General features: G+C 50.9%; 1 long non-coding RNA gene across 3 annotated transcripts; it reads right to left on the minus strand.

Annotated features, from left to right (window-relative positions):
* Positions 1–883: 883 nt before the first annotated feature.
* On the minus strand, positions 884–39,625 carry LOC120967995 (uncharacterized). 3 transcript variants are annotated; one of them, XR_012181389.1, is made up of 6 exons: positions 38,672–39,625; positions 37,792–37,882; positions 2,325–2,391; positions 2,167–2,244; positions 1,838–1,954; positions 884–1,751 (listed from the first exon to the last, which is right to left on the minus strand). It is a non-coding gene; the product is annotated as an uncharacterized lncRNA (long non-coding RNA). The 3 variants fall into 3 exon arrangements; XR_012181384.1 differs by having other exon boundaries at positions 2,132–2,244; XR_012181385.1 differs by having other exon boundaries at positions 2,077–2,244.
* Between the last annotated feature and the right edge of the window lie 32,464 nt (positions 39,626–72,089).

Raw genomic sequence — 72,089 nt, forward strand, 5'->3', positions numbered from 1 at the left:
CAATGCATAATGGCTGAGTGCGCTAGCTTGCCGTGGAAAACTAGAGAAACTGAAATATGACTGTGCCGTCCCGTCCCGTCTGGGTCGCACGCCGGCATGGGTGTCAAACGAGTGCACTCGAATCATCTCCCTCCTTGTCAATAATGATTCCACGGATTTAAAGCGTATCTTTTTTCGCATCAGTTAGCTGCCTTAATTATGGTCGGCTGCATGCAGGCACTCAGAATCGCTCGCAGGCAGTATGCGAAGCAGCATGCAACGAGTCGCAGCCGAGGGCACGCATGCAGCCACTTAAATCGTTGGAATTAATTAGGCTTAAACTTCTGCATGCCGTTAATTATTGCCATGCCTTGGTCTTGCTGCTTTGCTCACGGGACTAATAAACCCGGACGGAGGGAGTACCTTGGTTGGTGAGAGGTTCGAATTAAGCCCTGCAAACTGAAAAGGAGGTACTAGTACGTGCATGATCCGCTATTTATTCGTGTAGGATCGAGTAGGATCGAGTAGGTCGTTTCTTGAATTGAGCCCTGCAAACTGGAAAGGAGGCAGTACGTGCGTGATCCGCTATTTATCCGTGTAGGATCGATAGTGTAGCTTGTCAGTTTCTTCAGAGGTAGGCATTTTTATCCGTGTAGGATTGATAGTGTAGCTTGTCAGTTTCTTCAGAGGTAGGCATTTTTATTCAAAAAACTGCCACTTCGCATCTTGCGTCGCAAATAAAGCTGCCAGGAGCGCGTAGGCTAGCTAGTGATCGATCAGTAACTTGTAAACACTGAGCGAACAGAAATAAGTAACTGTTAATGCATCTCAATGATTCACAGATCATATACAAATATGTAGCTCCAAAAGCAAAGATCAGCCACTTCGGATCTTGCGTCGCAACTAAAACTAACTAGTACGATTCCCATACATAAGATCAACATGTTAATGCATCTCAATGATTCACAGATCATATACAAATATGTAGCTCCAAAAGCAGAGATCTAGAAAAAACATCTGTTCTTCCTACTAACATGGATGCTTCTCTTGGCCAACATTCAGTACAGACTGAAAGACAAATTTGTTTGTGAAGTCTACAATTCCTCTTGCAAACGTAAGTGGTTTCACCAACAGCTAGAACCATGAGAATGAACCACACATGATGGAGGAACATCCACTGCAATATGATTTGGTCTTCTCTCGATCACACCGCGAGACTATTTTTGGAATACAAACTTTAACTTAGGCAAAATGATGCCCATTGTATAATCAGACCAAAGCAATGAAGCACCTAGTGTTGGCCAATAAATAGTACAGTACTACTTTTCTGCAGTCCATGAAGTGGCTATCCAATCTTTCTGTGTCTATTTTCAAATGGCACTGCATGCAGTGACTATACTATTCTCTTGTGTAGTTCAACCAAAATTGCGGGCACTTTGTTTGTTTGCCAAATAGCAACGGACAGACATCTCTGTCTGCACAAATATCAAGCAGCTAGTAAACATGTACCACACCTTGTATTTTCGGTTTAAACATGTCTCTTCCGCTTAGCATCTGTCATGTTCTGCACTGGACAATCTGATACAGTTATGTTTTGCCCTGGACAATTTCATACTGAATTGATTTGCTGGTTCAGAGCAGAAATATAGCACCTATTCTTCATCAGACCAAGGATATCCATGTTCGCAGTGATGGAAGATGTGAAATCGATACAACCGAAATTGAGCATCCAATCATTGAATCCTGTCCTGCACCTCCAATGTAGGTCCACCCTGCCAATAAAGTCACATGCAAACCACTAGTATTACTATCTAATGACAGTACAAAAAGAGTAGCAAGATAGTAGCAAACCATGTACCTTCATAATGAACAGCTCATAGTGCCACCAATTGGATATAAAGGTTTGGAAAAAAAACATGCTCCTAATGTTGAACCAGTTGGACTTTTTGTGCAGTTCGACTAAAATCGAGCATCCCTGTTTGCATAGATATTGAAAGTGTGATTACTCTAAAAGTGGCACTAGTTGAAGCATAGACTCACAAATATAAGCATTCCAATTTCTTAATGGGAAAAGGTAGCAAGACTATTTCTAACCACCTGTTTGAAGGAATAAATAAAGCAACAGCGGCTGATGTCAGGAAGGCATACATACAGTAGTTTTTTCTGAATAACTGAGCCATTCCTGACCTTTCCTCTTCTTTTAAGAAAATTTTGTGCAGTTCTACTAAAATAAAATGCCATCACCGCCTTGACAATTCAGTGACACTGTACAAAAGGAAATGACTTAACATTACATCATGATGTCAGGTATGTAGTCGACAGGCATTAGAGACAAACATACAGACCTCCTCAAGAGAACAGCCGGAGGAGTAGGTGCCCACTCTTGACCTTTCCTCTTGTCTTCATAATTGTCTGTGCAGTTTAACCAAAATAAAATGACATCAGCGCCTTGGCATTTTGGTGACACTGTAGAAAAAAATTAACTTATCTCATGAAAGTGAGGTATGTAATCTATAAGCATTAACAGTGCAAAAATCTGAAGGTAGTAACAAGTTTCATCGTTGGTATACCGGCTGTGCAACAGCATTAGAATGCCTTAGCTGAAAAATCTTTAATACATCCACAATCAACAGCTAACCCTAAAATAATCCAGTGACATTAAATGGCATTGCTTAAATTTATGGGTGGCATTAGACTGAGAGCGGCATTAGTTAAATGTGGCATCACTTTAGCAGTAGCATTGCTTGACTTGACTGCTGGCGTTATACTAACAGCAAAAAAGTGGCAATAAGAGCATGGGAGGCCCATTCGGACAATGGGCGCACCAGTACGATGTACCTCCACGAACGCAGAGTGGTGAGGGAGGTATGGTTGCCCAGAGCAACAAATATCCAGGCAGCATATGTGGATTACGTCCCATTTTTGTTCTCTTTAGCCACCTTTTTCCTATGCGAGGACAACAAACCGATCGACCTGGTCATTCTCTATTGCGTTGTCATGCCTTTCTACCATTCTTCAACCAAGAGACACGACACTCGTTCCTTAGCTACTGATTTTCCCCTTTTCAACCTAGATGCGGGTTCGATGCCTACTCTCTTGGACAGTACAGTCTCCCTTCCTTTCCTTATTCAACCCAGACATGGATTAGTCTGCATGAAGTAGGGTTTCCTTTAATAGTGCAAATTATGGTTTTTGTCTGCGTGGCCAGCAGAGTAGAGGATAGCAAATTGGGAAGATGGTGGAGTGGAAAAAGATCCACATGCAACGACGTAGCAGATGGGGCAATAGAACAAGGTTATGGCTCGAAAAGAGGTAGCATACCTGAGGGTCGGCGGGAAGTGGCTTCACTCGTGGTCGTCGTCCTCCGCACACACTATGGCAGCGAGCTTGGGGACGGAGGCCATCCTGCGCGGGCGCGAGGTCTGAGAGGATGGCCTTGTCGTCAGTGCGTGACCTCGCTCGCCGACGACGAGTGCGTCAATGCTGCACGTCCATTTCTTCCCCGGCGGATCTGTGACCACCGGTGAGGAGGGAGAGAGGGGCCGTCTTTTTTAGATCTGGAGAGAGGGTGGTAGTGTCAGAAGCAAGTGGGCAGCCCTTAGCAAGAAAGCGCTGAAGCTCCAGCCTATATATCTTTTTTATACTACTAGTACTGGAGGTGGGGTAGTGGTAGAGTAGTTTATATTTTCTCTGCGTACAGTACCAGTTAGTCGTGCTTCAAAACTGATCGGCACGCCATTAAAAAAATAAAGGTCGATAACTAATGCGGCACCTCGGGCCAACGCGGCTAGATCGCATTTCGCACGAGAAATTACACACCATGTTTCGTTGACATGTGGTCCCGTTCCAACATATCAGTGAGACGACGGCGAGTAGTAGGAGTATTTCCGAACAGATGTGTAGGCCGGGGCGCCTCTTCGTGAACCGTGGCAAACTCGCAACCGTCCACCGACTCTTCGCATTTCCCTCTCGATTTGGAATTGCTGTCGCACGCTCTTCCTCTCCCTCCTCCATTTTCCTTCAGCCCTTCACCCTTTCTTCTGCCATTGTTCGATCGTCTTCTCCATGGAGGGAACAGGCCGGAAACGACCCCGTTATTCTTGCCCCGATCTGAAAGATGACGTGGTGGAGGAACTCATTGATCGGTGCGACGTCATCACCTCGGCTAGCATGGCAGGTTCGTTCAAGCCCATTCTCGACTCAACTAATAACATCATTGCAAGGAAACCAAGGGTCCAGGAGCGGTTTGATCTCCCCTATCTTCTTCGCCATGAGCCTGCTCGCTGGCGAGCGGACGACGGAGACCTCGCCTTGTGCAAGTTGATGCCGCTTGATAATGATACGTGTGATGTCAAGATGCCATCGCTTAAGGGTAAGTCCTGGGCTGGTGCAAATGGAGATTGGGTTGTTTATATTGGGTATAATTGCGAGTGGGAACTTGTGAATGTGTACACTCGTCAGCGGATTCCACTTCCAAAAATCTCCGAGTGCCCTGAGGTTGAGCACACAGATGATCTACGTACGTTCAAATACGATGATGGTGACTGTCGTTGACTGAAGATAGCAATTTGTCGAGTTCCCAACCGCTCTTGGAATTACAAGAACTATCAAGTTGTTGCTATCTTCGACTAGCTAGTTGCTGTCCTTCGTGGTTCGACTGGATGGATATTACTCAAAAATCAGTTTCTATACACGGATGTGTACTGTGATGCAATTGAATACGAGGATCTTGTGTTTGCTGCCACCTCTCGTGGCACCGTTTTTGCATGGGATCCTCGTTTTTTCGGTACGTTTGTCTTCCACCATAATTATAATTGTTTCATCCACATTCATGCGGGTTAGCAAGTTTCCCTTTACTAATTAACCTTCTTCTTGTGTTTCCAAGGTCCTGTGAACATCCCACCACCTATACTTGAAGATTTTTATAACCAAGGGGGAGATGACGATGGTGATGATCACGAGCATGAGGACGAGCAGCACTGATATACTCTGTGGAGCCTGGCAACTAATTCCGATGGATCACCTCTTCTTGTGTGTATACAGCCCATTGATGATGTTACTGCTAAGGAAGCAGGTGTAGTCTCCCATGGTCGCACTCTCCGGACCTATTCCAACACCCGTTGCATGGTATTCGGGATGGATACTAGTGTGCTAGCGCCAACTCCTTCTCCCTGGCACAGAATTGATAGTCTTGGAGAAAACTCGCTCTTCCTTGGACGAAACTATTCGATGATGGTGAAAGGCGATCCAACCGCTGTTGACACATTTATGAGAAGCAACTGTGTCTATACCTCGGACATTTGGGTGGTTCCCTACCCTGGTACTAATATAGTAGGCCGCTTCAGCTTGGATGATCAGTCTTGCATTGGTCTCCAGATCGACAATGCATGGCCCGTCCCAGAGAATCACTTGTGGTTCAAAGCAAGCGTTTCCAACGCCGAGGAATGGTTGAGTTGAAGTTCATTTCATTGCTTGTTATTTGTTGTGTGGTGAAAACTTTAGTATTTATAATGTATCCTCATTGTCGATGTGGGTTGATGACCTGTTCTATGTAATAAAATGATATGCCTATGATAAACTTACTAAATTTATGAATGGCTTTCGAGTCGCTTCTCTGAGTGAGTGGTGCGACGAGGCAAAAAAATATTTTCCGAATACATAATTGTACGTGCATTGCAACAGGTTATCGGATGAGGCCAATCAACAATAGTAGTACACTATTTGTAAGTCACCTTATGAAAATTAGATTTTCCCAAAATGTTTAGGCACCGTTCATTAACTTTCCATCTCGATGCCCGCCCTGCCTTGTTCGCCAGCGCGCGCTTCTACCTCTGCCTCGTTGTCTCCCGTGGAAACCCCTTTCCTCCCTTTTTTTTTGCTCGGGCAAGGACCAATCCATGCAGCACGTCCATGCGGTTATTAGGCAAGAAATAAAAGCGCTTTGCATGCTATGAATTACGATGGCCTGCATGGGTAGCTAATAAGGCATCCTCTTCACTGTTGTGATTAAATGTTGTGTTTAGAAGAGAGAAATATTATTCTTTTCCACCAATCTGCTTGCACCTAGGTCGTGATGCACCTTCTAATACGACTTATTCACCTAGACGGGGTACTAGCTTCACATGCTTCGCCCATCGGGCGGGTGTTTTTACTGTAGCCATATGTTAATGTGTTCGCTGTACGTAACCAGCACCTCGAATCCTCGGTACTCGTACTACTATATAGTAGGAGTAAGTAGTAGGAGTATTAGGGTGGCATGGGCCAGAACAAGCATTCACGTCCAGGAGTACGGCACACGCCACCACCACGACATCCATCTGACACCATATTATTTCTTGGAGTCCGTGCTAGAGCAATCTCTTCAACCTCGTCGTTTCTCTAACTTCAGCCATCGCGCGGCGGGCGAGGTGGGGGTTTGCCGATAGTCGGTTTCCTTAACTGCGGTCCCACTTGTAAGGCCAACTCCAACGCACGACCCCAAACGCAGCTCCGTTTTGCACGAACTCCAACGATAATTTTGACTAGAAAAGCAAGACCAAAGAAAACAAGAACCACAAGAATACATTTTACTACTCCTGTAAGTTGGATTAGTGCCTTCTCGATGCATTAATTGTTGATCTGCGGAGGCTCGATCTTGCGTGCTTCTTTCTTCTTCGAGTGTAAAGAAGTAGACATTGCTTCCTCGCATCTAGTCTCATGTCTAGCCTCTATTCTATACTAGCTAAAAGTGATAGAACATCTACTAAATTGCGCTCTATCAATATATGGATGTACTCTTCTTCCCAATACAAAAACTTGCATCCATTCTACTCCCTCCGTTGCACAATACATGCCTTCTATTTGTCAAAATATATATGTATCTAGACATGTCTTAGTATATAGGTACATCCATTTTTGGACAAATGGAAGTCAAGTATTTTGGAACGGAGGGAGTACACAATAAATTTTTTAAGTTAGCACAACTAGTTTAATCCGAGATCAGAACCGAAGATTTGGTCGGGTTCTTCCTCCTTTTGAAGACATGTGGGACATCCAGCATCCAGGTCGTGTCATGAAAGAAAATAGAGTGGTAGTTGAAGCCACGAGATGTGCATCTTGGGTTAAACTGTAAATAGAATCTTACTACTCTTGAGTAACTCCAAAAGCGGCCACCGAAGATCTTTATTGGATTTGTTTTTCATCACCAGCACGTCGAGGTGAAAGATGTGCAGGTTCAGTGGGTCCTCTTGCGTTTTCACTGACATGTGGGGCCGCATGTGAGCAAACAGACGATGGGCTCCGCGCGTCCGCTGGCTGGCTGAGAAGAGGGATAGAGGAGGGCTGAGCACGGACTGCAGGAACTTTGTTCTACGTACCTCGATATAGGCTCGATATAGTGGGGTGGTGTGACACCCAAGTTTTTAATTGGATTTTTCAAAGATTTTTATTTGACTTGAGGGAGGTGATTTAAATTTTTCTTCAAAAGAACCCTCCCTTTCAAATTTTTTTATGGCAAAAATTTGATTTGGATTCACCCAAGACCTGTCTTTGGTCTTGGAGGTTCTTGCTGTTCATTTGGACTCAAGACAAAATGCTTTTCACTTGGGAAAATACCTTTTGAAAACCTCTTTGAAATTTGCACCATGGCTTTTGGAATAATCCTTTACCACTTTCAACAATTCTTTCTTGCCATGGCCTTAGTGCAAATCCTCTCTCCTAACCCTTCCCTCATCTTTGGATCATGTTTGGCATCTAATCCAGCAAGTTGAACCCCCCCCCTATGTTTATTTTTCCATTTAAATCTTATTCAAATAAATTTCTGTCTTCTATTCTATCCATTGGAGATTTGCAAAGGAACTCCACTTTCTGTTTTGATTTCTGCCCCCAAACCAACTCTCCTTCCTAATCCTTTGAACCCTCAACCAAGATCCATGAAGATCCACTGGTCTTCAGTTTAAATTTTTCAAACTACACTTGCTGCAAGTTTGGACCAGATTTGTCAAATTTGGTGAAATTCATTCAAAGCTTTCTCCAAAAATTCCAAGTAAAATCAGGCAGCCTCTGGGTGCATTGAGTGGTCACCTCACCAAGTTACAGCCCCAGAAAAAATTTTCTCATAGCCAAATCATTCTGTCGAGCACCTGCAGTGCATGGTCATTGTCAAGTTCAGAAAATTCAGAGAACAGTTCAGTGGCTTACTGTCGTTTTCTTCAGAGATGGTTGTCGATCTCGCCAGTGCCACTGTGTTGCCTTGCTCCTTGTCCCCTCCCCCTTGTTCCTGCACCGCACGAACGCCTGGCACCTTGCGACGTCGGCGATGAGCTGCAGAAGGTGCACCGCCCCGTGACCGACGCCAGTGGCGGCTTTGCGGCCGCCAGCGAGAGGCACGGCGCTGACGGCGCCACCCAGCGCTGCCCAAGCCACCGGAGCTCGCCGCGTGGTCTTCCACTCCCCCGAACACGCTGCCGCTCTCGTCGTGAACCGCAGGGCGAGGAGCGCGCTCTCTGCCGCCGTCGAGCCCGTGCGGCCATCTCACCGTGGACCGACGCCATTACGCCAAGACCAACTCCGTTTAGCTGTGGAATGACACCAGTAACCTCCACTGATGCTGCCTGGCCACTCAAACCTCCTGCCAATCCACTGCATCGCCGTAATCGCTCGCCGGAGATTCTCCGTTCACGGCCACCCCGTCGATCCGCCTATAAATAGAAGCCCCGAGCTTCGACTCGAGCACCCACCATCCCTGCACTCCACCTAGAGCACGCCTAGCCACTGGAAGAGCCCCGAGGAGGTCTCCTTCCTCGACTCCGGCCGCCGCGACCCGCCACGGGATCCAGCTCGATTCGCCCCCATGTGTGCACCTCCGCCTCCCTTCTCTTGCCAGTAGCTTCACTATGCATCCCTCCTTCTGACCCGCGCTTCAATTCGTAGCTTGCAGCCCACCACCGGAGTTCCCCACCATCACCCGAGCCGCCGTCCGCCGAAGATAGTCTCGCCGTCGACGTGGTGCTCCCCGTTGGTCGAGTCCACCACCCACCGACGCGGAAGAACACGCTGAAGCTCTTGGTACCCTCCGATCCTCCTAACTCGCCGTGGTTCGACGCCGGCGTCCACCGCAGTCTTCGGGCGCCGGCGAGCTTTTCAAACCTGACATGTGGACCCCGCATGTCAGCCTCTGTTCTATTCTTTCGCGAACCGTTTTCTGTTGGCGCCTTCGGGAAAATACGTCTTCTCTCTTGAGCTTGCGCATTTCCAATCGAACCGTTTTCTGTTTTCTCAGTTAAAACCCTGGAACTTTTCTGTTTCATTACAGATAAGTCCCTGGACAGAAACCTTTATAACTTTTTAATAAAAAGGGATTTTTGAGTGATTCTTTTTCTGACAACCTTCAAATTTTGTCTAGTTTCTTATGGGATTTATTTGAAAAATATTTGGAAAAGTTTCTGTGCACGCGTTGGTTTTCACGTTAGTACCTGTTTTTCGTGATTGCCGTAGGTTCCGGAAGAGGTGACGGAGCCGTGAACTTCGCCGAGCTAGACTCCGACTTCTCCGAACCAGGCAAGCATGTTTGAACATTTGATATGATAAGTGTTTTGCATGTTTGCTTGAAAGTTTGTGCGAGGCATATGAGTGTCGGTAAATACCTCGTTGCTTGTAAGGCAACTACCCGTATGTTCCAAAGTTGCGATGATCTCTGATGAGAGATGGCCTAATCATGTGGTGACATGAAGGGCAGCAAGGTGGTACTGTTGTAGCATACCAGCCTTGCGTCATCCGACTTTCTCCGACGTTAACGTGGACGGAGTCACGTTATCGTTCTTTTCCCCGCATGTTCCAAAGTTGCGATGATCTCTGATGAGAGATGGCCTAATCATGTGGTGACATGAAGGGTGGCAAGGTGGTACTGTTGTAGCATGCCAGCCTTGCGTCATCCGACTTTCTCCGACGTTAACGTGGACGGAGTCACGTTATCGTTCTTTCCCCCTTCCGTGCTACCACATGTTTCATTTGCCAGGATGCGGTTTAGTAAGTTGGGAACCTCTTTCCGTGTACACACCAAACAGAGAGGCCGGGATGATGGTACCTTGGCCCAGGATTAAAGCCAGTCATCCGGTCAGGGGGCATGGGTGTTTCCGGTTGGGACCGAGAGGGGGGCACCCCCTTAGAGCGCGCGTATAGAAATTTGATCCCATGCTATGCGAGGTTGTAGCCTCCCCGTCTCAAGGTTTTTCTTGAACGTTGCCGAGGGTGATCCCTGGCTTCGGAAGGTTGAATTGGGTGTCTACTGGTTAGACGTGTTTCTTCCAAAACACCGTAGACGGAACTAGTCCCCGTGACTACTGAAATCCGTTAGCTGTGGTTAAGTACAAACTCTGCAGAGTCAATTCCTTCCAAGTCATCGTATCCATGATCAAGTAGTGAAATCAGTATATCCATATCTATCCGCGTGAAAAACTTGCCCCCGGTGAACAAGCTCAAGTGGTAAATCCAGTTAAATTATTATTCCTGTGGATGGACTAACTTTATATTTGTCTCGTACTTGTGATAATTTATGTTCCCGAACTATTGTATTATTGAGCTACAATATAAGCCCTTTATGTGATGTCGCTCAGACGTCCGACTGTGGCATGTTCGTCTTTTATTTTCTGTTATAAGCCCTTTATGTGATGTCGCTCAGACGTCCGACTGTGACATTATTATTATTCTTGCATTTTCCTCTCGAGGAGTCATTCAGACACTCGTTTGGCACCAGTATTGTTACTCTCGCAGTTTCCTCTCGAGGAGTCATTCAGACACTCGTTTGGCACCAGTATTGTTACTCTCGTAGTTTCCTCTCGAGGAGTCATTCAGACACTCGTTTGGCACCAGTATTATTATTCTCGCAGTTTCCCCTCAAGGAGTCATTCAGACCCTCGTTTGGCACCAGTATTACTATTCTGCAGTTTCCGCTCGAGGCGTCATTCAGACCCTCGCTTGGCACCCAGTATTTATTATCTCTATGTCTGAACGCACTGGATAAATTGTTCATATGCTTCATGTCTACATTTGTTATATCTTATGCCCGAACTGTCTTGCGAGTACTTTCATAGTACTCACCTGGCTTGTTGATTTGGCCAGATGTTGACGAAGGCGATCTCTTGGATGAAGAGTTTGATAGCGCGTCCGACGCCTAGAGGAGTCCCAGTCAGTCCTGTGCGATCCCGGATATTGGTCACTTGTATCATATACGCTTCCGCCACCCGCAATAAGTCTCCTCGAGCCTCACTCCGACGCTCGAAGAGCTGTAGTCTTCAGGAGTCATATCACTCGCTTCGCGGTGATATTTCCACCACCGTTTTTATCGTGAGTTAGTAGTAAGCCACCCTATCCGCCGTCTTGTTTTAGCGGCGTGCATGTAATAAATTGTTGGGCATCCTCCGCTCAACCTTGTATTATATTCAGTACTCCTGGAAATTTTCTTCTGTGACCAAGATATTGTCTACCAGTGAGAAGGAATTCTTCCTTACTGGTCCGTAAAAGGGATTGGTCTATCAATAATTATTTTACTGAAAAACCGGTCGTGACAAGCTTGGTACCAGAGCCAGGCTGACTGTAGGAAGCCACTAGGTGCGATCGCTAATCGGTTATTAGCGTTTTTTGTGCTTTTTCAGCTTTTTGCAATTGTAGCTATTTTCTGTTGGTCATCATAAATTTATGACATGACTACTCAGAATTTTTGCCTACTTTTGTAGATGGCTGGCAGCAGCTGTGAGAATCGAGTGTTCACGAACGTGCCCGAGGGGTTTGTCAAGCTCCTCGTCTCCATCACCAAGCTCGCGATCGGGCCAGCAGCTCGCCCGGAGTTCACACTCTACCAGCACAAGCTCAGCGACGACATGTCTATGCACCAAGCTATGGTGCAATTCAAGGGAGGACGTTCTGCTGCTCGCCACTTCCGTTTTGTGGGAAGGGCCATGCCTACGGAGAGGCATGCCATGCAGATGGCTGCCCGTGAGGCGATAGCTCACCTTCGGGACATCCTTCCTACGATGAAGACTCGTCGCTACCGCTACCTCCCATGCCATGTGCCTTACACCAGTCACTATGCATTCACCTGCCATCGCGGAGAGCGAGATGAAGCCATCGAGATGGTTGTGGAGTATCTCAAGGCTCTGGAGGAGTCTTTCGACAACCTCGCAGACGATCTTGTGGCTGCCCACATGGACTTAGTCCTGGGCGGTCCTGCCAGCAGGAAGGAGCTTCTCCACACGGCACCGCCTCTAACATTCGTCTCGTCTTCAGCCTCGTATGCACCGGCCATTTTGGCCACTGCGCGCCGTCTGCCTACCACTGAGGAGTTCGACCGAGTCATCGCTCCTACTCCAATCAGAGCCGCACCGCCTGCCGCACCCGCTCTACCACCAGTCGCCCCCGCACCATCACCGCAGCGCAGCGTCACGCGCCAGGAGCCAGCTAGAGAGGAGGTGGAGGTGGATTCTCCTGGACCGCTGAGTCTTGCCATCGGCAAGGGAAAGGAAATCTTCACCATCTCCGACTGAGAGCGCCGAGTAGCCGCGTGTTATGCCTGCTTGTATGATGTGCTGTTTTATCTGTACGCTAGTTTGTATTGGTGTGTTTGCTGCCTTCCGGAGTAGTTCGCTAGTCTAAATAACATGTCAGGATGTGTACGCGCATCCTGAGTGCTGTATCGTGTGTTTGCTTTTCGCATGTAAGATAGTTGCTAAGCAGTTCTTCTCCATGCAAAATCGCTTATGTTTTCTTGAAAACCTTGAGATCTTTTAAATTTGTTGCCTTTGCAAAGATTTTCCCTGTACCGCACAGTTTTTCTCATGGGTTTTGCAATATAATACCCCAGACTGGAAAAATGTCTCGCCCGTGGACTCGCTCCATGCCCAATCAGCCAGAAGAGGTTTACGGGACACAAACTAGCAACAATTTCACTCAGGGTCAGACCAGTCAACATGACAGCGAAGCAGCCCTGTCTCAAGTATGCCGTCTCTTCGAGCAAAGCCAGCAACAGCACCAAGAGATGATAAATCATGTCATCAATATGGGAAACCACCGTGAGCCCTATCAACAGCATTCCAAGTTATCTGAGTTACAGAAGACTCGCCCCTCAACTTTTGCTCACACCGATAGGCCGCTGGAAGCCGATGATTGGCTTCGTGACATTGAAAGGAAACTGATTATTGCTCAGTGCTCAGAACATGAGAAGGTGCTTTATGCACCACACTACCTTACTGGAGCAGCTGCAGCATGGTGGGAAAATTTCCTACACATGCATCCCTGTGAACACAACATCACCTAGGAAGAATTCAAGGAAGGCTTCCGTGGGGCACACATCCCCAGGAGCATCCTAAAGATCAAGAAGAGAGAGTTCGATGACCTGAAGCAGAGAGGCATGTCAGTAACAGAATACAATGGTCAGTTTACCCAGCTGTCTCGTTATGCCTACGGCGAGCACATGACAGAAAGCAAGAAGATGGAAAAATTCCTGGACGGCCTGGCACCAGCACTAAGATGCCAACTGATTGTGCACACCTTCCCGGATTTTAAGACTCTGGTGGACAAGGCCATTACCTTGGAGAATGAGCGCCGTAGTCTGGAAGATATCCGTAAGCGAAAGAGGGACAAGACAACTCTTGCTCGCCACAACCGAAGCAAGGCTGAGGTTCCACGGACAGACACAAGGAGATCCACGGCCACTGAACCAAGGCCCGTCGGACAGTTCCATGCCAGGGATAAGGAGTACACATACCGTCCAGGGGTCACCTGCTATACTTGTGGTCAAGAAGGGCACTATGCTAAACAGTGCCCAAAGCCAAGGAACTCGGCACCCAAGACAAACAATGGTGGGAACAATCCAGCCCCCAAGCGCAACAATTTCAACCCCAACAACAACCACAGGAAGGGTCACCTGAACCATGTGACCAGGGAAGAGGCGCAGAATGCCCCAGACATCGTGCTCGGTACGTTCCCTGTCAACACAGTACCTGCCACGGTTTTGTTTGATTCTGGAGCTTCCCATTCGTTTGTTTCGAAGAGTTTTGTTTTGCAACATGGTTTTCTGATACTTCACTTGGAAAAATCTATGATCATCAAGTCCCCCGGAAATAAGCAAATCGCTCAGGGTTACTGCCGAGGAGTGGTCATTGAGTTCGAAGGACTACAATTCCACGCGAATCTCATCGTGTTGGAGAGCAAGGGACTGGATGTCATTTTAGGGATGGACTGGTTGACCACCAACAAAGGATTCATCGACTGTTTCAATCGGACAGTGATTCTCACTCACCATCACGGCAAGACAATAAGAGTTTCCGCTCAAGAAAGGCCACGATCACAGCAACCAAAACTGAACAAAATGGACATTGCAGAACTGAGAAAAGTTCCAGTGGTACGCGAGTTTCCTGATGTGTTCCCTGAAGAACTACCAGGCATGCCACCAGACCGAGAGATAGAGTTCAGCATCGAACTAGCACCTGGCACCGCTCCCATCTATAAGAAGCCTTATAGAATGGCACCCTCAGAATTGGTGGAGTTGAAGAAGCAGATAAAGGAATTATTGGACAAAGGATTCATTCGAGCCAGCTCCTCACCATGGGGTCCGCCTGTGTTGTTCGTAAAGAAAAAGGATGGGACACTGAGACTGTGTATAGACTATCGAGCCCTCAATATGGTCACCATCAAAAACAAATATCCGATGCCTCGGATAAATGATTTGTTTGACCAGCTCGCACAAGCCAAAGTATTCTCAAAGATTGATTTGAGATCGGGATATCACCAATTGAAGGTACGGACAGAAGATATCCCCAAGACAGCATTCACTTCCAGATATGGGTTATACGAGTTTACAGTGATGCCTTTTGGACTAACGAACGCCCCCGCATATTTCGTCCACCTCATGAACAAAGTGTTCATGAAATTCATGGACAAATTTGTGGTGGTATTCATCGACGACATTCTGGTTTACTCAAGGACACCAGAAGAGCATGCTGAGCACCTCAGAATTGTTTTGGGAGAATTGAGGAAACATCAGTTGTACGCCAAATTTAGCAAGTGCGAATTTTGGCTAAGACAAGTTGGTTTCTTAGGCCATATATTGAACCAAGAAGGCGTGGCCGTAGACCCAGAAAAGGTCAAAGCCATACTTGACTGGAAGCCACCCGCCAATGTTACTGATGTGCGGAGTTTCCTAGGAATGGCCGGATATTACAGAAGATTTATTGAAGGATTCTCCACTGTGGCAAAACCAATGACACAGTTGCTCAAGAAGGACAAGAAATTTGTATGGACGGAAGCATGCGAGCAGAGCTTCCAAGAACTAAAGAAGAAGCTGACAACCGCACTGGTATTAACTGTGCCAGACATTCACAAAAATTTTGAAGTGTATTGTGACGCATCCCGAAAAGGTCTCGGATGTGTACTAATGCAGGATGGCAAAGTGGTCGCATATGCCTCACGGCAGCTGCGAAAACATGAGGAAAATTACCCAACACATGACTTGGAGCTAGCAGCAGTTATACATGCACTCAAGGAGTGGAGGCACTTTCTGTTGGGGAATCGCTGTGAAATATACACGGACCATAAGAGCCTCAAATACATCTTCACATAGCCAGAGCTAAATTTACGCCAACGACGCTGGTTGGAATTGGTCAAGGACTATGATGTCGGCATGCACTACCATCTAGGGAAAGCAAATGTAGTGGAGATGCCCTTAGTCGAAACCCCAGCCCGGACAATGACGGTCCGCAAAACTTGAGGCCTGAGTTTTAGAAAGAGTTCGCTAGGCTCAACATGATGTTAGTCGCTGAGGGCACCATATCAAATCTGGAGATACAACCCACCTATCGGGTGGTTGGTGCGACATATGCCAAGGGATGGCTTATCATTGTGGGAGCCAATAAAACGTCGCCGGTGCCTGGAAACGGGAGAGGCGAAGACATGCACGCCGGCGAATCTTACCCATGTTCGGGGCTCTCCGAGGAGATAACACCCCTAGTCCTGCTCTGCGGGGTCTCCGCATGATCACTAGATCGATAAAGGGTAGCTACAATCGCTCCTAGAGCTGTTGGGATCAAGGGAGAAGAAGAACAAGGCTAGCTCTTGCTTCTCTCTATCTATGGGGTGTGTGCTATGTGTGGGTGTTAACCTAGAAGCCAACTATGCTCCAAGGCCAATCCAGAAGCGAACCGTTTGCATGGGTGCTCCGGGGGGTTTATATAGGCCTACCCCCCGGGGGTACAATGGTAATCCGACTGGGATCTGGTCCCAGCCGTCAGTGTCTACGCTCGCCGGCTTCTCCGCCGGCTGCTGGGTCCCGCCGGCTGGTGGGTCCCGCCGGCTGCCGGCTACTTGGTCGACAGGCCGGTCCCACCGCCTAGGGTTTTGTCGGCGGCTGCTTACTGTAGCCGCGCCTTTGATGATGAGGGCTTTGTCGAGGTGAGCATGGCTACAGTGGGCCGCCTCGGGGGCTATCACTGTAGCCTCACCTCGTCTTGTCTCCTTAATGGGGCTCCTGCTTCGAGGAAGGGAATAGCCGGCTTCTGGAGGCCGGCTATACTCTTGGCCGACTAGGAAAAGCCGGGCCGCCTTCACGCCTCTCTCTGGCTGAAGGGGCCCGCAGTCCTTGGGCCGTACAGGAGTGGGTCGTGGATGATGTCGAGGCTAGCGTGGCTACAGTGCTGAGCCGCACGGGAGACGTCCCTCCCGTACGGCCTCCTGTAGCCATGCCCGCCTCGGGCTTCGGGGGTCGTGGGCCGCACTGTGGCCATACCCCGTCAGGTCGCCGTTATGTAGGAGCGGTTGTGGTCTTGGCCGGCTTCTAGGAGTCGGCGTCCTTCTTGGCCGGCTTCTTAGAGTCGGCCACCCCCCAGTCTTCCTAGGAAGGAGTCGGTGAGGCTGGGTCGCCTTCCGGGAGTCGGCTTTAGTGGTAGCCGGCCAGGGAAGGCGGCCCAAGTGCTTGGAGTGCTTGAAGGCCCAAAGGCCTGATAAATTTTCTGAAGAGCCAGGGGTAGTCGGCTAGGCTACCCGTGGCCATTTACTCCGACAGTAGTCCCCGAAGCTGATTGGGCTTCGAGGTGGAGTGGGGTTCAAGAAGCTCGATCAGCTTCCTATCGTGACGAGCCAGCAGCTGGGAGCCGGCCTTGGTCAGGCGTGCCGCCTTAGTCGAATTCTTCTGGAGTCGGGGGGCGGGAACCCGCAGGTACGTGCACCGGGCCGCGGGCCGGCCTCGGGCCGTTGGCGTGCCACGTGGCCGGAAAGCCTGCCCGCCCACGCGCGCGACGGGACGTCGCCGCAGGGAGGGGGCCCGCCACGTCCGCGCCCCGGCCCAGGCGCGGATCCTTTGTATCCCGAAACCGCCCGCATGTTCCGTGCGGCAGTTTCGGCTCGCACTTACGCGTAATAAACGCGAGACGTGGGGGGGAGTGGGCGCAGTTAATCCCACGTCTTCCCCCCACGTCCGGCCTCTTCGGCCGCGTGAGGCTATAAGTAGGGGGAGGTGGAGGGCGGCAGGCCCTCGCATGCTCCTCCTACTTCCACCATCTTCTCGCCTTGCTCGTTCTCGCGACAGCGCCTTGCCGCCGCGCTCTTCCTCCGCACGCTCCTCCGCCGCCGTGCTAGCTTCCGCTATGCCTCCCCACGTAGAGCAGCTTGGCGGGGATTGGGATGGCTCCATCGTCCACAACGACCACATCGACTTCCTTCGCGACACCCGGCGTCTGCCCAGCGCGGACAAGGTGGAGGTCCGCCTCGCGCCGGAGAAGGAAGTCAGGCTGGCGCCGCGGGAGGGCGAGCGGGTGGTCTTCCGCTCGCACTTCCTGCGCGGCTTCGGCCTGCCAGTGAGCGCCTTCTTCCGCTCCTGGCTGGAATTCTATCAGCTCCAGCCGCACCACCTCACCCCCAACGCGGTGGTGCTGCTGTCGGCCTTCGTCACCCTGTGCGAGGGCTATCTTGGCGTCCTCCCCACCCTCGAGCTCTGGGGGGAGTTCTTCCAGTCGAAGCTGGGCACGCGCGTGCGGGGCGTGCCGGCTCAGACTGGCGCCTTCATCGCGTCGCGGAGATCAGGCGCCGACAACCCCTTCCCCGTCATCACGCTGATCCAATCGGTGAAGAAGTGGCAGAAGTCATACTTCTACGTGCAGAGCATCGCTCCCCGGGGCGACTACCTCAACCTGCCGGCCTACGTGGCCGGCCCACCGGCGGGCAGGCTGCCCCAGTGGTCCTTTCGGGCCGTGACGCTGTCGCAGGGAGGAAACGCCGCCATCGCCCGCCTGCGGGTGATGGTCCAGTCGGAGGGCCTGACGGGGCCCGACCTCCTGGCCGCGTTCGTCACGCGCCGGGTCCTTCCGCTCTAGAGCCGACCTCATCTGATCTGTCAGATGAGCGGCCAGCTCGATCCGAGCCGGATGTGCACCAAGGAGATGCCGCAGCCCGACGTCGCCGACATGGTGAACTACCTCGCCAACTGCCAACTTTCCGAAGACTGGCAATTCGGCAAGGAGCCATACAGCTGCGCCAATCCTCCGCCTACGGTACGCTCCCCACGTCTCTTTTTCTCTCTCTCTCAGCTTTGTCGCCGAGTTCCTCTGGGCCGACTCTAACTCAGTCGGCTTGCTCTTTTGACAGAGTCCTCTGCTTCGGCCGGCCGGCGGGACAGACGTGGAGCGCCGCTTCGTCCCCGACCGGACCGAACACGACCAGGAGGACCCCGACCTGGGGGCGGTCCATATGGAGGATGCCGCCGAGCCGGCCGACGGCCAAGCCGGCGGTGAAGCAGGCGGCTCCGGGTTCACCGCTACCTTCGACGACTGGCCGGACGAGGACGAAGCCGAAGCCGTCCCGCGCCGCCAGCCGGCATCCGGACGCGGCGCGGGCTCCTCCGGCGCGCAGCCTGCTCGGGGTAGAGGCCAGAAACGTCACGCCACCCAGGGCATGTTCGGTAGCCGGACGAAGAAGCCCAGGGGTGGGGCGGCGGCCACCAGGCGGGAAGAGGCGGCCGCGAAGGCGGCTCGCTTCCGCAAAGTGGTGAAGCAGCCGCAGACTGTGTTGGTGTAAGTCCTCTCTTTCTATGTACTGTCCTTCTTTCTTTCCTTTGGTGGTTCTTGAATCTTCGTCTTCTATTCCAATGGTCAGAGCTCCGTTGTCACTTGAGCGGGCGGCTGCCGGCTCCGTCGTCGAGTCGCCAGGGGGCTCCGGGAGCACCACCCGCCGCGTGGATCCCCGCGCCGCCCTCCTGGAGGCGACGGAAAGGAACGCGTGGGAGGCGCGGGAGGAGCAGGAAGCGCGGGAGGCGGAGGCACGGAGGGCAGCCCCCGCCCAGGCAGCTCGGGAGGAGGAGGCGGCGAAGGCGCCCGCCGAGGCCGCAGCCAAGGCCCAGGCATAGGCCGAGGCCGAAGCGGCGGCAGGGGAGGCTTTGATGGTCACCCCCCTGCGCACCATGGCGCCCGGGGACGTGGATCCCTCGCCAGGGGGAGCCGGCGGTTCCCAGTCGGGGCTGGGAGGAAGCGGCGACGACGTCGTCATCTTGGGGGAGGCGCCGGGGCCGACTCCTCCGACTAAGGCGACCCAAGGCCGCCAGCCTGAGCCTGCGCCCGCACAGTCGGCGGAGGGCGAGCCGGCCGCGGGGGCTGAGGTGGCGGTCCGGGTTCCGCCAAGCCGGCGTGCAGGGAAGGCCGCGTCTGAACCGCAGAAGGCTGCGTCGGAGCCACAGCCGGCCGTGGGCTCCAGCTCGTCGACCCGAGACGCGGAGGCGGCCAGCGCTACCACGGGGTGCACGCCGGGCGGAGGGTCAGCCGTGGTGAACGTCGCTGCAAAGCCAAGCCGCGGCGCTGAGGTAGTTCACCGACGAATTCCTCGCCACGCGGGCAGCCATCCGGGTTAGTATTCTCATCTTGTTCTTTCTTGAACTTGAATTCTCTCGTGGGGGCGCGTCAGCGCACCCACTGGGTGTAGTCCCCGAGTTCCGAGTCGGCTGCTGAGCAGGCGGCTTGGAACTTCTTGGAGATTTTGTTTTTGCTGCTTTTGTTCTCACGTCGGTCTTCTGTCCGTGTTGCAGGACTACCACAACCTCCGAGCGGCCGCCTTCAACTCCCAGGCTCGGGAGTTGACTCAGAAGACCGCCGATCTCACTGAAAGCCGAGGTATGTGACTTGATCTTTATCTCATGTGGGGGCGCGTCAGCGCACCCACTGGGTGTAGTCCCCGAGATTCGGGCCGACTGCTGAGCAGTCGGCTCGGATCTTCCTTGATGATTTCTCATTGTTCTTCTTCTTCTTCTATCTCTGCAGCGGCCAACGCCAGTCTGAGGGCACAGCTGGGGGAGTCCCAGACTGCTCTTCGCGCCAAGGACGCGGAGCTCGCCGCCTTGGTGCAGGAGCGCGACCGCCTGGTCAAGAAGCTGGCCGACCAGGAGGAAGGCCACCAGGCGGCGCTGAAGGCTGCGCAGGATCGTGAAGCCGCCCTCCAGGCCGAGTTCGAGACGGAGGCGGCCGGCTGGGCAGAGGCCAGGCAGACTCTGGTCTCCGGCTATGGCCAGATTGAGGACCTGGTTGATGGTAAGTCGTCTACCCCTTCGTCCTTTCTTGCCATCTGCCATTTGACTTGTTTTTCTGATTTTGGTGTTTTTCTTTCCTTTTCTTCTTCGCGCAGAGTACTTCCCCGGCTATTCCACTGCCGCCAACCAGGCCATCGAAGCCCGTCGCCAGGCGAAGAGGCAAGCCGGCTTCGAGATCTCGCCAACCGCTGGCCGCTCGCTGGAGGAACAGCTTCTGGCGATCCAGGCTCGCATCCAGCCGGCTCACAGGCTACTCCGCCGGCTTCAGCGCGCGGGATCGCAGGTCTTGGCCGCCCTCTGGCCCGGCCAAGTGGTCCCTCGCACCCCTAGTCGGACCGCCGACTGGCTGGAGGTGGCAGTCGGCCGCTTCGAGGCTTGGAAGGCGTCAGTGGCTCGCTCCGGCGCCAGGCGGGCGCTGGAGTTCGTCAAGGCCTGGTATCCCGGCCTGAACCTGGACCAGCTGGCGACCTGGCGGCAGCAAGCCGACATGGAGCTGGAGCCGGCGCGGCCGGCCATCATTCGGCGGGCTTAAGCGATCGCCGATTACACCGACACCAACGTCTTCGCCCCCGAGGTGGACGACAATGGAGTCGCCCAGCCAGAAGATTGGTTCGGGCTGGACCCGGCGCACGGCAAGGACTCGGCGGAGGAGATCGACTCCAGCGACGAGGGCGAGGAGGAGGAGGAGGAGGATGAAGACGCCGAGCCGGCTGGTGGAGAAGCCGGCCAGCCTGACCGCGCCTCCAGCACTACGTTGCGTGCGAGTGCGTCTCCTGCCGCGGGAGGTGGTCAAGCCGAGACCAGCTAGGCGGCCACTCCTTCAGCCGGCGATCTGCCTTCACCGACCAACTCGGCCTCCAACTCGCGCCTTAGTCTTCTTTCTTTTGTTTTCCTGTCTTGTTACTTTTGAACAATGTTTGGTTAAGTCTGCACAATTCCACCCACTGGGTGTATTCAAACTTAAGTCTGTTGCCGGCCTGTGGGCGGCTTTATGTATATAAGTTATGCAATCGGTCTTTCCTTGTACTTTCGCTTTTTTGTCCTTCTGCTTTTTTCCTTTGCCGCCCTCCCTTGGTTGCCGCCTCCCTAGTCAAACAGTTGCTCTGCAATCTGTAGCCGGGGAGTGCCTGGCCGATTGGGGAGGGGGAAGTACTTTTAGCTCTGCCGGACTTAAGCTAAGTTTTTTAGGAAGCCGGCCAGCCGGCTGCTGTGACAGCCGGCAGGCATATATGGAGGCCGTCTTTTTGCCATACAGGTTAGTTGTTCCTTAGCCGTTTTTCGTGTGGGCATCCTTTCTGTCTTCTCTCTTGCTAGACGGGCAGTCAGTTCTTTGAGTTGCGACTTTCAACAAGAGAGGACTTGGGAGCCGGCGCACTACTTTGCTGACTTCGGGAAGAACTTAGAATATAGCTCAAGGCGGCCAGTCCCCGGGCCGACTAGTCGAACCCGGTGCCGGAAAAGAATTCAAAATGTAATAATACATTCATGGATATGACGCTCGTCGTTCATAGATAAATAATAGGCAGTCCCCGAGTACTGTTCGGGGGGCCTGTTGGTTTGTAACTTAATACAAAAAGGGGTAGCGTGATACATACTGCTTTTTCAGCTGTAAAATCGTCTTAGGAGGTTTGCGTTCCATGGTCGCTCCGACTCCTTGCCGGAGTCGTCTCTCTTGCGTGCTCTTGGCTTTTGCGCGTCGATCAAGTAGTAGGAGTCGTTGCCGAGTGCCTTGCTGACGACGAAGGGGCCTTCCCAAGGGGCCGAGAGCTTGTGCTGGCCGGCTGTTCGCAAGATCAGCCGGAGCACAAGGTCGCCCTCTTGGAAGGATCTTGGCTTGACCTTGCGGTTGTAGTAGCGGCGCAGGCCTTGCTGGTAGATGGCGGACCGGCTGAGGGCTAACAGCCGGCTTTCTTCCAGTAGGTCGACGCCGTCTTCTCTTGCTTCTTTGGCTTCCTCCTCTGTGTACATGGTGATCCGAGGCGAGTCGAACTCGATGTTTGTTGGGATGACAGCCTCGGCACCGTACACAAGGAAGAATGGAGTGAAGCCGGTTGACTTGTTGGGTGTAGTGCGCAGACTCCAGAGGACAGCCGGCAGCTCTTCGAGCCAGCAGCCGGCCGACCGCTCCAGTGGTACAACCAGTCGGGGCTTGATGCCGGAGAGGATAAGTCCATTTGCTCGTTCGACCTGGCCGTTTGACTGCGGGTGGGCAACGGACGCTAAGTCCAGTCGGATGCCCTGTGTCGCGCAGAAACGTGCCAGTGCGCCTTTGGCGAAGTTCGTGCCGTTGTCGGTGATGATGCTGTGCAACACGCCGTACCGAGTAGTCATGTCGGTGATGAATGTCACGGCAGTTGGCCCGTTCAGCTTCTTAATTGGCTTGGCTTCAATCCACTTTGTGAACTTGTCCACAGCAACGAGTAGATGTGTCAAGCCACCGCGGGCTGTCTTGAAAGGGCCCACCATGTCCAGTCCCCAGACGGCAAAAGGCCAGGTGAGGGGAATGGTCTTGAGGGCAGAAGCCGGCAGGTGTTGTTTGGAACTGAAGACTTGACATCCTCTGCAGCTCTTGACTATTTCTTTAGCATCTTCCAAGGCAGTCGGCCAGAAGAACCCATGGCGGAAAGCCTTGGCCACGAGGGATCTTGAGGCGGCGTGATGGCCGCATTCGCCTTGGTGGATGTCTTTGAGGATTGCCACTCCTTTTTCTGGCTCGACGCAACGCTGGAAGACTCCAGTGACGCTGCGCTTCACAAGCTCCCTGTTGATTATTGTGTATGCTGTGGCTCGTCGTTGCACTAGTCTTGCTGCGATCTCATCAGCCGGCAGCTCTCTGCTGACTAGGAACTTGAGGATGGGCTGGGCCCATGAGGGAGCTGTGACTTCTTCTGCTGTTAATGTGGCCACCATGACTCGGGTGGGTGGGTTGGGTGTTGTATTGGAGTCGACCACCACTTCTTGTGTCGTTGCAGTCCCCGGGCCGACTGCTGCAGTCCCCGGGCCGGGTTCTAAAGTCCCTAGGCCGGGTGCGACTACGTCAGTCCCCGGGGCAGTCGTCGAAGTCCCCGTGCCGCCTGCGGGATTTCTTGAGCCCGGATCCGGCTGTTTCTGGCGCAGGCGGTACGAAGATGGAATCCGACTCTGGAGACGGCTTGATGGACGGCTTGAGGAGGCGCTGGAGGGAGACGCCAGTCGGTATGGCTTGTCGGGTGGAGCCGATCCGTGCTAGGGCATCTGCTTGGTCATTGTCGGCCCTTGGCACGTGAAGGAACTCGCACCCTTCGAAGTATCTGCTCATCTGCTGGACGAGGAAACGGTAGCTTGCCATGTTTGCGTCCCTGGCGTCCCAGTCGCCAGATGATTGCTGGACCACCAAGTCTGAGTCGCCGTAGCACAGGATCCGGCGTAGGCCGAGTTCTTTGGCTAGTCGGAGCCCATGTACGAGCGCCTCGTACTCGGCCACGTTGTTGGAGGCGGCGAAGTGGATCTGCAGCGTGTACTTGAGCTTGTCGCCTTTGGGAGAGGTGAGGACGATGCCGGCTCCCAAGCCGGTGCGCATCTTGGACCCGTCAAAGTGCATCCGCCAATGGGTGGAGTCGGGAGCCGGCGGTAAGTACTGGGTCTCGGCCCAGTCGACGAGGAAGTCGGCCAATGCTTGCGACTTGATGGCGGTGCGGGGTTGATAGAAAATCGTGTAGGGCACCAAGGCAATGGCCCATTTGGCCACCCGGCCGGACGCATCCCAGCTGCCTATGATCTCGGCAAGCGGGGCAGTGCACACGACCGTGATGGGGTGCTCTTGGAAGTAGGGCTTCAATTTCTTGGCAGCGAAGTACACCCCATAGCACATCTTCTGGTAGTGCGGGTAGTTTTGCTTTGAGCTGGACAGTACTTCGCTGAGATAGTAGACCGGCCTCTGGACTGGCTGGGCTCGGCCTTCCTTCGGGCGCTGGACCACAACAACAGTGCTGACGACTCGGCTTGTCGCGGCGATGTAGAGGAGCATGGGCTCCTTCTCAGTCGGCGCAGCCAGGATAGGCGGAGTGGTCAACATTTTCTTCAACTCATGGAAGGCTTGGTCGGCTTGATCATTCCACTCAAAGTGAGCAGACTTCTTCATGAGTCGGTACAGGGGGAGGGCCTTCTCTCCTAGTCGGCTGATAAAACGGTTCAGGGAGGCTAAGAAGCCAGTGAACTTCTGCACATCTCGCAGCTTGGTGGGAATCTCCATCCTCTCGATGGCTTTGATCTTGATAGGGTTGCACTCAATGCCGCATTCGGAGACCAGGAAGCCTAGCAGCTGGCCGGCTGGCACTCCGAACACGCACTTCTCGGGGTTGAGCTTGATCTGGAATCGGCGCAAGTTGGCAAATGTTTCCTTCAGGTCTTCCAGCAAGGTACCGCGCTTCTCTGTCTTCACCACAAGTCGTCTACGTAGACGTGGGCATTTCTGCCGAGTTGTTTCAAGAGAGATTTCTGCATGCAACGCTGAAAAGTGGCACCGGCGTTTCTCAAGCCGAATGTCATTGTCAGGTAGCAGAAAGCTCCAAAGGGTGTGATGAAGGCAGTCTTCAGGCGGTCAGCCGGGTCCAACTTGATCTGATGATACCCTGAGTATGCATCCAAAAAACATAACAGCTCGCATCCGGCTGTGGAGTCTATCACTTGGTCAATCTGTGGCAAAGCAAACGGATCCTTTGGGCAGGCCTTGTTCAAACTTGTGTAGTCTATACACATGCGCCACTTGTTATTCTTCTTTAAAACCAGAACTGGATTGGCAAGCCATTCTGGAAAGAACACTTCCATGATGAAGCCGGCTGCAAGGAGCCGGGCTATCTCTTCTCTCACGATTCTTCGCTTCTCTTCTGATAGTCGGCGAAGGGGTTGCTTGACCGGCTTCGCATCAGCTCGGACATGTAATTTGTGCTCGGCGAAATCCTTCGGGACACCCGGCATGTCCTTTGGGGACCATGCAAAGATGTCTCGATTCTCACGGAGGAAGTCGGCGAGCTCGCCTTCCTATTTGCTGTCCAAGTTCGCCCCAATCACGGCGAACCTCTCCGGGTGCTCCGGGTCTAGAGGTATCTTCTTCGTCTCTTTGGCAGGCTGGAAGGAGCCCTGCGCATCACAGTCCTTGGGGTTGGGGGACAAGGCCGGCTGCTTGCCGGCCATGGCCACAACCCGTTCCAACATCTTCTTCTCTTCTGTCACCACGAGGGACTCGGCCAGCCGGCTGCTGGCCATGCACACTCGATGGACTTCTTGTAGTCGCCGGCTACCGTGATGATCCCCTTCGAGCTCGGCATCTTCATCTTCAGGTAGGCATAGTGGGGCACAGCCATGAACTTGGCCAATGCTGGTCGGCCAAGTAGCGCATGATAGGGGCTCTCCAAATCCACCACCTCGAACCATATTGCTTCCCGGCGAAAGTGATCTTTGTCTCCGAAGAGAACATCCATTTTGATCTTGCCGATTGGAGAGCAAGATAGGCCGGGTACGATACCATGGAAGACGGTGCGGCTCGGCATGAGCTGCTTTGCTTTGATGTTCAGCTTGTCCATGGTATCGCGGTACAGTATGTTGATACTGCTTCCGCCGTCTATCAGGACGCGGGAAAATCTGGCAGCTCGCCTCTCCATCGCAAGGGTGATGTCCAAGAGCATAGCATAGGAGCCAGGCGAAGGCATCACCTCTGGGTGGTCGGCCTGGCTCCAGCTGATGGGCTTTTCCGACCAGTGCATGAACTCGGCGGTGCTAGAGGCGACTGCGTTACTTCTTGGTGCTGCCGGCGTCGGCTGCGCTTGTCGTCGACTTGACTTGTGAAGACGACGTATGCATCGTGCGCTTCTGGGAACTCGTCTTGGATGGCGCCGACTGCCGGCCGGGCCGCCGGCTGCTGGGGAGCTGGAGGCGGCGGGCCAGGAGGCGGAGGCGGCACCATCCCTTCGCCCTTGGTGATGCGGGTGAGCCAGTGGCATTTCCGTGTCGTATGGTTGGACGGCTTCGCGCCGCTGTGGAACTTGCAGGGAGCATCGAGTGCTTGTTCGTAAGAGAAGGACGGCTACCAAGGCGGCCGGCCACCCTTCTTCTTGGGAGTGGGCCACTCTTCGGGCTGCTCGTCTTCAATGGTGGCCACCTGTCGACTGGAGGAAGTCGGCATGGGGCCCTTGCGCTTGTGGTCGTTCTGGTAGGGGCGCCGGTTAGGGTCGCCAGCCGGCATCTTGGGAGCCAGAGCAACTACTTTCCCCGAGGCGTCCACTCGGAGCTCGGTCTTCATGGAGGAGTCGGCTGTGGCATACTTGTCGGCGGTGATCAGCAACTCATCGAGGGTAGCCGGCTCGTCGCAGAGGAGTCGGTGCTTGAGGAGGGTGCCCTCTCGGCACCCGGCGGTGAAATACTCGATGGCCTAGACCTCGTGCACTCCTTCGCAGGAGTTGCGGAGCTCGGCCCATCGCGTGAGGTAGTCGCGGGTCGACTCGTTGTGCCCTTGGACGCAGAGGGAGAGCTGGCGAAGCTTGGGAGGCCGCTTGTAGGTGCTCGTGAAGTTGCAGACGAAAACTTCGGTGAAGTCCAGCCAGCTGTTGATGCTGTAGGGCTTGAGGCTGTTGAGCCACGTGCGCGTCGTGCCTTGCAGCATCAAGGGGACGTACTTCACGGCGACGCGCCGATTGCCGTTGGCGATGCTGACGGCTGTGGAGTAGTCGATGAGCCAATCTTCCGGCTACACTGAGCCGTTGTACTTGGGTGTGTCTCTGGGGAGCGAGAACCCCTTGGGGAAGGGTTCGTCGCGGATGCGGGGGCCAAAGCATGGCGGGCCGACATCGTCTTCTTCTTCTAACGCCAAGGATCGAGCGAGGCGGTCGATCCTGTGGCGGGCGTCGTTTTCGCCGACTCCTTCTCGGCGGCCGAGTCGGTCGCCAAGAGTCGGATGGGTGATAGGCGGTGGAGTGAGGCGTCTTTCTCTTTGAGGCGGGGGAGGAGGCAGGTTTCCCTGGTGCTCTACAGCTCGAGGGCGGCCATCCGCGTCGCGCTCGATGGTAATGCGAGTCCGGCTGCGGCTGGCAGCCGGCTCCTTGTCTTTCTTCTGGCGCGCACCGCTCGCAGTCGGCGAGCGGGACGTCGCAGCGTGCTCCCGGCGCGGGGGATGGCTATCAGCTCCGGTGCCGGCTTCGTGCCGTTCTGCAGCCGCGTCGATCAGCTGCTGGATCCGTCTTGTCATGTAGGGGAGCTCATCGGCTCCCAGCCCATTGAGCTCCTCTGCAGCCGCCTGAGCGGCTCGCAGATTCTCGAGCGGGGTGGCGTAGACGGGGCGATCTGCGCCCAGCATGCTGGCAACGGCTGCGCCGCGCTTCTGGACGAAGCCGGCTCGGCTCGGGCCGCTAGGCGGCGGCGTCCCGAAGGCGGCACGGTCGACTTCGCGCTGGTGGGCCTCGGTGAGGCGTCTCATCGAGGCTATCTTCTTGCCCTCCGTGATGAGGGCAAGGCGGCGTGCCTCCAGGGCCTCGGCGTCGGCGTCGGCCGGGATGGGGGCGGAGAGGTCGTGCATCGCCGCTTGCTGAGCGTCGCGGGCATTCTCGCCCGAGTTGGAGACGTGGCTGATGACCAACACTTCAGTGACAGCGCTGCTGCCGCTGTCCGCTCGAGGGAGGGGGTCGTCGAAGACCACCACGTCGGAGGGGTAGGCGTCGAGCGACGCGGTGTCGGAGTCGATGAGCATCGGGTCGGTGGAGCCGACCGACTCCATGTCCGCAGCGGGCTCGCTGGAGACGTGAAGTTGGTCGAGGAGGCTGACGAGGCGGCTCTCGGGGTAGTCGGTGCCTGCGTCGGACGCAGGCTCGTCGGAGATGCGAGTCTCGCCAAGCAGATCGGCGAGACGGCTCGCTGCGCAGGCGTCGTCGACGCCTTGCAGCGCGTCGGGGCAAACGCCATTGGGCGCAGCAGGCTGGCTGCGCTCGCGGGGAAGGAAGAGGGTTCCCGTCCAGAACAGGTCTCCGGACGATGGTGTACCTGGCCCCACGGTGGGCGCCAAATGTCGGGTGGTTGGTGCGACATATGCCAAGGGATGGCTTATCATTGTGGGAGCCAATAAAACGTCGCCGGTGCCTGGAAACGGGATGAGGCGAAGACATGCACGCCGGCGAATCTTACCCAGGTTCGGGGCTCTCCGAGGAGATAACACCCCTAGTCCTGCTCTGCGGGGTCTCCGCATGATCACTAGATCGATAAAGGGTAGCTACAATCGCTCCTAGAGCTGTTGGGATCAAGGGAGAAGAAGAACAAGGCTAGCTCTTGCTTCTCTCTATCTATGGGGTGTGTGCTATGTGTGGGTGTTAACCTAGAAGCCAACTATGCTCCAAGGCCAATCCAGAAGCGAACCCTTTGCATGGGTGCTCCGGGGGGTTTATATAGGCCTACCCCCTGGGGGTACAATGGTAATCTGACTGGGATCTGGTCCCAGCCGTCAGTGTCTACGCTCGCCGGCTTCTCCGCCGGCTGCTGGGTCCCACCGGCTGGTGGGTCCCGCCGGCTGCCGGCTACTTGGTCGATAGGCCGGTCCCACCGCCTAGGGTTTTGTCGGCGGCTGCTTACTGTAGCCGCGCCTCTGATGATGAGGGCTTTGTCGAGGTGAGCATGGCTACAGTGGGCCGCCTCGGGGGCTATCACTGTAGCCTCACCTCGTCTTGTCTCCTTAATGGGGCTCCTGCTTCGAGGAAGGGAATAGCCGGCTTCTGGAGGCCGGCTATACTCTTGGCCGACTAGGAAAAGCCGGGCCGCCTTCACGACTCTCTCTGGCTGAAGGGGCCCGCAGTCCTTGGGCCGTACAAGAGTGGGTCGTGGATGACGTCGAGGCTAGCGTGGCTACAGTGCCGAGCCGCACGGGAGACGTCCCTCCCGTATGGCCTCCTGTAGCCATGCCCGCCTCGGGCTTCGGGGGTCGTGGGCCGCACTGTGGCCATACCCCGTCAGGTCGCCGTTATGTAGGAGCGGTTGTGGTCTTGGCCGGCTTCTAGGAGTCGGCGTCCTTCTTGGCCGGCTTCTTAGAGTCGGCCACCCCCCAGTCGTCCTAGGAAGGAGTCGGTGAGGCTGGGTCGCCTTCCGGGAGTCGGCTTTAGTGGTAGCCGGCCAGGGAAGGCGGCCCAAGTGCTTGGAGTGCTTGAAGGCCCAAAGGCCTGATAAATTTTCTGAAGAGCCAGGGGTAGTCGGCTAGGCTACCCGTGGCCATTTACTCCGACACCACCCTGGTGGAACAAATTAAGAAGGCTCAACAGGGACATCCCAGCATCGAAGGCATAAAGAAGAAAATGAACCTTGGTAAGGCTTCAGAGTTCGTCACCGACAGTGAAGGGACACTACGGTACAGACACAGACTTTGCGTACCTAACATTGAGGAACTCAAGCAACAAATCTTAACCGAAAGCCACACCGCTCCATACTCGATCCATCCTGGAGGAACCAAAATGTACAAGGACATTCAGGAAAGATTTTGGTGGCACGGTATGAAAAGAGATATAGCCACATTTATTGCTTGTTGCGATTCATGTCAGCGCATCAAGGCCGAGCATCAAAAGCCAGCAGGGCTACTCCAGCCAAACAGGATACCGGAGTGGAAATGGGATGAAATAGGAATGGACTTCATCGTCGGACTACCCCGATCACAGCGTGGGAATGACGCCATATGGGTCATCACAGACCGACTAACCAAGGTTGCTCATTTCATTCCCGTGAAGACTACCTACTCCACACAAAGACTGGCCAAACTTTACCTCTCCCGTATAGTTTGCTTGCACGGAGTTCCGAAGACTATAATATCAGACCGAGGCACCCAATTCGTCTCCAAATTTTGGGATCACCTACAACAAGCTCTGGGCACGCAACTAGCTTTCAGTACAGCATACCACCCTCAGACTGATGGACAAACTGAACGTGTAAATCAAATCCTAGAGGATATGCTAAGAGCCTGTGTGCTCACCTATGGATCCAGTTGGGAAGAGAGTTTGCCGTATGCCGAATTTGCTTACAACAACAGTTACCAAGCCAGCTTGCAAATGGCACCTTTTGAAGCAGTGTACGGACGGAGGTGTCGTACCCCACTGAATTGGTCAGAAACAGGTGACAGCCGTATCTTCGGCCCCGACATGCTTAAAGAGGCCGAGGAGAAAGTTAAACAAATCAGGGACAGACTAAAGACAGCACAGAGCCGACAAAAGAGCTACTATGATCAGAAGCATCGTGAGGTCAGCTTTGAACCCGGTGATTCTGTATACCTCCGAGTATCTCCTATGAGGGGTCTGCAACGGTTCAAAATTAAGGGGAAGCTAGCCCCAAGATTTATTGGGCCATTTTGTGTAAAGGCACGAAGAGGCACGGTAGCCTACCAACTAGACCTACCCAAGGAGCTGTCAGAAGTCCATGACGTATTCCACGTCTCACAGTTGAGGAAATGTGTGAGTAACCCAAATAAGCATGTACCTCATGAGAACATTGATATGCAACCAGATCTCACCTACAGAGAAAGACCAGTAAAAATATTGGAAGAGTCTGAACGGAGGACCCGTCAGAAAACGACAAAGTTTTTCAGGGTTCAGTGGAGCAACCACACTGAGGATGAAGCTACATGGGAAAGGGAAGATTTTCTCCGGGCAGAGTATCCATATCTATTTAAGGATCAGCAGAAATCTCGAGGACAAGATTTTTCCTAAGGGGGTAGGTGTTGTGACACCCAAGTTTTTAATTGGATTTTTCAAAGATTTTTATTTGACTTGAGGGAGGTGATTTAAATTTTTCTTCAAAAGAACCCTCCCTTTCAAAAAAAAATTTATGGCAAAAATTTGATTTGGATTCACCCAAGACCTGTCTTTGTTCTTGGAGGTTCTTGCTGTTCATTTGGACTCAAGACAAAATGCTTTTCACTTGGGAAAATACCTTTTGAAAACCTCTTTGAAATTTGCACTATGGCTTTTGGAATAATCATTTACCACTTTCAACAATTCTTTCTTGCCATGGCCTTAGTGCAAATCCTCTCTCCTAACCCTTCCCTCATCTTTGGATCATGTTTGGCATCTAATCCAGCAAGTTGAACCCCCCCTATGTTTATTTTTCCATTTAAATCTTATTCAAATAAATTTCTGTCTTCTATTCTATCCATTGATGATTTGCAAAGGAACTCCACTTTCTGTTTTGATTTCTACCCCCAAACCAACTCTCCCTCCTAATCCTTTGAACCCTCAACCAAGATCCATGAAGATCAACTGGTCTTCAGTTCAAATTTTTCAAACTACACTTGCTGCAAGTTTGGACCAGATTTGTCAAATTTGGTGAAATTCATTCAAAGCTTTCTCCAAAAATTCCAAGTAAAATCAGGCAGCCTCTGGGTGCATTGAGTGGTCACCTCACCAAGTTACAGCCCCAGAAATTTTTTTTCTCATAGCCAAATCATTCTGTCGAGCACCTGCAGTGCATGGTCATTGTCAAGTTCAGAAAATTCAGAGAACAGTTCAGTGGCTTACTGTCGTTTTCTTCAGAGATGGTTGTCGATCTCGCCAGTGCCACTGTGTCGCCTTGCTCCTCGTCCCCTCCCCCTTGTTCCTGCACTGCACGAACGCCTGGCACCTTGCAGACGTCGGCGACGAGCTGCAGAAGGTGCGCCGCCCCGTGACCGACGCCAGCGCCGGCTTTGCGGTCGCCAGCGAGAGGCACGGCGCTGACGGCGCCACCCAGCGCCGCCCAAGCCACCGGAGCTCGCCGCGTGGTCTTCCACTCCCCCGAACACGCTGCCGCTCTCGTCGTGAACCGCAGGGCGCGGAGCGCGCTCTCTGCCGCCGTCGAGCCCGTGCGGCCATCTCACCGTGGACCGACGCCATTACGCCAAGACCAACTGCGTTTAGCTGTGGAATGACACCAGTAACCTCCACTGATGCTACCTGGCCACTCAAACCTCCTGCCAATCCACTGCATCACCGTAATCGCTCGCCGGAGATTCTCCGTTCACGGCCACCCCGTCGATCCGCCTATAAATAGAGGCCCCGAGCTTCGACTCGAGCACCCACCATCCCTGCACTCCACCTAGAGCACGCCTAGCCACTGGAAGAGCCCCGAGGAGGTCTCCTTCCTCGACTCCGGCCGCCGCGACCCGCCACGGGATCCAACTCGATTCGCCCCCGTGTGTGCACCTCCGCCTCCCTTCTCTTGCCAGTAGCTTCACTATGCATCCCTCCTTCTGACCCGCGCTTCAATTTGTAGCTTGCAGCCCTCCACCGGAGTTCCCCACCATCACCCGAGCCGCTGTTCGCCGGAGATAGTGTCGCCGTCGACGTGGTGCTCTCCGTTGGTCGAGTCCACCACCCACTGATGCGGAAGAACACGCTGAAGCTGTTGGTACCCTCCGATCCTCCTAACTCGCCGTGGTTCGACGCCGGCGTCCACCGCAGTCTTCGGGCGCCGGCGAGCTTTTCAAACCTGACATGTGGACCCCGCATGTCAGCCTCTGTTCTATTCTTTCGCGAACCGTTTTCTGTTGGCGCCTTCGGGAAAATACGTCTTCTCTCTTGAGCTTGCGCATTTCCAATCGAACCGTTTTCTGTTTTCTCAGTTAAAACCCTGGAACTTTTCTGTTTCATTACAGATAAGTCCCTGGACAGAAACCTTTATAACTTTTTAATAAAAAGGGATTTTTGAGTGATTCTTTTTCTGACAACCTTAAAATTTTGTCTAGTTTTTTATGGGATTTATTTGAAAAATATTTGGAAAAGTTTCTGTGCACGCGTTGGTTTTCACGTTAGTACCCGTTTTTCGTGATTGCCGTAGGTTCCGGAAGAGGTGACGGAGCCGCGAACTTCGCTGAGCTAGACTCCGACTTCTCCGAACCAGGCAAGCATGTTTGAACATTTGATATGATAAGTGTTTTGCATGTTTGCTTGAAAGTTTGTGCAAGGCATATGAGTGTCGGTAAATACCTCGTTGCTTGTAAGGCAACTACCCGTATGTTCCAAAGTTGCGATGATCTCTGATGAGAGATGGCCTAATCATGTGGTGACATGAAGGGCAGCAAGGTGGTACTGTTGTAGCATACCAGCCTTGCGTCATCCGACTTTCTCCAACGTTAACGTGGACGGAGTCACGTTATCGTTCTTTTCCCCGCATGTTCCAAAGTTGCGATGATCTCTGATGAGAGATGGCCTAATCATGTGGTGACATGAAGGGCAGCAAGGTGGTACTGTTGTAGCATGCCAGCCTTGCGTCATCCGACTTTCTCCGACGTTAACGTGGACGGAGTCACGTTATCGTTCTTTCCCCCTTCCGTGCTACCACATGTTTCATTTGCCAGGATGTGGTTTAGTAAGTTGGTAACCTCTTTCCGTGTACACACCAAACAGAGAGGCCGGGATGATGGTACCTTGGCCCAGGATTAAAGCCAGTCATCCGGTCAAGGGGCATGGGTGTTTCCGGTTGGGACCGAGAGGGGGAGCACCCCCTTAGAGCGCGCGTATAGAAATTTGATCCCATGCTATGCGAGGTTGTAGCCTCCCCGTCTCAAGGTTTTTCTTGAACGTTGCCAAGGGTGATCCCTGGCTTCGGAAGGTTGAATTGGGTGTGTACTGGTTAGACGTGTTTCTTCCAAAACACCGTAGACGGAACTAGTCCCCGTGACTACTGAAATCCATTAGCTGTGGTTAAGTACAAACTCTGCAGAGTCAATTCCTTCCAAGTCATCGTATCCATGATCAAGTAGTGAAATCAGTATATCCATATCTATCCGCGTGAAAAACTTGCCCCCGGTGAACAAGCTCAAGTGGTAAATCCAGTTAAATTATTATTCCTGTGGATGGACTAACTTTATATTTGTCTCGTACTTGTGATAATTTATGTTCCCGAACTATTGTATTACTGAGCTACAATATAAGCCCTTTATGTGATGTCGCTCAGACGTCCGACTGTGGCATGTTCGTCTTTTATTTTCTGTTATAAGCCCTTTATGTGATGTCGCTCAGACGTCCGACTGTGGCATTATTATTATTCTTGCATTTTCCTCTCGAGGAGTCATTCAGACACTCGTTTGGCACCAGTATTATTGCTCTCGCAGTTTCCTCTCGAGGAGTCATTCAGACACTCGTTTGGCACCAGTATTGTTACTCTCGCAGTTTCCTCTCGAGGAGTCATTCAGACACTCGTTTGGCACCAGTATTATTATTCTCGCAGTTTCCTCTCGAGGAGTCATTCAGACCCTCGTTTGGCACCAGTATTACTATTCTGCAGTTTCCGCTCGAGGCGTCATTCAGACCCTCGCTTGGCACCCAGTATTTATTATCTCTATGTCTGAACGCACTGGATAAATTGTTCATATGCTTCATGTCTACATTTGTTATATCTTATGCCCGAACTGTCTTGCGAGTACTTTCATAGTACTCACCTGGCTTGTTGATTTGGCCAGATGTTGACGAAGGCGATCTCTTGGATGAAGAGTTTGATAGCGCGTCCGACGCCTAGAGGAGTCCCAGTCAGTCCTGTGCGATCCCGGATATTGGTCACTTGTATCATATACGCTTCCGCCACCCGCAATAAGTCTCCTCGAGCCTCACTCCGACGCTCGAAGAGCTGTAGTCTTCAGGAGTCATATCACTCGCTTCGCGGTGATATTTCCACCACCGTTTTTATCGTGAGTTAGTAGTAAGCCACCCTATCCGCCGTCTTGTTTTAGCGGCGTGCATGTAATAAATTGTTGGGCATCCTCCGCTCAACCTTGTATTATATTCAGTACTCCTGGAAATTTTCTTCTGTGACCAAGATATTGTCTACCAGTGAGAAGGAATTCTTCCTTACTGGTCCGTAAAACGGATTGATCTATCAATAATTATTTTATTGAAAAACCGGTCGTGACAGGTGGCATGGGCCATAACTAGTTTGCATGCTTGTGCTAGTCACCACATAGATCACAAAAATACATGGAAAGCACCCTTGTAAAGATGGCATGGCATAGATCAAAATGCATGTAGAGCTCATAAGCATAAGATGCACACAACAAATGTGACAAATCAACATAATCTGATAAGTAGCAGCAGTAAACATTATATAGCACTCTTGCATCAGTGATTTGGGCATCAAGATGGACTCAAACAAGCATGGCACAATGGAACAAAATATAGAGCATCTCATGATGAACATTTCGACATATCATGCATGCAAAATGGAGCAGTATTCTAGGAGATATGATGTGATGAACATGGCAATAAAATGAAAAACTAAAAGACTTAGGGAAAATATCTCGGGGTCAACCTTATCCGAATCTAGGGTTACGGTGTGGACGTCGAGGAGTTCGCCGGAGGACCACCGGAGAAGTGCGGGGGGGTGGGGTGGGGGCGCCGGCGAGGTGCTTCGGGGCGGATCCGGCCGGATCTCGCCGGATCCGGGCGCGGACGGCGAGGGGGCGGCGAGCTCGGGCGACGGGGAGGCAGGGCGACGCCGGCGAGGTGCTAGGCGGCGGCGCGGCGAGGCCTCGCAGGCGGAGGGCGGCGGCGTGGAGAGGAACCGGGCGGCGGCGCGGAGAGTCAAAACTTCTACGTCAGTGGGCCTCACCAGAGCGACGAAGGGACTGAGGAGTAAAAAGAATCCTACTCTCCGATATATATAATCCTAAGACTCAAAACATTTTTTTTCTAGACTCAACAACGCCAGCGATTCGATCAAGCAGGGGGGCTCCTAAGTCGGGGATGGCTCTGATTACCAACTTGTGCCACCCACGATGCGGCTATATCTCTCACGTGTCAAGGCATGACTTAGAGGCATAACCGCATTGTAGGTTTTGTCGCAAGAAGTGTCATCTTCACACAATCCCATGTAATGAACAAGAATGGGATAAATTCATACATCATCCAGAGTGCACACATAGTCCGACTACGGACAAAACCAAAAGAAAATAAGACAAACCAACTGCTAGATCCCCTATCGTCCCAACTGGGCTCCACTACTGATCATTAGGGAAAGAAACATAGTAACGACCAAGGTCTTCATCGAACTCCCACTTGAGTTCGGTTGCGTCACCTGCACTGGCGTCATCGGCACCTGCAACTGTTTTGGTAGAATCTGTGAGTCACGAGGACTCAGCAATCTCACACCCGTGAGATCAAGACTATTTAAGCTTATAGGAAGGATGGGGTAATGAGGTGGAGCTGCAGCAAGCACTAAGCATATATGGTGGCTAACATACGCAAAAGAGAGCGAGAAGAAAAGCAACGCACGGGCGCGAAGCTAGAAGTGATCCTGAAACTACTTACGTTCATACATAACCCAAACCGTGTTCACTTCCCAGACTCCGCCGAAAAGAGACCATCATGGCTACACACGCGGTTGATGTATTTTAATTAAGTCAAGTGTCAAGTTCTCTACAACCGGACATTAACAAATTCCCATCTGCCACATAACCGCGGGCACGGCTCTCGAAGTTTATACCCTGCAGGGGTGTCCCAACTTAGCCCATCATAAGCTCTCACAGTCAACGAAGGATATTCCTTCTCCCAGGAAGACCCGATCAATCTCGGAATCCCGGTTACAAGACATTTCGACAATGGTAAAACAAGACCAGCAAAGCCGCCCGAATGTGCCGACAAATCCCGATAGGAGCTGTACATATCTTGTTCTCAGGGCACACCGGATGGGCCAGACGTCGGGTTGGCATAGACCCTGGTTGCCCAGGGGGCGCCGGACATCGCCCAGGTTGGGCCAGCACTCGAAGGAGCACTGGTCCGGGTGTTAAAATAAAGATGACCCTCGGGCTCGCGAAAACCCAAGGGAAAAAGGCTTAGGTAGGAAAATGTAAAACCAAGGTTGGGCCTTGCTGGACGAGTTTTATTCAAGGCAAACTGTCAAGGGGGTCCCATAAATCACCCAACCGCGTAAATAACGAAAAGTCAAGGAACATAACACTGGTATGACGGAAGCTAGGTCGGCAAGAGTGGAACAAAACACCAGGCATAAGGCCGAGCCTTCCACCCTTTACCAAGTATGTAGATGCATTAATTAAATAAGAGATATTGTGATATCCCAAAATATCCATGTTCCAACATGGAACCAACTTCATCTTCACCTGCAACTAGCAACGCTATAAGAAGGGCTGAGCAAAAGCGGTAACATAGCCAAACAACGGTTTGCTAGGAAAGGTGGGTTAGAGGCTTGACATGGCAATATGGGAGGCATGATATAGCAAGTGGTAGGTATCGCGGCATAGCAAAAGAGCGAGCAACTGGCAAGCAAAGATAGAAGTGATTTTGAGGGTATGGTCATCTTGCCTGAAATTCCGCAAGGAAGAAGAACGAGTCCATGAAGAAGACAAACGGATGTAGTCGAACGAATCCTCACAACTCCGGAACGAAACCGAAGCTAACGAGAGAAGCAACCCAGAAAGAAACAAACAACATAGTAAACAACCACATACACATGGCATGATGCACAAACAAGTATGATGCATGTCCGATTTAATGAGGCATGGCATGGCAAAGTGCAACAAACAATACTACAAGTTAAGTGGAGCTCAATATGCAACGAGTTGCATATTGACGAAACACCACATGACTCATTTAGTTCTCTCTCGGTTATGTACACGTCAGTATTAAATGTTGATAAACATGGCAAGAGGTGAAACATAAGTAAACTAACTATTTAGGCAAGTTTAAATGAGGGCGGAAATAACAAACAACAATTCCGGAAAATCCCCATGTGCATATTTCAAGGTTGGTACTGTTCTGCCCTATACACAATTTTAGAGTTGTTAAACATTGAAAGTAAAGCCACCATGTTAAACTAGGCATTTTTCTACCCCATTTACATATAAAGAACATTTAATTTGGAGCTACGGTTATTTAGTTATGAAATAAATCATTTTAACATGGCTTTTAGGCAAATTAATACAAACATCAAGTTTAAACATTTTAAACATGGATGAGAGTGGCATATTATGAAACTAGATGAAATTCTAAGCACTTTTCATATATAAAACATTTTAATCCGATGCACGGTTTGTGTGTTATGATATGCATGAAGTTAAGGGTCTAATCTGCAAAACTGGCGTTCTCTGGAATAATAGACAATATCGCAGCAGGGAAAAAACACATCGGGCCGAAACTAGCTGGCAAGAGTGCACAGGGTGAGGGCGCTGGATCTGATGCTCACCAGGCCTCATGGGCCGGCTCGGTGGGGAGGCTGGACGCGGGCTGGCAGATCTGGGCCTGGAGATCGGGACGAGGCCGGCTGGAGCCTCGCGACGAGAAGTCAACGCGGGCGAGGCGCTCGTCTCCTCGCTTGAACGAGTGCAGACGCAGGGGAGGCAGCGCGGGTGGACAGCAAGGGCGGCGATGGTGCTGGCGGTCTCCGGTGGGGCGGCGCGACGATCTGAAGGTGGGGATGCAAGGCCTCGCCGGATCTGGCGGAGACGGCGACGAACGGAGCAGGGCGGCGGCAGGAGCTGCAAGGCCATGGCACGGGGGTGCTCCTGTGGACAGAGAAAGAGAGAACATATAGAGATGTGAGGCGATGGAAGAGAGGGGCTTCAGCGAAGAAGGGAACGGGGAAGGGAGTAGGGCACGGCCTGGTGGTCGAGGACGCTAGCGGCGGCGTGCTCCGGCGAGGGACTTGGCCGGCGAGGAGGGATCGGGGAGCTCGGGCTCCTACCTCCTGGACGAGGGGAAGGCTCGGGCGCGAGGTCTCCTGCTCGGCTACTGCGGGCATGGGAACGAGGAGGCAAGGGGATCGGGCGCGGCTGCGCTGGTCTTGCAGGTGAGGAGGGACTCCGGCGGCGTCGGTTGCTGGTGGCGGGGTCGCGAGGACGGCGGCACTCAGGGAGGCGGCGGCCAGCAGGGTCGAGGCAGGACACGGCTGGCGCTCGGGATGAGCAGAGGAGGTGATTGCCTCGGGCACGGCTGGAGGACGAAGATGCAGGAGACGCACACGGGGAGGCGCCCGCTGCACGGAGGCTCGGCGAGGGGTGGATTGGGTGCTTGGGGTCGGAGAGAAGGAACTCGGGCTCCTGTTGGTGGGTGGAGGAAAACGAGGAGAAGGGGATCCCGAGGTGGATCGAGACCGGGTGGCGGCGGCGGGATTGGACTGATGGGACAAGCCTCCTCAAGATTAGGGTTGGTCTACTTTATATAGCGAGGTAGGTTAGTTTAGGGGCTACTTGGTCCTCCGATCATAATCGGACGGTCCGAGATAAATAGGTTAGGAAAGTCAAAGAAAGAAACCGAAGATGTTTTATAGATGTTAGGGAATGATCCGGACCCATTGGTAACGACAGACCGGGTCGGGTTCGGAGAAGTTTCGGACACGCGCGAGGGATTTGAGTATTGTGTAGAGAGGGTCAAACGGTCGGGCAACAAAACAATGGTCGGTCTTGAGAAAGGTCAACAGAGACGAGGAAGAGCGACAACTATCAACGGGTGCAAGTTTGAAAACATGACGGCAACGGAGTGCCGATGCAATGCGAATGATGCGATGATGAATGCAACAAACAAATAAAACACACGGCGAACACGAAATATATGGAAGGCATCTGGAGCGTCGGTCTTGGGGCGTTACAATTGTCCTCCTTATGAGTGGCGGTCGGGGACAAGCGATGGTCTTTTCCTACCGATCTATCCCCCTAGGAGCATGCGCGTAGTGCTTGGTTTTTGATTACTTGTAGATTTTTGCAATAAGTATGTGAGTTCTTTATGACTAATGTTGAGTCCATGGATTATACGCACTCTCACCCTTCCATCATTGCTAGCCTCTTCGGTACCGTGCATTGCCCTTTCTCACATTGAGAGTTGGTGCAAACTTCGCCAGTGCATCCAAACCCCGTGATATGATACGCTCTTTCACACATAAACCTCCTTATATCTTCCACAAAACAGCCACCATACCTACCTATTATGGAATTTCCATAGCCATTCCGAGATATATTGCCATGCAACTTTCCACCATTCCGTTTATCATGACACATTCATCATTGTCATATTGCTTAGCATGATCATGTAGTTGACATAGTATTTGTGGCAAAGCCACAGTTCATAATTCTTTCATACATGTCACTCTTGGTTCATTGCATATCCTGGTACACCGCTGGAGGCATTCATATAGAGTCATACTTTGTTCTAGTATCGAGTTGTAATCATTGAGTTGTAAATAAATAGAAGTGTGATGATCATCATTTTCTAGAGCATTGTCCCAAGTGAGGAATAAAAAAAAGAGAAAGGCCATAAAAAAGAGAAGGCCCAAAAAAAAAAGAGAAAAGAGAGAGAAGAGACAATGCTACTATCCTTTGCCACACTTGTGCTTCAAAGTAGCACCATAATCTTCATGATAGAGAGTCTCTTGTTTTGTCACTTTCATATACTAGTGGGAATTTTTCATTATAGAACATGGCTTGTACATTCCAACAATGGGCCTCCTCAAGTGCCCTAGGTCTTCGTGAGCAAGCAAGTTGGATGCACACCCACTTAGTTTCTTTTGTTGAGCTTTCATACATTTATAGCTCTAGTGCACCCGTTGCATGGAAATCCCTACTCCTTGCATTAACATCAATCGATGGGCATCTCCATAGCCCATTGATTAGCCTCGTTGATGTGAGACCTTCTCCTTTTTTGTCTTCTCCACATAACCCCCATCATCATATTCTATTCCACCCATAGTGCTATGTCCATGGCTCGCGCTCATATATTGCATGAAAGTTTATAGGTTTGAGATTACTATAGTATGAAAAAATTGCTTGGCTTGTCATCAGGGTTGTGCATGATGAGAGCATTCTTGTGTGACGAAAATGGAGCATGACTAAACTATATGATTTTGTAGGGATGAACTTTCTTTGGCCATGTTATTTTGAGAGGACATAATTGCTTAGTTAGTATGCTTGAAGTATTATTATTTATCTTGAATCTTTCGGGTCTGAATATTCATACCACAATTAAGAAGAAATACATTGAAATTATGCCAAGTAGCACTCTGCATCAAAAATTCTGTTTTTATCATTTACCTACTCAAGGACGAGAAGGAATTAAGCTTGGGGATGCTTGATACGTCTCCAACGTATCTATAATTTTTGATTGCTCCATGCTATATTATCTACTGTTTTGGACAATATTGGGCTTTATTATCCACTTTTATATTATTTTTGGGACTAACCTATTAACCGGAGGCCCAGCCCAGAATTGCTGTTTTTTGCCTATTTCAGAGTTTCGCAGAAAAGGAATATCAAACGGAGTCCAAACGGAATGAAACCTTCGGGAACGTGATTTTTAGGAAGAATATGATCCAGGAGACTTGGACCCTACGTCAAGAAACAAAAGAGGAGGCCACGAGGTAGGGGCGCGCGCCCTCCACCCTCATGGGCCCCCTGTTGCTCCACCGACGTACTCCTTCCTCCTATATATACCTACGTACCCCCAAACGATCAGATATGGAGCCAAAAACCTAATTCCACCGCCGCAACCTTCTGTACCCACGAGATCCCATCTTGGAGCCTGTTCCGGAGCTCCGCCGGAGGGGGCATCCATCACGGAGGGCTTCTACATCAACACCATAGCCTCTCCGATGAAGTGTGAGTAGTTTACCTCAGACCTTCGGGTCCATAGTTAGTAGCTAGATGGCTTCTTCTCTCTTTTTGGATCTCACTACAATGTTCTCCCCCTCTCTCGTGGAGATCTATTCGATGTAATCTTCTTTTTGCGGTGTGTTTGTTGAGACCGATGAATTGTGGGTTTATGATCAAGATTACCTATGAACAATATTTGAATCTTCTCTGAATTCTTTTATGTATGATTGGTTATCTTTGCAAGTCTCTTCGAATTATCAGTTTGGTTTGGCCTACTAGATTGATCTTTCTTGCAATGGGAGAAGTGTTTAGCTTTGGGTTCAATCTTGCATTGTCCTTTCCCAGTGACAGTAGGGGCAGCAAGGCACGTATTGTATTGTTGCCATCGAGGATAACAAGATGGGATTTTTTTTATCATATTGCATGAATTTATCCCTCTACATCATGTCATCTTACTTAAGGCGTTACTCTATTTTCATGAACTTAATACTCTAGATGCATGCTGGATAGCGGTCGATGAGTGGAGTAATAGTAGTAGATGCAGGCAGGAGTTGGTCTACTTGTCTCGGACGTGATGCCTATATACATGATCATACCTAGATATTCTCATAACTATGCTCAATTCTGTCAATTGCTCAACAATAATTTGTTCACCCACCGTAAAATATTTATGCTCTTGAGAGAAGCCACTAGTGAAACCTATGGCCCCGGGGTCTATCTTCATCATATTAATCTTCCAACACTTAGTTATTTCCTTTGCTTTTTACTTTGCTTTTATTTTACTTTGCATCTTTATCACAAAAATACCAAAAATATTATCCTATCAGATCTATCAGATCTCACTCTCGTAAGTGACCGTGAAGGGATTGACAACCCCTTATCGCGTTGGTTGCGAGGAGTTATTTGTTTTGTGTAGGTACAAGGGACTCGCGCGTAGCCTCCTACTGGATTGATACCTTGGTTCTCAAAAACTGAGGGAAATACTTACGCTACTTTGCTGCTTCACCCTTTCCTCTTCAAGGAAAACCCAACGCAGTGCTCAAGAGGTAGCATCCAGTCGCCGTCCATAACCAGAGGAGGAGCCCTTGGCACACTTGCCGCACCCCAGGCAAGGCCACGAAGGAGAGACGGCAAGGGCGCAGGCTCGAGGCGCCAGGCTGGCGCGCTTGCCTCTTCGGCCGACCTTGCGCCAAGTGCGGCATGCTGGCTTGGGGCGCTCAAGGCCAGCGGGGGACTCGAGGCAGGAGGAGGTTGCTTCTCGGGAGACTTCGCCGCCTTAGCAGAAGGGACCCTGAGGAGCCACGGTCAGGAGGGGAAGCAGCACCCGAGAAATTACAAAGATAAGGTACTCACTCGTCTATGGCGATATACTTCCTCTGCTTCAACGGCCGGAAGGCATCACCGCTGCAGCTTGGAGACCCCTTCCTCTTGCGGAGCGCATCGAAGTCCAGACGGAGCCGGCCGAAGCCTTGGACACGGCAACCAGCGCAGGGCGCAGCTGGTGAGGCGCCCGAGGAGACGACCTCGGGAGTGCTGGGCTGAGGGCATCTCTCGGGCTCCGCCTCATGATGATCTGCTGAGACCTTGGGGGCTTCGGCCTCAGGAGCAGCGGATCGCGTCGCCCCCTCAACCGTCACCCCAGGACAGGAGTCATGGGCTCCCGGGGATGGCACCTCGAAAGCCTCGAGCGGTGTCGATGCCTCAGCAGTCGCGCCTCCGGCCTCTAGCAGCGCTCGCCCCCCTGCATCCACTCTTGGGGTAAGTTAGGCGCCGGCGGCAAGGAGGGGAACCACGGAGACAGGGTTCTCACGGGGCCCTTCAAGGCCGACTGGACGCATCCCCCATTCGTCGAAGAGGGCATCTGCCCCGTGAACTCCACCCTGTTCGAGCAGCAGTACAAAAGACAGCCCTCCCACGGCATATCGTCTGGCGAAGGGTCGCCTGTCAGGACCTCGAGCACCATTCTTCATGCCTCGGGCGGAAGCCCCGACTCCTAAAGCCTCATGTGATCCTAGCCGCCGGACAAGGCCCACATCGGCCGGGAATGGCGCTGGAGTGGGGCGACGCGGCGTCGGAGGAACTCCTTCATCACCATGGGCGCAGTCACGCCGAGATCTTTCAGCCTCTTCAACCGGAGCCAGACGAAGGCAAGGCGGGGGTCAGCGAGCCTCTCGTGGCCCCAGCCGGAGCTGGGGACGGCGGGCGCCAAAGGGGGCGAGAGCAGGGGGCTGAGCACAGTCCACAAACACCCACCATGTCCGAGACCCGCTCGCGGATGGTGGAAGCTCAAAATCAATCCCCGAGCTGGCCGTCGCAGCCACGGCCTAGAAGTTGAAGCATCCCGAGCATTGTCGAGGGCTAGCCAGGTGCAGCGAGAAGAAATGGCGCAGTAGGGCCACGGAAGGGGGAATGCCCACCATGGCCTCGCAGACGAAAGTGAAAATGGCAAGAAGGGAGACTGATTGGGGATCCAGGTGCAGCATATGGATCTGATAGTGGGAGAGCACGACATTGAAGAAGGCGGAGAAGGGACGAACCAGGCCAGCCCACAGGGTGTCAATGAAGAATTGGACCTCGGTGGCTGTCCTGTCGACGGAGGCGCGGGATGCGGGCCAGGCCACCGTCCTCCCCCATTCGTTGAACAACAGCGAGCGCAGGGTGCACCTTGTCCATGGCTTCCTGGTTGAGCGCCAACGACCGGCCCACGGCGGGTTCAACGGACGGCTCTTGGGCTAAAGACTGAGACTTCTTATTCCCCTTCTCCGTTTGCCATGGCGCCATGGCAACATGGTGGGCCGAGCTCGGGTCGGATTAGAAGAGGAGGTTATTGTTTCGGGAAGACAGAAGAGTTGGAGGGGCGCGTCACCAGCAATGGGGGAATAACTGTGTAGGTCACGGTGGCCGCCTAGCTAGGCGGACATCAAGGCTGCATGGGGAAGCGGGGCCGCCCACGTCCCGTCAATCACCACGTGTCGACCGAGGCCGCAGGCTGTTGGGGCCCACGGCGCTCCGCACTTGTCCTTTGGCTTCGCCTCGAAGCCAAGTCCGAGCGCGCCTTGGGCCCGGGGGCTACTGTCGGCATCCTGGGAACGGGGGTCCCCAGACTTGCCTGCCTGCGGCCCACGGCGTGGCTCCACCAGCGGCCCTGTACGGCCCATCTTCATCAGCCAACACTCAAGACCCTCGCGAGGGGCCAAGCCTCGTGAGGCGCACGACACAAGACCTCCTCAGGGGCAGCCTCACCAGGCTGGCTCGCGAGGGGCGGAGAGATCAAGGCAAGGGGCACCTCGCGAGGTTTCTGTGATGCAAGCCATGACGACCGAGGCCAGGCGGATGTCAGGCGGGCGCCAGCGCGCATAGTGTCCTCGTTTCCTCTTTGGTGCTAAAGAGGCAAGTGCATGCGAGGAGTCCCGAGGCATCAGGCAAAGGTTTCCATATCAGTGCAACGAGACCAAGACCAGCAGGACGGAGGTCACCGTGGAGCCCAAGACGGCGTCACCACCAGAGCCTTTGGCAGGCGAAGACCACCTTTAGTCAGGATAACTTGTACTAGTTGTCTCCCTTCAAATTTGGCCGTTGTTGGATCCCTTCCCACCTACATTTGGGAAGAGGACCAGGGCCTCTATAAATAGGGCTAGCCACAACAGTAGGAGGCAACTGATCTTGGGCGATTCAGATCATCCTCAACCACACAAACTCACCAAGCACAAGAGCACCTCTCCGCAGGAGACTGTTCTTCCTTTGTAACTGTTCATCCTCAACCCAAGAGGCAATCCACCACACCACACTGGAGTAGGGTATTACACCACATCGGTGGCCCGAACCAGTATAAACCTTGTGTCCCTTTGTTCTGCGAGTTCGACGCGCTAAGCCTTGAGATCGCGGTGAGGGTGAGTGCTAGGGGAGGAGAGATCTTCGTGCGCACCCCAGTGTTCGAACCTCAAGGGGTTTTGCCGGAACCCGAAATCCGACAGCCATGCTTGTTGGTCTTCCATGCGTTCTCGAGGAGAAGGTTCTTCTATGGAACAATCCTTCGAACAGTCCACCGCTCCCTGACATGGTTGCACGTTGACTCCGCTAGAGTTGCCGACATTGAGAGGTAGTCGGATTTTGTCCAATGAGCAGGTCAGTCATGGAGTTTGATCATGTAGTACTTAGTTATTCCATTTCCATCCCGTAGTTTCTCCGCTGCCCACCATCTTATTTATAGGTCTAGGTCGGTGCCAACGAAGATTGGCTTGCATACCTCCGGCCGGATACCACCATCATTTTGCACAACATCCACAACAGTGCGGCCATTCCCGTAGACCCCTTCTCCACCATTGGGATCGGCCTTCCGGACTGGCTGGGCTTGAATGCGTATGATGATGCCTACATGAGATTGAAGAAGATAGCAATTGCGGACCTGCTGACAAAGCAACACGGCTACGACGATTACTATCTCATCGCGGTGTTCGACATAAGGATTGCCATCAATGCAAGAGGCAGTAATGGCAGAGGCTAGCACATGTTGGCCGCGACAGATTTGTTCCCCTACATGTTCGAAGACACTGTGCACCATCTAGGCCGCATCTTCGCGGTGACAAGCCAGGGGACTTGTTTCATCTGGTTGCCATCCTACGGTACGGGGGATTACAAACGGAATGTACAAACCATCATTTGCATCCCTAACGGTACTCCATTATTTTGCAGGGACCGGTCATCCCCCGATCATAATAAGATTGTCGATCCTGGATGTGCATTTGCATCCGCGATTCGGTCTAACCTGGAACCTTGTAGCTGACTTTGGCATATTGGGATCAACTATCTTAGCAGTCGTTACCCATGGTACCACTGATGTGCAACATGGTCACACAATCTACCACGTTCGGGCCGTCACCATCTACCCAGGTATTCCATTTAGTATTATATTTTTTTAACCCTCTCGCCTTCTCTTTCATTGTTGTACTACTTACTCGTACTAATAGGAGTACTTTTTACCTTGGAGGACGCTATAGCTAGCTAGGCCCTTGAAGACTTGAACCCACTAGCTCCCACCATTTTTTCCATGTCTTACTATCTCATCTATATATGTAGCCAAGAGTGGCTATATATAATAAGCCGGTTATTTTACTTCCTCTATACGGGAGTAGTACTATTTGTTGCACAGTATTACTGACCGCCATATTTGAGCACAACATTATTATGCATGGACCTTGACTATGTACGTCACCATGTGTCCAGATCTGAGATGCTGCGTGTACCAGATGAACGGCGCCGAGTTCAACCCCCATGATGCTACATGGGTGCCGAACACTCTTGGAGAGTACTCGCTTTTCATTGGGGACAGCTACCCCATTCTGAAGTGGATGCCACCTTCCGTGCACGACACCGAAGGCCTGCCATTCATGAAGCATGGTTGTGTCTTCAATGCGCGCCGCCGGATGAACGACATGCTGGGACATGCTATCCCCGATTTATGCCGCTTCAGCTTGGATGAGTCTCCATCGTGTGGAACCGGACTAGAAAGTTGCGACTATGATTCCTGTTGCCCACCGCTATGGATCGTGCCATCCATGAAGAACACCTAGGACTGGAACCTGGAGGACGATATGTAGCCCATCTATAACGTGTAAGTGGAGTATGGTATGTGAACGGTAGCGCTGTGAATATATGTAGACTAGTCGTGCACAAATTTATCACATGAAGTGGAGATGAACTTGTGTGGCATGCTAGCACTTGTACTTTAGAATTTATTACTAGTAAATGTGTTATGTGTACGTGCAACTTGTGTGTTTGTTCCACGGGCTCCAACATGCCCTTTGAGAAAAAAGGTGGCACAGCTTTGGATATAGGTGATGTGGCGGCATCATACAGTAGCATCATTCGCTATAGTTGTATTATACTCCTACTAGGACGACAACTCCTATAAAACCTTGCGCTTGGATCTTTGCCTCTTCGGGAGGTTCAACAGTTTGTACTCGTGTGAACCTTGCACTTGGCTCTTCGCCTCTTCGGAAGGTCCAACAATGATGATACTACAGTACAATATGCTTCTGGCAATCTGACACCGATTGAACTGCTACACGTCCACCGCGAGGGCGAGGGCGAGGGAGAGGGCGCTATTGTCAAAACCCTCTCCTCATCCTGCGAGCCACCGCAAGCGTGGGCGAGGGAGAGGCGTAGTAAGCAAGATTCTCCTCGTTCGGCGAGTTAATGGGACACATCAAAGCAGTACTAGTCCATATTGCGTCCTTTCCGGTTAATACGGCTTAATTTGAAACGAGAACAATACACTGGCGGTCAACATATGTAACAATACGCTCTTTACAGTCACTATATAGTTTTGCGGTGATTATACGATCACTAGCTCATCGTAGAGCACCGTATTGCACCCTACTGACCGGCCACATAGTCGACGTGGCACTTTGTTGACTGGTTAAATTGTCACCTAGTTTCTGGGTCCCACATGTCAGTTGGCAGAGCAAAGAAATCAGTTAAACAAAACTTTACGCAGGCGCGACAGGAGTCCAACCTTTGCGCGCGAACCACCCTGGCTGTGTATGTGAGTGCATGCACGTGTACTCCCTCGGTCATCCAACAAAGTGTGTACATCGACTAAAAAACAAAGAGGGTACATCTACACTTCCAATGCATTTAGCCTTTAATCTAATCGATATTGATTGACTAATGCACCAACTTGTGCTCTATCGATAGGCTACATGTCTATCCTTAATTACAGCATGCAACAACCTTCATTTGATCTTCTTCTCTCAATGGTCGCATGCACACATAAGTCTGCTACTTTTGGGCGCTAATTATGCCCTGGTCAATGTGTAAATCTCTAAATGTACAATCTTTCACGGACGTAGGGAGTAGGTTGAGCACTTGAGCGTGAGCGTGTGTGTTGCGTCGTGTGTTGTGCGCCGCATGGGTGCGTGAGTATTGCATGCGTCCATGTGTACGTGTGAGTGTTGCATGTTGCATGCATGCATGAGGCTTTTACTCCCTCCCATTGACATGTTCATATTTCCAGCTTCATTAAAACGTTGCATGCAAGAATTAAGATATAACTCACCAATGCGTGTAAAAGTTATGGTCATTTGTTCCTCATGCATGCATTCCAATTAATACGTTCGTAAACACAATTTTCTTGAGGAAAACGAGCCCATTATTGAGTACTTTCAGAAAAAAATCTTCGGGCACTCATCATTTACTACTACATTGGTTGATGATTTTTTTAATGACCTGTATATAAACTTCCGTCCTGGTTTAATGGTCCCCTTCGTACTTAGTGTAAAATTTTGACCGTAAATTTAACTAACAAAGTTTCAATGCATGTCATAAAAAACTATAGCATTAAAAACTATGTTCAAATACGAATCTAGTGATATGATTTTTGGTGAAATGCATTAACATTTTATTAGTTAAATACTCCCTCCATCTAGGTGTATAAGTCACTTTACGAAAACCAAATAATCCAAAACACTTGGGCGCGGTGCATTAACTCCCACCTCGTTTCTTGACATATCAACCAATAATAGATGTGGGCGTGCATGTTTTCAATGACTCGAGACTACCAAACACGACATGCAGTGGTTAGTTCATTGCATGCGATGCTATTAATTAGCAAATAAACATTAAGTTCTCTTGTTTTTCCCTCCTTGGTCACGGTGCACAACCAAAGATGACTTATTCACCTGGATGGAGGGAGTAGATGGTCAAAGTTTGACACAAAATTAATGCATTGGTAAACATAATTTTTTGAGGAAAATGAGTGCATTAATTGACTGTTTTTGCACACTACAAAAATTATTCCACCACTCACCATCTACCTTGGTTGATGAGATTTTTGAATTGAGCCCTATAACCCAGAAAGGAGGTAGTACTAGTACTCCTACATTATTGGCGCCAGGTGCCTTGGCCAATGTTTCATCTTGTTGGACAGGATGAGCGTAGAGGCATAGGGATACAGTAGATAGGAAGTCTTCGCGATCCATTATTCCCCATCTCGGTCAGAGAGAACTATTCAACCAGTCTTCACAGTGAAGTGACAATATACGCTACAGAAGATGGGACACTTAATTAATAAGCTGAGCCAACGTTTTGGTGTTACTAAATCAGCCTTACCCAGTACTGCCATCATGTTTTCCATTGGAGCACGCTTTCGCAAATATGCCTACGCACCTCTCTCCTCCATTAACTGACATATGGGCCCTCTTGAGGTAGACCCACATGTCATCGGCGTAACTATTTACACTCCGAAGGACGGTATATCCTGGTAGTAGTAGTAGTAGAATTGAGATTTAATGCACTTTCTTTCCCGTCTTTCACTCTTCTTCCTCCTCTCTTCTTCTTCCTCCTCTCTTCTTCTTCCTCCTCTCTTCTTCTTCCTCCTCTATTCCCCATCGTCGGCCGCACACCATTTCCCCCACTCACTGCTCACCCGCCCGCGCCATCTTTCTTGGTAGCTCGCGCATACCATATCCCCCAGCTCACTGCTCGGCCACGCACGCCATCTTCTTTGCTCGCCCGCCCGAATCCACTTCCCCGCAGGCTCGCAGGCACCGAAAACCCCAATCACTCAGCACCCTAAAAACCCTATGGTAGAATCGACTGACATGCAGAGCCGCGATTGGAATTCCCTCCCCGATGTTCTCTTGGAGCAGATCTGTAATCGTATGGACCTGCTCAGCACCATCCGACTGGCCGCATGCTCGGTGTCTTTGTACCGTCTACTTGTCTGCAACCGGCCGGACCTTTTCAAGACACCATGCTTGCTGATGCCCAATCCTCGCAGGTGGCCCAGACACTGACTTGACGATCCTACGGAGGTTGACGTGGTGCCCCTCGACATGCTACCACTACCCATCCACCTGTCCTTCATGCGCGACCACTACAGGGCGGGCATGAAGGCCAACTGGATCGTCCTCATCCACCAATCCGGTAGTCCGTGGCGTCTCGTGGATATCTAGACCCAGCGAGAGATCACCCTTCCATTGTTGGATACCGCCGCCATCGAGCCTCACGGCCCGCCAGACGCTCTTGCCTACTACGCACAAGACGCGTCGAGCTTTTGGCTCGACCTCTGTTTGCTGAAGGTTGTAACCTGCGAAGTGCCCACACCATCAGGAGACTACATGGATTACAAGCTCATTGCCTTGTTCAACATGGGATTAGTCTATCTGGAATCCGGTTGCATACATGGTTATGGCTCATCGTCAATCCTGTTGAGGCAACGTTTCTGTCTGATGCTATAGTGCACGATGGCATCGTTTATGCGGTCGACGCACAGATTGGCTACCTATACTGGTGGAATCTATCATCGTGTAATTGTTCTATCTCATCTCATATTTACCTTATGAATACGACTGCCTATTGATTTTTACAAATTTAGAATAGATAGTATGTCTATAACCACATCATTGCTATATGTTCCTCTCATTTCCTAGATTTTATGACCACACATGTTATTGTTAGAGTTGATATGAGAACAATTGGCATCTAATGATTGTTAGAACAGATATTATCAGTATAACCTCATGATTGCCATATATCAATTAGGCTTCAAGTGCGTACTTGTTGGTGAAAGTGTTGTCAAATGGGAATTATATTTTGTATTACTCATGTAGCCTACAAAGTTTGTCGCACAGCCTTGTAACTTCTTACTCCATTTCTAAATTTGTACTAGTCCTCTATACCGTATATTGTGCTACTCATGCTACTACCTCCCTCCTGGTTTATTGGTCCCCTTCGTAATTTGAGTCAAACTTTGACCATAAATTTCACTAACTAAATGTTAATGCATGTCACAAAAAATATATCGTTTGATTCGTATTTGAACATAGTTTCCAATGGTATAATTTTCGGTGACATGCATTGACATTTTGTTAGTTAAACCTATGGTTAAAATGTGACACTAAATACGACTAGTCAGTAGTACAGTAGCAGTACTAGTATACATCGGTCAAATTATTCATCATGTCCTCACATTGAATTAACGTGACAACACGCTACGCGTGAGGTGACACAAGAGTCCCGGCGGCGTGTTCGGGTATTGTGGACTTCAGATTTGGAGTACCACTTATCTATCAAAATCTTTCATTGTTCACTTAAAATAGTCGATTGATCATACATTGAGTACCATATAACTGGAATTAACCGATGCAAGTCCAAGGAGGATTGGCCGGTGCTGCCGGCTGGCGTCAAGTTCGATCCCACGGATCAGGAGCTGATCGAGCACCTTGAGGCCAAAGTGAGTGCTGACAGCGCGAGACCTCACCCTCTCATCGATTTGTTCTACCAACCATCGACAGCGAGCACGGCATATGCTACACCCATCCTGAGAAACTTCCAGGTAAGACACCGATCGGCTGTCTACTTGCACAAACATATTCCTTTGTTTATAGCTCTATTTTTATTTTTAGACGCAGACCTAGTGAAGCAATTACAATTTGACAGTTAATAAAAAGTGAAACAAGTGACTGCAACATGCCAAAGAGGTTATGAAAATGCCAACTACGTACACTAAAACCTGTATTTGACAATACTGCAGGTATCAGACTGAGTGGCCTAAGCAAGCATTTCTTCCAGTGCAATTCCAAGGCGTCCAAAAGGGGCACGTGGACACATCGCAAGATACAGTAGGAGTGTGGCATGCACGCGATGTGGCACAATATCGGCAATACCCTGCCGGTGATGGTCAACGGCCGGTAGACGGGCAGCAAAAAGGTTCTGGTGCTGCACACCAACAAGAACTTCGACCAGCAGAGGACCAACTGGGTGATGCGCCAGTACCACCTCAGGGACCTGGAGCAAGAGAAGGAGCGGGAGCTGGTCCTTTGCAAGATTTTCTACCAGACGAACACTAGGGCCAGGACTAAAAAGATTGGAAGTTAGTTTGGTATTGGTACTTGTACTACCTTGTCGTCTGCAAGTTGGTATTGTTGTTAATGATCTTTCGGTATGAACTTGGCATTTGCTTCCAACCATCATGCCGAGGGTCGACGTGGATATAAAGCTGAATCATTTGTTTCGAAACGAATTTTCAGGACACCTGATTTTTATTTGATGGGTAGCATAAGCACCTGCCCCTCGAATTCCCATTTCTCCAAATTTTTCAAAACAAGTGCATGCCCATATTATCACGATGAAAAAACAATATACCTGCTGGATCCCAGTTATCAGTCTGTACTTGCAGAATTCTCTCGTTTATTGAGCAGGCATATTGTTTTTTCAGGTCAAGCAAGTTCAACTGGGCTGTAGACTGCCCAGTTTGTTTTTTTTAACAGGCCCAGCCCATGATGACAACGGGGCACAAAGATCCAGCGGGTATCTACTGGCCTCTGGCCCGCCAGCGTTAGTTATATTTTGTCTTAGAACATCCGTAGGCAGTTTTTTTACTGAATCAAACACACAACCCGGTTCTATTTTCCTCTTGAAATGCCATGTCCTACTCCCGTTTTCTAATTTCTACCTATAGTTTTACTAGTTCATATACACGTATCATTATATTGAAAATACATAAAGTTCCCTTTCCAAATTTACATCCTTATTTTTTTTTTGTTGTTTTCCCTCCCAGCGCTGATTTTTTTACCACTGGTTTTCCCTTAAACCAACTCAATTGTCCCACGTCTTATTTGCTTACAAAAAAACATTTTTTTGGCAAATCAATAAGTTCTCAAAAATAAATGTTTATCATTTCAGGATTAGAACAGTTCGGACTCCACCGAAATATGCAAAATAAGGTTGAACTTTTTTACCGTGGTCCTGGGCAGAAAATGGGTTATAATAAATTACTTAAGAATTAGCAAATGGGCTGCAAATTATTAAAAAAATATAGCAAATGGGCTCTATGTTGTCTGCCACAGATTTGAAGGATGACTTGTGGGACTACTAAGTTCATGCATACACAAGGTTTCTCAAAAAAAGAAACTTAGTCAACAATCGACTCTACGAGCGTCAGACCGCTAGATGTCAATCTAACGGCAATCATGCTTCTTCAGTCTCTGATCTTCCTGCTCTAGCCGCCCAAACCAGCGCCGGCGGAACCACCTGCTCCTGCCTCCCGTGGCCGGCTGTGCTGGCAGGCAGGCATCATGGCCCCACCATACTCGCATCCCTGGTCTGGCTATCCCTCTACTCACCCACACCTCCTGTTATTTTTCGGTGACGACAGCCGAACCAGTCAACCCTCGTACTCCTCATCGCATGGGCAACCACTGTCGTGTCTTCCCCGGCTTTGTGTCGTTCCCTTCCTAGGCCTCACCGTCGTCCACCGCCCTGGTGCTCTCGGCGCGGCATGGTCAACATGGTCAACGAACGACATCCATCGGAAGTGGACTGTACATGGAGAGGCTGACAGCTGGGTCCACGGCCGCACACAAGGAAATGCCTCCTTATTACGCGCAAAATAATGATTCATCCACCTGACAGCTGGGACCCACCGGAAGGGCCTCCGTATTTCATGAAAAAAAAACATTCGCCCTGCTGACAGCTCAGACCCACCAGCTATATCTTCGCATGCAAGGAAGTGCCTCCTTATTAAGCACCAAAAATGAATACTCCCCCTGCTAGCTGGGACCCACCATAGTGGGAGGCTGACTTGTGGGCCTACTAAGTTGACGGGGATGGAGGGCTTTGTCAACTTACTCAATATTAATGATTCTAGCTCCATTGACCATACGATGTCCATCCAACGGCCGTAGTGCTTCTTCAACCTCTGGTCTTCTTGCTCCAGCCGCCCAAACCAGCGTCGGTCGTGCCGCGTGCTCCTGCCTCCCGTGGCTGGTTGTGCTGCCGTAGAGGGCTCACCGCCCCCTACTACTCCCACCACTGGCCAGGCAATCCCTCTACTCACCCACACCCCTTGTTATTTTGCAGCAACGGCAGCCTCACACCACAGCCGAACCAGTGAACCCTCGTACTCCTCTCCGCGTGTGCATCCACTGTCGCATCTTCCCCGGCTCCGCGTCGTCCCTCCTAGGCCACGCCGTCGTCCACCACCCTGGTGCTCTCGGGCGGCGTGGTCAACGTGGTCAAGGAACGACTTCCATCGAAAGAGTATTGTACGTGGAGAGGCTGACAGCTGGGTCCATGACCGGAGCAAGGAAGTGCCTCCTTATTACCCGGAAAATAATGATTCCTCCACCTGATGCCAGGGACCCACCGGACGGGCCACCATATTTCGCGAAAAAAATGTTTCCCCCCTTACTGCTGGGACCCACTAGCTACATCTTTGCATGCAAGGAAGTGCCTGACAGTCGGGACCCACCTGGTCGAAGCGTACGTAGCATTATCATTCTGGTCGCGAACGTGTACGTACATACTAGTCAATCGGTCTGTCTGTAGGCTGTAGCGATGAACCGTGGCCGAATAAGGAAGGGCACGTGTCGTAGTAGAGGCGAGCACGTAGCATGTGCACGTACGTATAGCCGGGGTGCAAGAAAGTAAATATGGCCACATACGTACATACGGGCAGGGTCTCGAACGCCTACTCGTGCATACGTACGGCCAGGGCTCGTGTACATGGAGAGGCAGCGACGGCGTCATGTTCATCGGGAGCCAACCGGCTGGGTCGGAATGGAATGCGTCGTCGTGTTCATCGGGAGCCAACCGGCTTGGACAGAACAACCGATTGAAACGAGGCCTGGCGTAACGCAGAACGGAGGAAATGGCGTTGTGTTCGACTGGCCACGGTCGAAACGGGATCCTGTTCATCGGGAGGGGTCTGGAATACCGCAAAACGAAGGAAACTGACTTCTCTTGGACCTCCTACGGTCGAAATGGGGTCTTGTTGATCAGGAGGGGTGTGGCCTACCGCAAAATGGAGGAAACGGACTTGTGTTGGAGCGCTACGGTCGAAACGGGGGTCCTGTTCATTAGGAGGGTGTGGCGTACCGCAAAACGGGACTCCACGGGCTACTGTTCATCTCCACTGTCGACCTCCTCCAGCCTCCACGGGCTACTGTTCATCCACCGTCGACCTCCTCTAGCCTCCACCTGCGACTATTCATCCACGACGTCTCCCCTCCTGACTCCACCAGCCACTTTTCATCCACGGGCTCCTGTTCATCCAGCCTCCACCGCTCCTCCACTGGCTACTGTTCAACCAGCCCTCTCCACGGGGTCCTGTTCAACCACCCCTTCACGGGCTACTGTTCATCCAGCCCTCCACCGGCTAATGTTCAACCAGTCCTCCACGGGTTCATGTTCATCCAGCCCTCCACGGGGTCGTTTTCATCCACCCCCAACCGGCTCGATCGGGGTCCTGTTCATCCAGCGGCAACAGCCTCTACTACCACGGGGGTCATGTTCATCCTACCCCCCACCGGGAACTGTTCATCAACCCCACCCCCAACAACGCTCACTGTTCATCAAGGGAAGGAGGCAGCAGGTTCGATCGGCTTCAGTTAGCAGCAGTAGCGAAGGAATCGCTCGATCGGGTTTACTTGACAACCAGATCGATCGATCGCTCGGGTTCAGTAATGCGTAGCCTGCAGTGCAATCGCTCGGGTTCAGTACGCGAATGCCTCACTTGGGTTCAGTTAGAGCCCAACGCCTCGCACCCACGTGCGACGTGTATGAGAGAAACACACATCGCTCGGCCCCCGACCACCCACCGTAACAGGGAACTCCCCGATATTTTCCTCGCCCTCGCTTCTACCACGGGGTTTTCCGTCATGGACGGCCCAAAGAATGTCATGCAGCTGCGTCTCCAGCCTGCCTAGGACGAAAAGCCCATTTTTTGTCATGATTTTTTTGTCATAGAATTAGGAGCCCACCACATCTATGATGATACCGGGTTTTGTCACAATTATCGTCATAGAAGTGTCATAAGCATGACAGAAAAAAAATTGTTCAACCCAAAATGTCACGGATGTGTCCTTTTTTGTAGTGTATGAGCGCAAAAAATCGGTGACACCGAGAATTTCCGATCGGTATCTACAAGATAGAAAATCATATCAGTCCAAGTGGTTTCGGTGAGACCAGATGCTTGTGAATTGGTTTCTCCAAAAATCACTTAGAAGGTTTTGGAGGTTAGCCCTAGTCGGATCCGTGGCTCCGAGTGCTCCTCATCCAGAGGGTTCGAAAGAGACTTGTTCAAGTTTTTGTGATATAGCAAGAAAGAATTTAGGCAAGTTGAGATAGATAGCTAGAGAACGTACTTAGGCATTCTTGTACATCCATTTAGCCAAATAAACCAAATCAATCAAACTAAAAATGGATGTCCTCGAATGAGAAATATGCATACCAACATGCTCACACAATAAGATAGCAAATGAAATATGTGTCAAACATGCACAGCCAATTCTAGCAACTATCAAGCAATGGGCGATGACATAGTCATCTATATATGAGTATATCGACTTAGGAGCCAAATGACAACATTTGATCATAGGTCATACTCATCGTTTAAGCACAAGTGGGATTACCACTTTTACATAAAGCATTAATGTGTTCACACCACTAGAGTTGCTTTAGCTCAAGTCTTAGAGCAAAGCTCCCCCTAGATGTGATATCCCCCCAAAGAGGGATGAACTAACCTTGGGTATTGTCAATGATGACTTCATGTAGATAGTGTAGATGTGGATGCTCAATGTTGATGTAGTCCATCAAGAGTTGGGAGAAATTCTTGAGTTTTGCACTTCCAATACCTACATGGGTTAGTCCCACAAGGAACATACAAATATATCCATAGACATAGAGTGAAATGCACATATGATGATGTCCAGGAATGCATTGATTACCATATCCCTTGTCTTACCAACAAGAGGGTTTGTGACTCCATGAACTAGTCCAAGGTGTTGAAGTTGGTTGCACAAGTTCTTGCCATATTAAATATGAGTGAAGTTTGTTGGCAGAGTCACCCTCAAGAACTTTCTAGTTCTTCTTATTTGGTACCCACATCACTTCGATGGGAATGTTTGGAGTTGTAGTTGAACTTGATGAAGTCTTGGGAATCCACTTGACCATGGCTTGAGGTGCTTGTTCAAATGAGTAAATATCTTCTTGAAGCCTATCCATGCCTTTTAGCTTGTGGTCTTGTGGTGAAGTGGGGTCATACTTCTTTTGTTGAGGAACAAACTTTGTCTTGGGATATTGATCTTCTTCCCATTCAAATCCATTTGCATTGAACTTACATTCAAAACCAATACCTTGATTCTTCAAGTGTCTTCCTTGCTTGCTTACAATTTCCTCAAATTGCTTACTCCCGGCAAGACTCTTGCAAACACCTTTCTCTATAATTCCTTTCAATAAAGTATTTTCTTGCTCAAGTGTAACTTGGCTAAGAGAATCATTAGTGGAATCAAGAGAACTACTAGAAGCAACAATATTGGATTTAGCATTGTTATTGTTACTACTAGATGAAGAACCTTTCTTACTCTTGTTACTAGCTTGAGTAGATTTAACTTGTGGCATAAAAGTAAACAAGAGGAGACATTTGGCAATGTAACAAGAACTCTTCTTTCGAAGATCATCATTGATTGCTTTGAGAAGCTCATGCTCTTGCTCTAAATTTAGCTTCTCGAAGCGTAGCTTCTCATGAGTTCTAGGAAGCTCTCTATGATCTTCTTGAGTTGTTTCATGAGCTCACTTAAGAGTGTTTAGTTCTTTAGTTAGGTGCTCAATCTCCTCCTTAGCATTGTCATTCGTTTCATGTTGACTATCATGAGTACTAGCAAGTTCATTATGGCTCACATCACTAGTTTTATCAACAAGCAAATCATCATCACCTAGCAAATCATCCTCGTCACTATTGAAATCAAGATACTCGGGGCGTGATACATAGGGGCCTTTAGCCATGAAGCATCTTCCAATTCCTTCATTTGGTGAATCAAATATGTCATGGGAGTTGGATGATACTAGAGCAAGTCTGGCAACACTTTCATCTTGACTATAGTCGGAGTCGGAGTGGTAACTTCTCTCGAAGTGGTTGTCGGAGTAGGAGCCGGAAACCCATTCACTAACATGAACTTGATGTCTTCTTCTAGAGTAGCTCTTCGTTGACTTGTATTTCTCTTCTGATTCCTTGTTTCTTCGAGAAGGTCTTCATTCATAACGACCATCTCTACTCCTCTCTCTATGTGGTGATTCATCTCTTCTACTTTTCCTTCTAGGTGAGTCTTCTCTTTTCTTGTGAGGTGCCATACACTCATTGGAGTAGTGTTCGGGTCTTCCAAAATTGTAGCAATTTCGGTCATGACTTGATGATCTTTGCTCATAGTGCCTTGAGTTGGAGCTTCTTGTCGGTGTCAAAACCAGCGGATCTCGGGTAGGGAGTCCTGAGTTGTGGATCTTGGATCAATGGGGAACAAGGGATGAAAGAGATGATGTTTACCCAGGTTCAGGCCCTCTCGAAGAGGTAAAACCCTACGTCCTGCTCAATTATATTGAAGTGTATATGATGGTTACAGAGTCGATCTACTACGAGATCAGAAGAACTAAACCCTAGGCGAGTAGGATGATGGTTCCTCTTCTAGCCTCTACGGACTAAACCCTCTGGTTTATATAGACACCAGGGGGTACTAGGGTTACACATAGTCGGTCACAATAAAGAGATAAACATGTAGATTCTCCTATCTTGACTTGGAGGACACACCAAGGCTTCAAAGGTTTCCTATCCGGACACGGAGCCGCCTTATAGCTCGGCCTTCTAGTAGTCGTAGAGCTGCCCACCATTTCGGCCCATAAGAGACGGGCTGGCAGCCCAAGGACCCCTTAGTCCAGGACTCCCTCAGTAGCCCCCGAACTAGCCTCCAACGCCGGTGTCTCATGATTCCTGGAGTCTTCATGCACCTAAAGTCTCCGGCTTGCGGGGCGAGTTCCTCTCCCCTTCTGTATTCGGCGCAATCCACCTCAGCCAAACCTTCAAGGGGCGCCTAGCCAAGTTCGGCCATGTGTTACCCGGACTATGTCTGGATTCTGAATTGTAAGCGTCTCTTAGCCTCGAAGGCCAATCACTCAAGTGTGAATAGTGCCTCGCCTGACAACTTTTTAGTGAAAGGTCACAGCCGGCCACAAACCCCGAACCGTTGTGGAAACTCAATTCATGGTTCGAGGCAGCTCCTCCATTGGCACGTCCCATCAATATGGACATCGTGCCCCGTTTTTAAGGGATATGATCAATGATGTTGGTTATCCCACTCGCGCATAACGACATGATTATATCGGGTAGCGGCGAGGTCTGCGGCGCAGTAAAGGGACTCTCGGTATTATGGCATCTTATAAAAGGAAAACCGCCACTATTTTTCCTGCATGCTTTCCCCTTCCTCTCTCGCCATTGCCTTCCCAATCTACTGAGCTCCAGCGCTCTGACCCATCCTTCCACAAGAATACTCTCCTAGCCACTTCCCCAATCCGGTCATGGCTGGATCTGGTTCAAAAGGCAAGTGGGAGGCCTCCAGTATCACCAATAATGACATCGAGGATCTGAATCATGCCGGCTACCTTCGGCCAACGTCACTCACCGGGCTTGGGAGGAGGACCAGGTCGTCCCCACGCCCCAACCAGGCGAGAGGGTGGTGTTCGTCCCCCACTTCATCTGGGGGCTAGGCTTCCCGCTCCACCCCTTTGTCAGGGGGTTGATGTTCTTCTACAGGCTAGATTTTCACGATCTCTCCCTAAACTCCTTTCTGCACATCTCGGCCTTCATCTTCATCTGTGAGGCCTTTCTATGGGTCCAGCCACACTTCAGCTTGTGGCTAAAGGTCTTCAAAGTCAAGCCGAAGATAGTCGACAGCCAGCAAGCGGACCGTAGGGGGGGCGATGATCAGCAAACTTGCCCGGGTCGACTGGCCGGAGCGTACTTTCATAGATACTATCGGTGCAACAAACCCTGGGTCTATTGCCCAAACTGTGCACAGGCCCAAGGACAAGATCACAGAACCAAGATCAGGCCGAGCATGAGGGATCAAATTCTTTGAAGGATCAAAGTGCAGATCAAGAGAAGCAAGATGAGCCACGGAAGCAAGATATCACTAAGGGAAGAACCACCCTTGCCATGTAGGCGAGCCTGGCAAAGGTAAGGTTTGCCCTGGAAGAAAACTTCCAGATCATCCCGGCAGGCCTGCCGGGGCTTGCGGAGGCAAGCCACCCCACCGCTCCATGTCACGAGCGATGCAACTCATCGGTCAGTGTGGTGTCAAGCCCCAAAGTGACTAAGTGGCTGCTTCTTGCCACATGGCAGCCACTTCCTATAGAAAACACCTCCATATGACACCCGTCCTGAGACATGTCAAGAGAGCAGGCGCGAAGCTGGCAAAACAGTTCGACAAGGGTTACCGGGCACGTGGTGATGTGACACTTGATGGCACATTTAATGCGCTCTGTCAGCCTGCAGAATTAGGTATGATAGCATTGTTTACTATCTAGTCAGTGTGTAAAGATTGATTTGCCACTATGGTGACCCCTTGATCTATAAAATGAGTCCAATGGTAACCGTAGAAAGGATTCGTACCCTTCCACATTCATACGCGCATAGCCACTCTCGCGCCGAGGCAAACTTGTCGGGCAAGTGTGCTGCATTCCACCACCATTATCCACCATCAATCCACCAAAGAAGGAGTAGGGTTTTACGCCTTGCGGCGGCCCAAACCTGGGTAAAACTGCCCGTGTGATCTCTGTCGTGCTGTGTGACGCTTCTCCGCTCTTTGTGCAACGTGCCCATCCCCCCGTCGAACCAAAAAGGGGGCTCATGGCCCCATAGGTGCCCGTGGTTTCCCATGACATCCTTGGCGCGCCAGGTAGGGGGGTCACTTGCGATCATCAGCAGTGTGTCATCTTCATCACCGTTTTCTTTATCGGCGGTGCCATCAACCATGGTTCCCAAGAAGAAGCCGGAGCTGCGAATCACCCGTCCACCTCGAAGGCTCCGCCGCCCACGACCGCCAATGTCGAGGGGAGAGCGGGGGCGCGTGGGGATGCAAATGCTGCGGGGGACGTGGTCGGCGTAGGTGGCGTTGTCACCACCTCCCCGATGGCCGAAGCAGGAGCGGGAGGCACCGAGGAAGGACAACATCAACAACATCCCAGCGGCCATGCCCCACGAGGTACGGATGGAGAGATTATTCCGCCTGTACCCCTTCTCCTAGCCAAAGGGCATAGCCATAGTGGTGGCACTCATTCTGGGGCGAATCGCAACCCTCTGACCGTCCCCGCTGCGGGCGCGACCGCAGGACACGTGCCACCCCCGGAACATGCTGACCCAGCTATTGTGCCCAACGGAGCCGCTGGCCCTCAAGCGCCTCCACCTCATCACCACGCCATCCAAGCGGCTGGTTTGCAATGACGAGGGCATGGGGCGGTCGCCACCGGCGCCACCAGGAGCCGGGCAACACTGCAATCTACATCATCATCACCTATGCCAAGCACTGCCTCAGAGGCCATGGCACGGGCCCAACTTCTATTTAGATTTCCGCCGGCATCTGATCAGATGGATGAGTGGCGAGCCACCATCCAAAGACTGATTGGTTTCGCCGAGGCGGGAGGATCATAGCGAGCTGGCCCGCCATGGCCTCCCCAGGCAACGAAAATGACCTGTGTTCCTGGTCGTATGGAAAGGGCTACCCCCACTGTGCAGTCCCCACCGCTGCAACCAGCACGGGAGCCGCGAAGCCAAGAACCCGATGACGTCTCGATGGCCTCTTCTGACCCTCGAGCACGTCAAGGCTGACTGTGGGCCCCGGGGGATAGGGGATGGAAGGTGCGCGTGTCATTGTTGAGCAGCGCCGCGACAACCATGTTGGTACAACGGGTGCAATGGCCTTGGCGTCGACAAGCCCGTGCTCGGAGATGGCGGGTGCCTGTCTTTCGAGGATGGGTGCCCTGCCTTCACCCGTGAATTGCAGCAAGTCTGTTGGCCATCCGCTCGCACGTTCAAGCCAGAGATACCCGAGAAGTACGATGGGAGACTGAACTCAGCACAGTTCTTGAGCATCTACACCACCGTTGTTCAAGCTGCCGGGGGAAGAGATGAGAAGGTGTTCGCCAACTACTTCCCTTTGGCACTCAAGCCAAATGTGAGGTCTTGGCTGATGCACCTACCGGAGAACTCCATTTCGACCTGGGCTGACCTGTGCCATGAGTTCGTTGGCGCCTCAACGGCCGGCCACCAAGAACCAGGACGACCCAGCGATTTGCAGCTTCTCCCGCAGAAAGAAGGAGAGACTCTGCGGAAGTACATGCAGAGGTTCAGTCCAGTCCGCAGGAATATTCCTGACATCCACCCGGCAGCTGTGATAGTTGCCTTCCAATCCAACGTGCGCAACCGCAGGATACGTTCCAAGATGAATGTTCGGTTGCCCAAGACTCTGAAGGAGCTTTAGACCTTTGGTGGACAAGTGTGCTCAGGTGGAGGAAGGGAGGAAACTCCCTGGAGAGGGATATTGCATCGACATCGACTCAAAGGATGACGACGAGACCACCAGTGAGAAGAAGAACAAGAAGCACAACAAAAAGCGCAAGGATAAGGCAGTGATGACCGTTAAGGGATCGGGCACGCCTAGTACCGGCAAGAAGGATAAGGCCGAAGCCCCTGGCAAGGAAGTTGCCGCGTGCACTGACTGCTGGGAGGCTGCGGCTGCTGAGAAAGCTGGGAAAGGTGATGGGCCATACTTCAAGATCCATGGGACCAAGGGCCGCGATCTCCAGGAGTGCCACCAAGTTGAACAGCTCGTCAAGAAGCAGAGAGCTGAGTATGAGAAGCGTGGTAAGGAAAAAGGTTAGAATGGCACTGGCGGGAAGGGCCGAGGCGGTGAAGTAAGTCGCCCCAGCAAGGCTCCTCGGAACCAAGGAAAACCCGCCAGGGGCCAAGGGAAGGAGGATTGCAGTGATGAAAGCGATGGAGGGGATGAAGAGGAAACCAGCGAGCAGGAATTCTAGAAGGCCCCTGACGCCCTGTGCATTGACGGGGGTGCATCTTTGCACTCCTCTCACCGCCAACTAAAACAGTGAGCGCGTGAGGCCAATGCCATGGAGCCAGCAGCCGATTCTCGGAAGCCGCTCAAGTGGTCACGCACGCCCATCATCTTTGACGAAGAGGACCACCCTGACCGCACTACCGCGGTAGGGTGTTTGCCGTTGTTGGTATCGCCAACAATTCGCAACCTCAAAGTCACAAATATGTTGGTTGACGGTGGCGTCGGTTTGAATCTAATTTCCCCGAAAGTCATCAGCAGACTCCAGATAGCAGAGAAAGAGCTCAAGGTCATGGGCACGTTTCAAGGAGTCAACCCCAGCAAGATTCATCCTAGGGGAAAGATCATGTTGCCCGTGATGTTCGGAGGAGAGTTGAACTACCGGACTAAGATAGTTGTGTTTGATGTGGTTGACCTCCCCTTGCCGTACAATGGAATCCTTGGGCATCCTTCCCTGGCCAAATTCATGGCGGCATCCCACTATGCCTACAACACCTTGAAGATGCCAGGGCCGATGGGTGTCAATTCCATTCCGTCAGACAAGAAGGACACAATTATTTGCGTGGATAAGATGTACTGGGACGCAGTCGCGGCTGAAGCCATGGTTCCCGCCAAGGAAAGCAATAGAAAGAAGAAGGCTAGCAGGGATGCCGACAAGGAATCCGGGAAGCGTACCTCTTAGGAGTGTGCCACACCTATTGATGACGTGCCTGAGAGTTCCAACAACAAGAAATCGAAGGCTGTTGCACCCCATGTGAAAAAGGTCCTGGCAGGGCTGGCTGGCGCTGATGGTACTTTCACTATCAGTGCCACCCTTGATGACAAATAGGAAAGCATGCTTGTTGCCTTCCTACAGGCAAATATCGATGTCTTTGCTTGGCAACCATTTGATATCCCCGGTGTTCCCAGGGAGGTAATCGAGCACCACCTTGCTGTCTGCCCATATGCCCGACCCGTCAAGCAGAAGGTTCGGAAGCAAGCCTTGGACTAGCAGCAGTTCATTGCCGAGGAGATCAAGAAACTTGAGGCAGCTGGTTTGGTCAGAGGAGTACTACATACAACATGGTTAGCAAATCCAGTGGTTGTGTGCAAGGCTAATGGGAAATGGAGGTTTTGCATAGATTTCACGGATTTGAACAAGGCATGCCCTAAGGACCCATTCCCCTTACCGCGCATTGACCAGATTGTGGATTCCACTTCTGGGTGTGATTTGCTCTCCTTTCTGGATGCCTACTATGGATACCATCAGATCTTTATGTCCAAGAAGACGAAGAGAAGACCTCATTCATCACCCCCTGTGGCACGTACTGCTTTGTGCACATGCCTTTCGGGTTGAAGAGTGCCGGGTCCACCTTTGCAAGAGCAGTCCAGATTGGTTTTGAACTACAGTTGCACAGGAACATTGAAGCTTATATGGATTATATTGTGGTCAAGACCAAGGATAGATCAACCCTCATCCAGGATTTGGAAGAGACGTTTGCTAATCTGCGCAAGATCAACCTGAAGCTGAACCCGCAGAAGTGCGTGTTTGGCGTTCCCTCTGGCAAGCTACTTGGTTTTTTCGTATCCCACCACGGGATAGAGGCCAACCTCGATAAGATCAAGGCTATCAAGCAGATTCAGGCACCCAAGACAGTTAAAGATGTCAGGCGTTTGACAGGATGCGTTGCCGTACTTAGCAGATTCATCTCTAAGTCTGTCGAGCGTGCCTTGTCGTTCTTCAAAATTTTGAAGAAGGCAGGACCCATGAAGTGGACCCCGGAAGCAGAAGTAGCACTACAAGATTTGAAGACCTACTTGTCCTCTGTACCCACTTTGGTTGCACCCAAACCACAAGAGTCGTTGCTGCTATATCTGGCAGCGACTAATCAAGTGGTTAGTGCGACATTAGTGGCACAGCGGGAAGTAGAGGAGACAACAACCCCAGCAAGTGTCCCACCCGGGGAAGAGAGAGAGAACAGCCTGGCAAGACCAGATGTGGATCAGGACAAAGAGGAGCACGATAGCGGAGGCAACCCTGAGGACGCGACAAGTAAGAAAGTAGTGCAGTGCCCAGTATACTTCGTCAGCTCCCTGTTGCAGGGGGATAGATCCAAGTATTCTAGTGTTAAAAAATTGATTTTCGGCCTTGTCATGGCCTCAAGTAAACTGCGCCACTACTTCCAAGCCCATGAGATCATGGTTGTCACTCGCGTTGCGTTGCAAAGGATACTTCGAAACCCCGAGGCTATCGGCAGAATAGTGGAGTGGGCGTTGGAGTTATCCAGCTTTGGCATGAAGTTTGAAAGCACATCAACGATTCAGAGCAGGGCATTGGTAGATTTTATTGCAGAATGGACGCCAACCCCTGACGAAGAAGTACTGGAAATAGTTATCCCTGGCAAGGAAGCACACCAAGAATGGATCATGTATTTTGATGGTGCCTTCTCCCTACAAGGTGCAGGGGTTGGCGTGCTTCTCGTTGCTCCCACTACATAGCACCTGAGGCATGTCTTCTAGATGCATTTTCCCCGGGAGAAGGCGACCAACAATACAACAGAGTATGAAGGGCTTCTTGTCGGGCTCAGGATCACCACAGAATCGAGGATCAAGAAGCTGGTCATTCGAGGAGATTCACAACTTGTGGTGAGACAAGTCAATAAGGATTACCAAAGTCCATTGATGGAGGCATAAGTCGAGGAAGGGAGAAGACTGGAGGAGCACGGATTGCAAACAAAGCTCGTACCCCATGCGGAAAACAGCATTGCTGATAATCCGTCAAAGTGCACTGCGCAAAAGCTTCCTGTTGAACCAGGAACTTTTGTTCTCCATCTTACTCATCCCTCCGTGTCCCCAACAACAATGGCCAGAAAGAGGAGGAAATTGGACTCCGGTAAGCCTCTCCCGGCAGAGCCCCTCGGGGCACCTGGCAGGGACCCTGTCGGAAACAACTCCCCTTTGGTTGTCGGGCTGCACCCTCCTGCCGGGCCACTGGTCCCCGCGGTCTAGGGATGCGCTCCCACGAATGAGGAGGTGTTGCTAGTTCTTGTTGCCGAGCCCCGGGCTCCAACTTGGGCAAGGCACATAGTCCATTTCCTCCTAACTGGAGAACTTCCCGAAGAGCAAGAAGAAGCGGAAAGAGTAGCTCGGAGGCTAGTTTGCATCAGTTTGTCAATGACACACTGTACAGAAGGAGGCCCAACGGTGTGAAATTGAAGTGTATTTGCCAGGAAGAAGGAAAGGAACTGATGGCGGAGATACACAAAGGCATGTGCGGCTCCCACATTGGATCAAGGGCACTAGTTGGGAAAGCATTCCGGCAAGGATTCTATTGGCACACAACCCTCCAAGATGCGGTCGAGCTAGTCACCAAGTGTGATGCTTGCCAGTTCCATTCCAAGAACATCCATCTGCCTGGTCAAGCTCTTCAGACAATCCCTTTGTCATGACCGTTTTCGGTCTGGGGGCTCGATATCCTCGGCCCTCCCCCCGAGCTACCGGGGGCTTTGAATTCTTGTTCGTTACAATCGACAAGTTTACAAAGTGGCCGGAAGTAGAAGCCGTGAGAAAGGTGACTGCTCAGTCAACTATCAAGTTCTTGAAAGGATTGGTGTGCCGCTTCAGGGTCCCTGCCAGGATCATCACCGACAACGGCACCATGTTCACGAGCCGTGCCTTCATGCAATATGTTCATGCCCTTGGAAGCAAGATCTCATTTGCCTCTGTTGCACATCCCATAAGCAATGGAAAAGCTGAGAGGGTGAACACTGAAGTGTTGCGAGGACTCAAGACAAGAACATTTGATAAGCTGCAGAAGAGCGGCAGGCTACCGGGCAGACTCCCTTCTCCCTAGTCTAAGGGGCAGAAGCAGTTATCCCCATGGAACTCATTTATGGGTCACCTCGAGTGCTTGCCTATGATGAAGTAGCGCAGGAACATCACCAGCGTGACGACGCTGTGCTTCTCAAGGAGAACCGTCTCTGTGCTGCTACGCGTGCTGCATGCTACCAGCAGGCCCTGCGTCGCTATCATAGCCGCAGGGTTCATGCCCGGTGTTTTGAGGAAGGCGACCTTGTCCTTAGGCGCGTTCAGTCTGCCAAGGGTACAAACAAGTTGACGCCGAAGTGGGAAGGCCCTTACCGGGTAGTACGAGTCACCAGACCAAGCGCAATCCGTCTGGAGACCGGAGATGGCATTCAATTGCAAAACTCATGAAATATTGAGCATCCCCGCAAGTTCTACCCATAAGGCGCGGCTGTTGGGCCCTGCCCGGCAGCCACCCTTTTGTATAGGCCTAGCCTCAGTTGCATGTAACTGTCGGATTTCAGGTTCTGCAGACCCTTGAGAGGTTCGAACTCTGGGGTGCGTGCGAAGAACTCGTCCTCCCCAGTCTGCCTACTCGCCAATCTCACAGCCTAGCTCGATGAACTATAAGGAAAAGGGACACAACAGTTTACCCAGGTTTAGGCCACCTTGCGGTGTAAAACCCTACTCCTGCTTTGTGGTGGATTGGCCTCGAGGGGCTGAGGATGAACTAGTACAGTGGCGAATGATAACCCACAAGTATAGGGGATCAATTGTAGCCTCTTTCGATAAGTAAGAGTGTCGAACCCAACGAGGAGCTAAAGGTAGAACAAATATTCCCTCAATTTCTATCGACCACCGATACAACTCTACGCACGCTTAACGTTTGCTTTACCTAGAACAAGTATGAAACTAGAAGTACTTTGTAGGTGTTTTTGGATAGGTTTGCAAGAATATAAAGAGCACGTAAATAAGAACTAGGGGTTGTTTAGGTAAAGAAGCAATAAAGTTAGTATAGCGAGTGTGGAAAAGTAGTGGTAGGAGTTGCGAAATTGTCCATAAGCAATTGATTACTTTACTAGACCGATAGCAAGTTTTATGTGGGAGAGGCCACTGCTAGCATGTCATCCCTGACTTGGAATTCTATGCACTTATGATTGGAACTATTAGCAAGCATCCGCAACTACTAACGTTCATTAAGGTAAAACCCAACCATAGCATTAAGATATATTGGTCCCCCTTCAATCCCGTATGCATCAATTTCTATGCTAGGTTGAAGCTTCTGTCACTCTTGCCCTCCAATACATAGTACTATCAACATACAACTAACCCTATGGTGTGATCCACGCGTGCGCTCATATGATGGGCACCAAAGGACAGCAACATAACCACAAGCAAATTAAACCAATCATAGCAATTCACCAATTACCGATAGGACAACGAAAATCTACTCAGACATCATAGGATGGCAACACATCATTGGATAACAATAAGAAGCATAATGCACCATGTTCAAGTAGAGGGTACAGTGGGTTGCGGGAGAGTGGGCCGCTGTAGATAGATGGGGGAAGGTGATGAAGATGTTGGTGAAGATTACAGAGGTGTTGGTGTAGATCGCGGTGATGATGATGCCCCCGGCGGCGTTCCGGCGCCACTGGGAGAGAGGGGGAGAGGGCCCCCCTCCTTCTTCTTCTTCCTTGACCTTCCCCCTAGATGGGAGAAGGTTTTACCCCCTGGTCCATGGCTTCCATGGCGGCAGAGGGGCGAGAGCCCCTCCAAGATTGGATCTGTCTCCCTGTCTCTCTCTGTTTCTGTGTTCCCAGATTCTGCCCTTTCACCGTTTCTTATATTCCCGGAGATCCTTAACTCCGATTGGGCTGAAATTTGGACACAAGTTTTATCCGGATATTGGCTTTCTTGCGGCAAAAGAAGGGCACCAACCGCCTTACGGAGTGGCCACGAGGGCTCAGAGCGCGCTTGACCCCCTGGGGCGCGCCCCTCACCCTCGTGGGCCCCTCGGGCATCGTCTCGCGTTGATTCCGCTTCCCAAAATTCACATATATTCCAAAAAAATCTCCATCAGTTTTTATCCCGTTCGGACTCCGTTTGATTTGGATTTTCTGCGAAACAAAAAACATGCAACAAACAGGAACTGGCACTGGGCACTGGATCAATATGTTAGTCCCAAAAATAGTATAAAATGTTGCCAAAAGTATGTAAAAGTTGTAGAATATTGGCATGGAACAATCAAAAATTATAGATACGACGGAGACATATCAGCATCCCCAAGCTTAATTCCTGCTCGTCCTCGAGTAGGTAAATGATATAAAAGATAATTTTTGATGTGGAATGCTACCTAGCATAATCTTGATCACATAATCTAATCATGGCATGAATATTAAGACACGAGTGACTCAAAGCAATAGTCTATCATTTGACATTAAGACAATAATACTTCAAGCATACTAATAAAGCAATCATGACTTTTCAAAATAACATGGCCAAAGAAAGTTATCCCTACAAAATCATATGGTCTGGCTATGCTCCATCTTCACCACACAAGATATTCAAATCATGCACAACCCCGATGACAAGCCAAGCAATTGTTTCATACTTTTGACGTTCTCAAACCTTTTCAACTTTCACGCAATACAAGAGCGTGAGCCATGGACATAGCACTATAGGTGGAATAGAATATGATGGTGGAGGTTGTGTGGAGAAGACAAAAAGGAGAAAGTCTCACATCGACGCGGCTAATCAACGGGCTATGGAAATGCCCATCAATTGATGTCAATGTGAGGAGTAGGGATTGCCATGCAACGGATGCACTAGAGCTATAAGTGTATGAAAGCTCAAACTGAAACTAAGTGGGTGTGCATCCAACTTGCTTGCTCATGACGACCTAGGGCATTTGAGGAAGCCCATCGTTGGAATATACAAGCCAAGTTCTATAATGAAAATTCCCACTAGTATATGAAAGTGATAACTCAGGAGACTCTCTATATGAAGAACATGGTGCTACTCGGAAGCACAAGTGTGGTAAAAGGATAGTAACATTGTTCCATCTCTCTTTTCTCTCATTTTTATCTTTTTTTGTAGGCTTCTTTGGCCTCTCTCTCTCTCTCTCTCTCTCTCTCTCTTTTGGGGCTTCTATGGCCACTTTTATTTTTATAACCTCACATGGGACAATGTTCTAATAATGATAATCATCACACTTCTATTTACTTACAACTCAATATTACAAATCGATATCTAGAACAAAGATATGACTCTATATGAATGCCTCCGGCGGTGTACCGGGATGTGCAATGATCTAGCGTAGCAATGATATCAAAAAACGGACAAGCCATGAAAATATCATGCTAGCTATCTTACAATCATGCAAAGCAATATGACAATGAATGCCCAAGTCATGTATATGATGATGATGGAAGTTGCATGGCAATATATCTCGGAATGGCTATGGAAATGCCATGATAGGTAGGTATGGTGGCTGTTTTGAGGAAGATATAAGGAGGCTTATGTGTGATAGAGCGTATCGTATCACGGGGTTTGAATGCACCGGCGAAGTTTTCACCAACTCTCGAGGTGAGAAAGGGCAATGCACAGTACCGAAGAGGCTAGCAATGATGGAAGGGTGAGAGTGTGTATAATCCATGGACTCAACATTAGTCATAAAGAACTCACATACTTATTGCAAAAATCTATTAGTCATTGAAACAAAGTACTACGCGCATGCTCCTAGGGGTATAGATTGGTAGGAAAAGACCATCGCTCGTCCCCGACCGCCACTCATAAGGAAGACAATCAATAAATACCTCATGCTCCAACTTCTTTACAGAACGGTTCACCATACGTGCATGCTACGGGAATCACAGACTTCAACACAAGTATTTCTACAATCCACAACTACCCACTAGCATGACTCTAATATCATCATCTTTATATCGCAAAACTATTGCAAGGAATCAAACATATCATATTCAGTGATCTACAAGTTTTATGTAGGATTTTATGACTAACCATGTGAATGACCAGTTCCTATCAACTCTGTAAATAGATATAAGTGAAGCAAGAGAGTTTAATTCTTTCTACAAAAGATATGCCCACACTCTAACAAATATAAGTGAAGCAAAAGAGCATTCTACAAATGGCGGTTTTCTATGTGTAGGGAAACAGGCAATCCATACTTCAAATGATATAAGTGCAGCACATGAAGCATTCTATAAAGCCATACTCAAAAGATATAAGTGAAGAGAGCATTCTATAAATCAACCATAGAATATCTCATACCAGCATGGTGCATCAAATAAAAGTGAAAACTAAATGCAAAAGACGCTCCAAG

The sequence above is a fragment of the Aegilops tauschii genome, chromosome 1 (genome assembly GCF_002575655.3).
Source record: "Aegilops tauschii subsp. strangulata cultivar AL8/78 chromosome 1, Aet v6.0, whole genome shotgun sequence".
Lineage (NCBI taxonomy): Eukaryota > Viridiplantae > Streptophyta > Magnoliopsida > Poales > Poaceae > Aegilops > Aegilops tauschii.